At 32.6% G+C, this 72089-nt stretch overlaps 4 protein-coding genes across 4 annotated transcripts; all 4 read left to right on the forward strand.

The window, feature by feature from the left end:
- Positions 1–16193: 16193 nt before the first annotated feature.
- Positions 16194–24970, forward strand: LOC125054807 (zinc carboxypeptidase-like). Its single transcript, XM_047656918.1, has 7 exons — positions 16194–16521; positions 16950–17349; positions 18110–18197; positions 19342–19544; positions 23507–23591; positions 23866–23920; positions 24742–24970. The coding sequence occupies exons 1-7, from the start codon at positions 16229–16231 to the stop codon at positions 24959–24961; spliced, it is 1344 nt and encodes a 447-aa protein (XP_047512874.1). The 5' UTR covers positions 16194–16228; the 3' UTR covers positions 24962–24970.
- Positions 24971–25534: 564 nt separating this feature from the next.
- On the forward strand, positions 25535–31515 carry LOC125054808 (zinc carboxypeptidase-like). The gene is made up of 8 exons (XM_047656919.1): positions 25535–25833; positions 26533–26739; positions 27091–27292; positions 27643–27709; positions 29142–29344; positions 29946–30030; positions 30590–30644; positions 31290–31515. The coding sequence occupies exons 1-8, from the start codon at positions 25553–25555 to the stop codon at positions 31513–31515; spliced, it is 1326 nt and encodes a 441-aa protein (XP_047512875.1). The 5' UTR covers positions 25535–25552.
- Positions 31516–52016: 20501 nt separating this feature from the next.
- Positions 52017–59205, forward strand: LOC125054811 (zinc carboxypeptidase-like). Its single transcript, XM_047656921.1, has 7 exons — positions 52017–52338; positions 55096–55259; positions 55881–56107; positions 56782–56866; positions 57724–57914; positions 58253–58337; positions 58993–59205. The coding sequence occupies exons 1-7, from the start codon at positions 52055–52057 to the stop codon at positions 59184–59186; spliced, it is 1230 nt and encodes a 409-aa protein (XP_047512877.1). The 5' UTR covers positions 52017–52054; the 3' UTR covers positions 59187–59205.
- Positions 59206–60410: 1205 nt separating this feature from the next.
- Positions 60411–63737, forward strand: LOC125054810 (zinc carboxypeptidase-like). Its single transcript, XM_047656920.1, has 6 exons — positions 60411–60748; positions 61015–61405; positions 61472–61556; positions 61867–62069; positions 62727–62811; positions 63408–63737. Exons 1-6 carry the CDS (start codon positions 60468–60470, stop codon positions 63680–63682), a joined length of 1320 nt encoding a protein of 439 aa, XP_047512876.1. The 5' UTR covers positions 60411–60467; the 3' UTR covers positions 63683–63737.
- Positions 63738–72089: the final 8352 nt, after the last annotated feature.

Raw genomic sequence — 72089 nt, forward strand, 5'->3', positions numbered from 1 at the left:
TATTGCGATACATATTCGTTGACCTAGAAACCCAAAAGTGCAGCACTTTTGGGTCATCTGTCATAATAATGGATACTTTTTGAAGTCAGTTAAAAAAGGCAAAATTTAAAAAAAAACATTCATTTATTTTTTGTACAAGCACATAATATGATCGGTTCTAAGTTACACAGACACACAAGTTCAGACAATCTAACACAAAATTATTATTCTTCGAAAATTTTACGGCAAAAAAATAAACTAAAAATCACTTGTAAGCAAACATCTGTAGGACATTATCGCCTTCTCACCTCGAACCGGAAACCCTTCTTCCGTAAGCCACAACGAACAGCCAATGGTAATTGATGGGGACGCGACGCGCCATTTCATCAGCTGTCGCTCTATGATGACATTCGGGACAAAGTTACATAAGACATTTGTTTCGTACGATACGATATCGGATAGTTTGTTTCGTATCGTATCCAATTTTATATTCAGGTGTAATTTGGTTTAATAATTGCTTACAAGGGTGTAATTCAGAGTTGTAATTAACTAAAAATTTGCATCAATTATGAAAAATATTTTTGATCCGCCTCCATGGTTCAACTCAGTATCCTCTATGGTTTTCGATTGCCAGCGTAAAGAAACTCTTTCTGGTTGTAAGACACACCAGCCTGATAACGTACCTACTTATGAAAAGGAATTTTCGAAGAAAAACAAATTTTTTACTTGTTTCCCCGTATATTTCTGATAACAAATATCTTACAGGCTAAGAGAAACGTTGTCTATAATAGTTACGTTTTAACTGGTCACGTGGATTAGAATCAAATTTATTTAAAATCGTGTCCTGTAAAATGTGTCATATGAATTATGACAGTTGTTATGTTTTACTGCATTGAAAAAGCTTTCAAGTTATTATTATACACTAATGCGCGGCCATTTCGATGTCTATTTTAAAATGGAAGCTAATAAACTAATTGTCCCATATTCATTATTAAACTGTTTAAATCGAAAAATAGATATTAAAAAAAGAGTCTTCTAAGTCTCTTTAATTTTGTTTCCTTTTTTATTAGTGCCTCTGGGGCCGTGGGTACAAGTGCGCAGGAGCAATTTTTTTTAAGTTTATCTTATGTGACTCAATTACTATCCAAAATATTATACTATTATTAATTAAATGCAAATTAATTATTAATATTATTAATTAAAGCTAGACTTGAGAATAAAATTATCAGTAAATTTTTATCCACAAGTCTGTAGATAAGATAAATTCCTTTTTTATCTTATAATAAAACTCACTCATAAATGCACTAAATATGATTAAATGACAATATTTTTATCTTTTTGCTTATCCTTGAATGATAAAATACATAATGTTTTTCAGTGGCAAGTCACAATACGTACAAGGTGAGTTTTATATTTTTTTTTAGACCACAAAATTAGTACAACATATGATACAAACAAACAAAATGACATACAAAATATATGAGATGCACCACCGCATCTCTATATATTATATTCCTATTAATGCGGATACATCCAGCGAAATCAAGTGATAAATATGTAAAAACTATATACACCGTTAGAGAATTTTTGAAATGAAACTTCTTTCGGCGCATGAGGGTAATTTTTTTACGGATGGAACGCAATAACAATAATATTAGCGTCACGAAAATGTGCAGTGTTTTTGTCGAAGAAACGGGAGAGAGCGATTGAGACCGATTGAGAGAGAAAAAAAAATGGGATTGATCTGAATAAGATTTTTCTTTCAATTTAACGGCAACTCTTTGTAACGTAAAAATTTGATCATCCCTTGAGTGTGCGTTATATAGAGTTTACACTATATTCTAGAAAATTAAGATTCAGCCGTTCGAAGCTGTAACAGCCCTGCGATTCTGTAACTCACTTCACGAACTCACACAGCGGTTTTCGCATCGGCGGTCGCTCTCAAATCAGTCGTGAAGCAGTCATTTTATGATTTGGCATTCTGATAAACAATAAACTACAAGCTTCCACCTTTTCAGAATGCCAAATCATAAAATGACTGCTTCACGACTGATTTGAGAGCGACCGCCGATGCGAAAACCGCTGTGTGAGTTCGTGAAGTGAGATACAGAATCGCAGGGCAGAATACTAATAAAATTATATTGATAATATAGAAATTTCCCGCCGTCCTTGGGTCCATATAATACCATCAAATAATATTAAGACGCAAGAGAATTCTGTCTCAAAATAATTATTATGGAAGTCAATTAATAAGAAACAAAAGGTGTAGACGTTTCAGCAGACTTTGTATATTTTAATTTGACGACGGAGTTTTCGAACTTTGTGTCAATTTATTAAGTTATAATTTATAGGAAGAGACAATTACAAATTCTTATTAAACAATATAATGAAAGTCTTCATTATTTCTAAAGAAAATTTAATGTTAATGAAAATAAAAGCAGTGTTGACTTGAGGTCGTAGGTTCGATCCTCGGCTGTGCACCAATGGACTTTCTCTATCTACGTGCGCATTTAACATTATAGGAAACAGACATGTCTTAGACCCAAATAGTCGACAGCGTGTGTCAGGCACCGGAGATTGATCATCTACTTGTCTATAAGATTTAAAAAAATGATCATAAAACAGATTCAGAAATCTGAGGCCAAGACTTAAAGAGGTTGTAGCGCCATTGATTTATTTTTAATGAAAATAAAACATATTGTGTTAAAAATGTTTGTTCGAAATACATAATTTTAGTTTCATAAATTTTTATAAGGGGGATCTAAAATATTTTAACTCGGCCTATCGTCATATTTTTTTAAATAACCGACTGCTTTGTTTCACTTTATATATGATAACCTTTTTGCCAATTACATTTGTTAGTAGTTACGTCCTAGATTTTATAATTTTGTATTAAGAGTTTTTGTGACTATTGTTAGGCAAGGTTATCAGTGTAACCTCTAATTGTTCCCAAATTAATAAAAGTTTTCCATATCCTTACGACTGACAATTGTGTACCTTTCTTCTTGTTATGGAGATATCGAAACGAGGTATGTACTCAGGACTCTTACTAAGGACAGGCTACCGAACCGTTCTTTGTCATACAGTGATCGTATTAAATCTTGGTCGTCTGTGCGGAAAGACACAGGACGGTCTGTTATTATTAGCTACGTATCATTTCACAATTATATACTTTTAATGTCTGGATATATCAAGATGATAACTGTGGAACTATAATGACGTAATAGTGGTAAAATAACAAATAAATGTAAGTACTGCAGCAAACTCTAAACCCACAATCGTTCTCTTTCCATACAGACTATAAGGTTTCCTCCATGCCTGAGACGTATGCCAGGCATAGGAGATAACCATTAGGTTTATAAGTATGCTTATAAAGAACAATTTAATATTGAGGTTAATAAGGTATTAAGGTAAATAAAGTCAACTCAAAGCTTGTTGGTGAAAAAAAGTTCTTTTTATACCTACCTAAAGCCCGTTCAGAAAAGTTTGAGATTAAGTTTATGTGAATGTTCCATATAAGAAAATTTACTTTGACAAATATTGATGCGTCAAAAGCCGTGTGACTTCTGAATTTTTTAAATTATGTTCGTTGTTCTTGCTTGGTTTCTAATCATCTTAATTCCAAATCATCTAATTATTATGACTATTATTTGAGATTATAACAACTGAATTTTAATCCTACAATTTTATCCTTTTCCAAAATGTAATTTTCATGAAACATCAACCCGAATTAATAAGAGCACATAAAATATGAAATTTTTACCGAAAAATGCAAAATCACGTACCATTGGGGCTCATAACTCACGAAAGTGGCACGATTTTTTAAATTATCCCCTTTTGTTTGCTTTTTAATTGGTAAACGGGTGTTTTTACAGTTAAATATAGATACCTTTCGTTTTTGGAACACTAAAACCTCTAACGACTAATTTATTTAAAATAAATTTTAATGTGGAAACTGGCAAGTATCATGTATAGTTATTAAACGTATCCGAAAGCAAAATGTGTGTATATACAACTGAGTCTCTTATGTAAAACTTATTTGTTCATTCCATTTTTAAATTTCCACAGGCCACTTATCGCATCACACAAGTTCGGTTACATAGTTCGAAATTTTACCCAACATTCGTTTTTGGTAGACCAAAACCAAAATACTAATTTATTTAACATTTTTCTATAGTCTAAGGGCCAAAATAGTTTCTAAATAGCCCTCATTTGTGTGTAACAAGAACAAGTATCATGTGTGACAATTACATACCTACGATTAAATTGAGAATAAACTATTTTGTTCATTCCATTTTTAAATTTCCACAGAACACTTATCGCACTACAAAAGTTCGGTTACATAGTTCGACATTTTCTCTAACATTTGTTTTTATGAGACCAAGAACTACCTAATTTATTTAACACAATAGAAAATATATTTTCTAAATAGCCCTTAGGTGTGCGTAAGAAGAAGAAGCATCATGTACCTTATTTGTTCATTCCATTTTTAAATTTCCACAGAACACTTATCGCACTACAAAAGTTCGGTTACATAGTTCGAAATTTTCTCTTACAATCGGTGGTGGGAGACAAAAGCCCCCACTGTTTGCGTTATCTATGCAAATATTCAAGAAGTCAAGCTTTGTTTAAAGTTCGTGTTACGTATGAGGTGCGCTACTTGTTAGTTCTTTATAAAGTTTAGAAATAACATATTTCCTTGTACAAGTTTTATAAAATGATAAGAGAATGAGAAATGTGTTTTTCTAGCTGTCCGTGCGTTGGCGTAATTGTTAGGGACTCTATTTTGCAATGCAAATTTTTGAAAAAATAATGTGTAAGTGGGTAATTCATTCACGGACGATATAAATAATTATATGAAACTAGCTGGCCTGGCGAACATCGTACCGCCTAACAATCGATTCTTTATTTTTTTTTTATACTTATTCTGCTATTCGGGACACCGGTCTAGCTAGTAAGATAAAAAAAAGAAAGTAGATACAACAAATACAATATGTCAAAAAATAAAAATTTACCTTCCCGGAACCCCTCCACTAACACTTGAACTTTATGTTATGGTATTAAAGTTCAAATTGCCTTTTAGTATTATTACGAATATTTTGTAAGGGAATATAGAAAAGTGTTGTTTTTAGACTTTTTCACTCAATTTTTTTAATTTTTCTCTCCGTAAGAACCATCCTCGTACTTCAAGGAATGTTATAAAAAAAGAATCAGACAAATTGGTCAAGCCGTTTTCATGTTATGTCGTGACAACGGAAAACGGGTTTCATTTTTATATATGTATATAGATATGGGTAATTAGAAAGAAAATTGTCGAAATACAATTTTTCGAGATGACAAAAAAAACGAGTTGAGCATGACGTACAGACCCGAGCTGTAGCACAACTTCGCCTTTGTACGTACGAATGTTGAGGTATTTGCTACCGGAATAAAAGGACTATTATACAAACCCGGTCAGTTATTAGATAGCCTAAGATTAAGTAACATAAAAAATAAGTTCAAGAATTATATTTATATGCATTTGTCGACAAGACTGCTATTGTTACATTTATACAAACCACAGTGGTTTAAAATTTAATACCATGATTCAGATTGTAACTATTCTAATTTTGCTAAAAGAAAGGTACTTTCGTATTAACGCCACCGCGGCAAAATTTCTGGTAACGATTTAGAAATCCTGTTTTTTAGCATGAAAAATCGATTAATAAAAAGTAATCGATTTTTGAATCTTAAAGTTTTAGAATAAAAACCCCTAACCACTTTCACGCACCGGAAACAGTTATTTAAATAAAATATTAATATACTAACCTAACCTAACCAATACAAATTAATATGAAATATTAATAATTAGAAATACGGATTTCTAAATAGTTACCAGAATTATTGCCGCGGTGGCGTTACGTAAGTACCAAAAGAAAAAAAAAAAAAAAAATTAACAATATTTTTATTATAGATATAAAGATAATAGGCTTGTAATAGAAGCATTTATTTTTTCTCTATACATAAAGTCATTGACATGTAAATCTTAGGAAATTAACGAAAAGCTCAATTATTACATACAAAAGCTTTCTTCCTATCAAGAATATTATTGCACTTCAAACGAACATCAACCATAGTACGCCAACATAAAGACTATTTTTAAATTGTTCAATATACTCATGTTTCCTTTTAAAATAAAAATCGTAATGACAGTAATAAATCATACGGATCGTTAGCTCCCCATCGCGGGTTCGATTCCCGGTAGAATGGCATCATCTGTCAGTAGGCCGAAGTGACATGACTCGCTAATGGAGTTGCCAGCTCCGATTGTTGACAATAATTATGGAAAATCGGAAAGTATTTAAGGAAAATTTCCTATTGACATTTGACAGTGATGCTTACAGGTCGACAGTTTGAATTAATCGTTTCACCAAAATACTTGTTGGAGGAAAAAGTTGACGGTTTGAATGATAATTATCATGCGCTTCTCATTTAGTATGTTGCTGCGTTTTAACAATCATATAACTTTTATAATTTTGCAATGGATATTAATATATACGTTTCTCCTTAATGTGATTTTACTAAGCATATATTTTTAGTATATACCAACATGGAATATTTTACTGTGCTACCGCAGAGACTGTTCGGTTTTCCGGAATGAAAACTTTTTAGGTTTTTCTGTGATTTTTCTCTATTTAAACCTCAGAGTTTAAGTTCTCAAAAAAAAATAAGGGTTGATCGTAGAGGGTAGATGAAAATTAAGGGTTGTATGTATTTTGTATGCTGTATCATGTAAAAAAAATGTTGGGGTGGACTGCCCTTATGGGTTTGAAAGATAGTAGCCGATTCACAGATTTACTGAATTTTCATAAAAAAAACATAATAATCGGTCGAGTCGTTTCGGAGGAGTATGGGAACAAACATTGTGACAGGAGAATTATATATATTACATTATATTTCTACTATCGCAAACATACGTATGTTAAGGCAACCGAAGTTAGGTTTATATCATACGAATTTCTCTTTGGAGCTAATCCTTCCCACCGGGGTATCAGTGACCAGGCATGTTGGTGACGACAGCTATAAGAAAGGAGGGGCTCTAGTGAAGTTCAAGTACTGCAATTGTCTAAACTTCTTTAGAGAATTTTAAATTTTAAGATTAGCGACGCTATACGATAATATAATATGCTTGCGCAATAAGATATATGCTTTAGATTAAACGAAGTTTTAACTCACAGTAAAATATTTATTAGGCATATAGGCCGGCCTCAAACTTCAGCGTTTACAGTTTTTTTTATGTAATAGGAGGCAAACACTCACATTGCCAGAAGGCACGCACTTGCGAGCGTTGCGGGCCTTTCAAGAATTGGTACGCTCTTTACTTGACGGTAAAGAGTAAAAATGGACGTAAAGGCGGAAACATACTACCAAAACGCGACGCTACACCACGCCATCCGACGCATGTCAGTACTTATCAATCCCATATATTTAATATGGTCAGATGCACATAGACAACACGCCATGTGATCACACGCGGTAACATCCAATCGATTTGGATCGGCGTGTTGTGGATGTTGTGAAGATGACGTCATACGTCAATGCTTTCGAGTTTTTGACACGAATGTCAATTTATATACTTAGATAATTTTTGATTTATTTGGCGAAATGAACGATGAAAAATTAATTGAGTTGGTGAACCAATATTCTGTTTTATATGACATGAGATTACCTCAAGACAAGGACAAAAACAGGGAGTTAGGATGTTTTTAGTTTAATAAATAACCTGCTAATCAATTCAGTTTTTTCAGTTCAGTTCAGGCCAGAAAGATTTGCGAATTTGAAAAAAATATAATAAAAGTACTAAATACAATACACATAAAAAAAAATATTTTAATTAAAATAGACATCTGGGAAACTTATTTCTTAAAAATAACATCATCCAGGTGTGCACCATTGCGCTGCAAACATTCCTCGAATCTGAACCTCAAATTCGTAAAAACTTGCTGGCACATTGCGCGGGGAATAAATCAGCTAAATGACTTCTGGATTTGCAAGCGTGTCGTGGTATCGCGTGTTGGTAATGTGCACGATGGACATCGGGTGTCGACACGACACGTCGCGTCGCGTTTTAGTAGTATGTTTCCGCCTTAAGTCGCTTTACCACTGCATACAATCAATTGATTCAAATTAAGAACGCCCTACCCAGTCATGACGCAAACAAAAAACTACGTTAATGAATAATTAATGAGAATTCATTTATAACGGTAAACAAAAACTTGTTAAATGTTAATGAAAATTGATTAAACTATGCAAAAACTATGTAACACCCACGGGGATGTCACATTTAGCTATCAGTTAAGCGAAATTACATTACTGTGACTAAGCAAACGAAGTTATAAGGGTATCATCGATGTTCGACTTATATTAATTTTTGTATATTTTTTTAAATCCATTTTATGTGTACTTTCTTATTCGCTATAGACAATAGCAGCTATTAATAAAACTCGGACCGCCTAAGCAGATGCAATTACAATCATAACCTTCACTGACATCTACAATCCTGCAAGCCTTTTGTTCAGATTTAAGCATCAATTCTTATTCATAATAAATGATGTCTTGACTTCTAAACTTTAACTTCTTCCACCGAGCATTCTCTACAGAAGTAAATTTTGACACGAAACATCCATTTTACTATAAGCATTAATTAAGCAAGGGAAGTGGTTTACTTTGTAGTGATACCTTCTATCCCATCCTGAATTCAGGCATCCTCAATTCCTGGCGCAATTGCGCCATTAACGTTATTCTAAATGCTTAGGATATACACAACTTCTCAACCTTATACACAGGTCCTTCGGGCCGGAGAGTCAGTGGAGAGATTGGTCCACGATCCACTTCTACGTTGGAGGAAGAGTACACCTTCCTACCTTCACAACTCTTTCAATACTTAACGATATCTCGTCAAATTCAATGGGGGCAATAATTTTAACTTTGTGGCAACTATTTTACGTAAACGTTTATCGCACTGCGAATCAATTATTATATTTGAAAATATTAGTTGATTACGGAACAGACCAACGCGAATACCCAACGTCACTGTTAGTAGCGAGGCGTGTCTGACATATTACGTTAATTCGTCACATCTCATAACGCACGTACGGCCTTTGTTGACATTAACGCCATAATGGGAACAATAGTTTCAGTCAAAGAATGGGGGATGTCTTTACTAATATTGTAAAGAGATTTGTATGTTTGTAAGGAACCTCAAAAACTACTGAACAGATTTCAAAAGCCTTTTAATGCTATCTTATACTAGAGAAATGTGTAGACAATAGCTATATTTATTTCGGTAATGATAAAAATAATCTATGGTCCCCTTATTTAATACATAGCAGTCAAATAGTCAAAGTTTTCCACTTTATAATATTAGTATAAAAAAGGAAGTTTATCCTATGCTGGTCGTCTACTTACTCCGTATTTTGATTTATATGTCATCGTATCTCTTAATAATATTGGCGCAATGTAAATTAAATAAAAACATTAAAATTTTTACGTAAAAATTGTATTTACTTATTACTTTAATACGTATAGGTATAACATATACAGCCTTATTATATTTGTAATTCAAAGTAGAGTCAAATGTCGGCAGGTTTCAAGGTGATATTTGTATAAAAGTGTAATTTATATTTTAGTATGAAATAAATAATTTATAATATTTAGAGTGTATGCATACAATTTTAATGAATCTCAAATTATCTTTTTATTTTTGTCAATATAGAAATTTTACTAATATTAAAAAGGCACACTGCAACTTTTATAAACTTATATAGCAAACGTCAGAAGAGGTTCTTCTTTTGTTTATTGAACATATATGCTTGTACTCTCAAACACCTGTTCATAAACCAATATTTCTTTAACCACCACTTTGAACCGCTAGAAGACACTCAAAACTTGTATCGTTTAATATCGAGGCACGTTGAACACTTCAAAAACTTAAAGTACTCTAGTTCAAAACTGCATCAAAAATTTCTGATTGAATTTCGCCGACATTAAAACTCCGCGAGGAATTAATGCTCTGAAGTTGGGAATAGAAAGTTGATTATGAAAGCGTAATGTTGATGGCAACTTTTTATAAGTACTCTAGGCGTACGAGGGGTAATTAACATATATTAGTCAACAGTGGTACAAATTAAATGAAGTGAAGTTAGTCATATAAAAAAAGAGTAGCGCTACAACCTTTCAAGGCTTTACATTTCTGTATCTGTCATTTTATTTTGTGAACAAGAGAACTGTGGAATTGACTGCCTTTCCTGGTGGTTACAACCTCCAATTATCCTTATATGGAAATTGTATTCGTTTTCTCAACAAACTCCCAAGCGAACTTAGAGAATTATCACTAAATAAATTCAAAGCCCTTGTTGAACGTAAATTAATCAATAAACCTTTTTTTTAATTTGACGAATACTTAAATGATCCTAATCCTTGGGATTGATTTGCTCCAGTTCAAACAATTTGTATGACTCAAAACATAGCCATTAAAAAGAGAGGCGTAAAGTTTCTTGCCAGTTCTTCTTGCCCGCTCAACGCCCTTCACTTGCGAACTGGTAGTAAATGTAAATTTACAATTAATTTAACTTCTTTTTTGACGTTCATAAGTGTACTTGTTTACCTATATGAATAAAGATATTTTGAGTTTGAGTTTAAAGAAGCGGCAACGCACCCACTAAAATGGATGGCCATGGAGGTTTGCCCCCTCTGCTATAAAAAAAACTGTTTAGCGATCTTTTGTCCCCTAAGTCGTATCAGTTTGGAAACATCTCTACTGGCACCTGTTTCTACAAAGAGTTGGCGCGTAAAGAAAGTAAAAGCGCTGTGTTGTAATATGTATCGTAAGTTACATTTATCCACTTTTATCGATTAATCTTTTCAACGTATATTTAGGCCAGTTAATGAACTTTAATAATTTAATTATCCAATTCAAGTAAATAGGATAGCCGATAGACAATTCCATCATCGGACGTCGAGGCACACGCAAAATTTCATCTCTCGTCAAATTTTTATCTAATGGCAGCCATTTGATATTCTATAATTCCAGAAAAAAATATTTTTGACGTAACACCAGTATTAACAGTCCCAACTGCATCGCCAATGGCTAATTATGTATAATGCGACTTTAACAAAATCTATCAGTTAAAAATTTAATTTAAAAAACCAGAAAGAAAATCAGGCTGTCCAATTCTTTAGAAGTCTTACCAGGACAGCCCGAACACAAAGTAATTTCAAAACTCAAAACCAACTGTAGCCTGCCCATGACTGTACTACACAGCCATATTATTTATCGTCTATAATACCAAATGCGTTATATAAAGATCAATCGATCATAATAAAGCATAAAATTCTTGAGTACATTTGGGTAAAATATGATACATGAACCATTTACGTGGGAGGCCGTAACTCCGGCCCTTTTCTATTCCATTGAATATAATGAAAATTGTGTAATAACTTGAAATAGTTGTACCCTCATTACGTTTTCAAAGAATGGATGACATTTATCATAACGATGTATTGTACAAAGTTAACGTTTGCTTTTGTTAAAGTTTATGAGGGAATTATTAGCATATTAACTTTTTTTTTGTGTAAACGGGCCATGTCATTTGCGCTGCCGGTCTTATAAGAATTGGGACGCTTATTTTCATGGTTCGGAAATACATTGGTGGGCTGGTTCCACATAGTGGTGGTGCGCGGAATATTCTAAGGCAGTTTTTCCCGCCTTTAGAAGGCGGAGGTGAGTTCCTGATTACGCCTTTTAAAAATAAATGTTATAACACCTTTAAAAGTACATTATATACGATTAGAATACTACATCCCTGAGTTGGCTTTATTAATTTTAAAAATACTATAAATAAATATTCAGTGGAAGGGACACGCCCTTTTTTTTTGTTATCCGAGGTGGAAATGCATTTGCGCATCCCCTGAGACTAGAGAGACTGGAGAGACTGGGTGAGCAATACCCACTAAAACCACCTCGAGTAGTTCCGACAAAGCCGCGTTACAGAGGCGCCGGGGTCGTGCAGTATACACTACATAGGAGGTAGGAGATGGGTATATCTTCTCCTATTTACTCCCCGTCTTCTACCCCTAGGATTCGTCTTAAAGTGCTCCCTCTCTCGTTCTGCTGTCTCCTTCTGTAGCATGACATGCTCACAGAAGGATACCACTGCAAGGGCCCTACACGCCCTAGATGATATTAAAATATATCCTATAAGATTTTTATTTCAATAACTTAAAAAATCCAATAATATTTGGCACACATTGAACTTATTTATCATTTTATAACTTGCTATCTTTATATACATCATGTAATTTACTTTACAAGATTAAACAGTAGCATATAATACGGATCTTGAGATTAATTCCCGGAAAAACAAATTTTTTTCCTACTCTATCAATAAAACATAAATATGAATGTCTTATTGTTGAGCTATATGGTACGCATTTATACATTTGAATAAATATTGTGTTAAGAAAAACGAAGGCTTGCGAGTGCATTACCAGCCTTTTCAACATTGGTGTGCTTTTTCTTATATATTATATATATATATTAGCGAAATGCTACGACATATACTAGTACAAAGAATATGTTATAGGGAAGTTTCTAAGTAAACCTTATATATAAATTGAAAGTTGTTCCGTTAATTATTTCAGTGAAGATAAAAGTAATATGCAAATGGGTACATAGAGTAAATTCGAGCGATGTTCAAAGGAGCAAGTTCTCGCATTATTCACAAAAACTTAGTTCCGAAGACAGCAGTTTCTTCCGCTGTTTTCATCGCTGCCAACTTTTAATGAGCTGGACTTTGTTACTGTGTCAGCGGTCTAGAATTTTAGAATAGAAAGTTAAATTTAAACTCGCTGCAATCTTTTTTTACTTAACAAAAAATCACAGCCCGCTTAGCAAGTAAATTTTTATCAATTGATTTTAGCAACTATTTTCGAGATGTTTCTATGAGGTGTAAAATTAACTATGGTTAATGGTTATATCAACAATAAGCACACGAAATCACATATAATAACATTTTCTACTTAAGTACTTAATTTAAGTACAGTAACTTTATTTAAGTTTCAATGCAATGTTCTAAAATACATGAAAATTACGTTGGTGGTTTACAAAAAAACAAAATGTTAAAAAAAGAAGAGAATAAACAAAAAAACATAACTTGTAACTTAATAATTACTTATTTAAGGATGATTTTATTAATATTCACAAACTATTATTTTATAAATCCCATTCCTTCAGAAAAATACTTCGTTTCAACTCGGGTGCATGATGCACCACAATGTATTTAAAAAAATTATACGCCATGGCTATCAAACTATTTATTCACCTTCCTAGAAGTTAGAGATCACTGCCGTGTAATGCTTTCAAGGGGAAGGTGATTAATTTTTTAAAGGCAAGGTACCTTTAAAGGCAAAGTATTTAGACACTAAATAATTTAACTGTTCATATTATTATGACATTATGATAATTAATATGACATTTGCATGCTTATTTTTATATGGCTGATTGTGCGGTTTTTTTATAATTAAACAATCTGAACCACATTCTTTGCAAAGTTTTATTTTAATAGGTTTCGGTATTTTAACGTACTCACTATGTCGAAAAAAAATAGACCGCACACTTTCGACAGTGTGAGTTTAGTGACGATTTTGATAGACCACACCACACTTTGACAGATGACAAATATGACATCTTAAATATTTGATGAAATTAATCTTTGGAGCTCTTAAAAAAATCACTTTAACACAACACAGCCGAATTAGATATTACTTAGTTAAATATATTGAATAATTTTCATTGTTTTTTCTTTTTGTAAACGTTTGAAACATATTGTGAATATTATGTATTAATATTATTCATCTTTCGCTATATTTTGAGTATATTTTTTTTTAATTATATATATTATGTAATTAATGTTAGCTGTAGGATTACGAAATAAATAAATAACGGTAAAATAAGAAATACTGTTGCTTGATAAATCATAGACTGGTTAGTTTTTTCCGTATCAACAAAATATACTTAATGCCTTATTCGGGGAACTGCGATGAAAACTTTTCCTATCAGATGAGGCAGAGATTTTTTATTTAAGTTCGTAATCTTCTGTCCCATTGTTAAGTGACAGCCACCTAATGGGATCTCGAAGTTGGGCTGTTTAACAGGCAATTTGAACAAATTAAAACTTCTTTAACGTTAACAGTTTATCCTTTTTCGAAGATCCTTTATTATCTTTTGCTTTATCATAAAAATATACTTACTATTGAAAATCCTTGAGTTTTTAACAGGCAAGTAGTCTGTGTCTCACCTACGCCGATTTTTGGGTTGAAATTCAATTTCTTCGGTCTATTTTCTTTTATTGTACGAGCAACATACAAGGAAACATATTGGTGTCGCGGATAGCCGCTGATGCATTATACAATAAAAAAGGTTCCGATGACAAAATAAACTTAACGGTGCGTACAGACTATATAACATAACATGTTATACAACATTGCTATACAACATGTTTCAGATAATGTGGACACTGAATGTTATAAAACATGTTATAATAACATGTTAACCCAGCATCTACGTTTTTTTGTTTTTCTTTTGTTATTTAAAATGGTTATATAACATTGTTATATTGCATTGTTATTCTAATGTATACAGTATTGTTTTATGTTATAATGTTGAATAACAAGGTTACATAATGTGGACGTGTTATAAAACACAAGTTATATAATATGTTACATAGTCTGTACGCACCCTAAGGCATGAATTATTACGAATTCGATGGTTTTAATAATAACGGTTTTACGATAATTTCGGTTGAATCTTCATACATTTTATGTTGTAGTAAAATAAAATAATTTTTTGATCATTACTTTTAGAAACGAGGTAATTTTATATTTGTCATTTTTATATGATTCTACTCAGATGTAGTACATCAGTGTATAATAGGGTTCTTTTGCATGAAGGAAAATTTTATAAAACTGGCATGTCGAGAACGTGTGTCTCGTGTCTCTAATACACGAGACACAGAAGGATAATTATTAAAAAAAATATATTTGAATAAAATATTCACTTGTATATAAGCAAAAACTTCTCATTTCCTTCGGGTGACTCACAGAGAAATATTTATAAATATAACTACGACGTACTGTAGTATGGTACACCACTACGAATCACATAGAGCGAAACAGATTTCGATGTAGCTCATACATTCTCTTGACAACGGTCCTAATTTATGTGCCCCATATAAATTCATCTCTATGCAAGGGATTTGGTGACCGCAATCTTACGATTCGCTAATAATGATTCTTATGCTATATGCCATACTATATTTAATGGTATTACGAATTATTGCGTTTAAAGTAATTTTCTATTGTTAAACATTACATTTTTAAAACTCTCGTGTAATATAACCAAACTTCTCTGAAACGGCTTGAGCGGGTTTTTTTTTTGTGTATATTGGGTAGGTCTGAGAACTATTATTTATACACCTAAGTCATTAGGCCCCAAAGTTTTAATTTTTATTGTTTATATTAAACATATTATATGTATAATTTCCATCACCAAACCCATTTTTTATAGTTTTTATTACCAAAACAAATAGGGGTTTGGGTAAGCCAGTATAATAGTAAGATCACACTTTTTTGAAGCTATACTTCTTTAGGCGCATTATGAAAAATTGATGAGAGTGAAATTTTACGATGCGCGCGCATCGTGACACAAAATTAACAGAATGAAGTTGCCCACGGAAGATGCTGCGAACTGAACGCTACTGAACTTTATTGACTCCTTTTCCAGTCTTTGATTATTTAATTGTAATTAATTATTTGCATGCAATCAAAAACTATTTTTAATAATGCCAAAGAAGTATAACTTCTTACGCGCGTACACGCACCCTTTTTTTTTAAATATTATTATTCAACAGTTCAAGATGAACGTAATCAAGTCATGTATTTATTATTATTATTTCTTGTTTATTACTAGTTCTTCTTGTTCGTTTTACGGGTTTGTTGGTAATTTAGATTAATTTAAAAAAAACCGCTTAATGACGACGTCAATGTTTTATTTTCTTTATTTCTTATGATTTCTGGAATTAACAGCAAAAGAAAATTAATTTTATACACTTAATTTACTCGTGGTATCTTTTGCAATCAAACTTTTTATCCCTTCTTCTTTTTATATAGCGTCAATATCAATTTGTTGTCAAAATTAAGCATTTTATTAAAAATGAAAATTCTTTTTTTGGCTTTATTTTTATTCTTAATTCATTGTGTATATTCCAAAAGCAAAAGGTATGAAAATTATACTTTGTTCAACCTTGTCGCGACTGAGCGATATCAAATTAAGTTTCTGCAAAATTTGGAGACACAAAAATACATAGATGCTATATTCTGGAGACGTCCTTTCAAAATGTTCAGCGATATCCAAGTTCTAGTAAATCCTATGGATTTAGAAATTTTTAAGGAGAGATTAGTGCATTTTGGCATGAATTCAAGAATTTTGTCTGACAATATACAACGGTAAGTATTTGAACTCAGAACTTGTAAGATGCGATTTATATTCCGTAAATGCTACGTTAGCGTAGATTCAGATTTAGGAAAATAATACGAATTAGTCGTTTGGATACCCAGATCACTAAGCTTCATAAAATTTTGAAAAACAGCCTTTCCATTTGCATGTATAATGTTTATTTTTTTATGTAATAGGCTCACCTGATCTTAAGTGATACCGCTGCCCATGGACACATATTGCCAGAAGGCTCGCAAGTGCGTTGCCGGCTGAAATGTTAATGAAGCACAATATAAGAAATATATTTTAATTCCATTGTCTTTAATTGCCTGTACTATAACTATTTTTCCTAACCCGCGATTAAAACTGTGAATTGCTAAACCTATTATGTAAAAACGGGAATACTCATATGTAATTTTTAATCTAATAAATTTTCCAGTGAGTTCGACCAACAAGTAATCCACAGATATTTACGCCTCAAAACAGCGTCTTATTCTTGGAACAATTACCATTCACTTGAAGACGTATACCAATGGATGTCTGATATTGCTGCAAAATATCCTAAACTAATAAAACTCAAGGACATTGGAAAAACTATTGAAGGCAGGGAAATCCTAGCTATGAATATATATAGACCAGGTTCTAAGAGGAAAGTTATAATAGACGCAGCGATGCATGGAAATGAATGGATTACGGCAGAGTTTGTGACCTATCTAGCAAACGAGTTGGTGAAAGCTGATAAGTCGAAGAATAGCAAATTGAGACGCGTGGCGAATAAGTTTAACTGGTTTCTGATACCCGTCGCTAACCCTGATGGGTATGTTTATAGTATGAAAAACGTGAGTACAAATCACTTCATAATTTATCTATGAGTCTGTCATAAATTACACGCTTTATAGTAGTTTGACGTGGCGTTCGGTCAAAGTTAAGGCACCCACAAATGTGATAATAAAACACAAGTTTATTTATTTATTTACTCTTCTTTACATTTATAGAAAAACAAATAATATAATACATTAAAAAGCTTTTAGTCTTTGATGCAATGCTAAATATAATGATCTCTCCTTATATTTAATATAGTTGTGGTCTTGTAGGTTTTTCAAACTCTTTAGATTTGTTTTTCTCTAGGTTCTCTTTAGTTTCTTAAAATAGCTAATGCTGTTTAAACTTTGAGAATACCATATTATATTTATATGTTACATATTCAGCCTCTATATTTATACTGTCAATCTTAACCATATTATCACTTAAATTTTATTTCAAAATTATATATAGAAAAATATTCTCACACTATTTAAGATTTGTACCGTTATTAAATTAGACTTATCCTTATTTATAAAAACTGACTGGAGTTCTCATAATCACAGTGGAACACAATTTGACTGAAAAGATGAGAGAGATTTTTAGTTCAAAGAGTGCTAGAAGACAGAGTTAAATTTTTGGGAGTTATGTCAGTAATAGTGTCTGACTGATCTGTCTTTTCCCAGCGTAAATCCAATTTGACAGAAAAAACTAAAGAGTATTTAAGGTTTTGTGTACTAAGACTGCTTTTTTATATAAGTAGGTTAGTATTATATTCAAAGGCAAATATTTTTACAGGATCGACTATGGCGGAACAATCGGCGCATTGAAAATAACAATACAATCGGTGTCGACCTGAACAGGAACTTCGATTATAGTTTTTGCAGTAAGTATTGAATCTATATGAATTGCTGTTAGTTAGTCTCGCTAAAACTTGAAACTGGCTGGACCGATTTGGCTAATTATGATCTTAAAATATTTGTAAGTTCAGAGAAAATTTAAACGATGGGAACCATTAATAACAAGTACAGAAAAATACTAAAAACGACAATTGAATATTCTAATCGAAAAATCGAAAAATTCGAAACTATTTCTAGCAGGGAAATATTTTGTCATTTTAGAAATAATAAATTGTCACTTGGTTGTCATATATTTACAGACCCTTCAGAGTTTGAGTTTAGCTGTAGTATGAGGTCCGATCTCTTTGGTTTGTATATTTAGATGATACAAAATTCTAAAAATAAATATAAAATAGCTGAGTAGCGAAGAGCCTGACTCTCAATGTTTAACTTATATTCTATATTTAATTAAATTAATGAAATATATAAACATTTCTTAAGAATCTTGGCATACGCGCGTATGTGTCATAGTTGATCATTTCACTAATTCTGTTGTTTACAAATTTACATCGAACCTACGCCCAAGTCGGATGGTCGAATCGAAATAGGGAATAGATTATAAATCTAGCTGTGGCACATGCGCACGGGCATTCTTCGTCTTTGAAGTGATACAGCCCTGCGATTCTGTAACTCACTTTTCGAACTCACACAGCGGTTTTCGCATCGGAGGTCGCTCTCAAATCAGTCGTGAAGCAGTACAGAATCGCAGGGCTGTTTATCTAAAATCAGTGAAGTGAAAGAAGTGAATTATAATGAATCAAGTGTTTAATTTCCTACCCTTGATCCAGCTTTTATTACAATCCTTAGTATTCTGATTCTGCGTTACTCTTATTCATAATAAACAAACTTATGTCACTGATTTACCTACTAAAGCAGTGATTCTCTAGTTCTGTACTTACATATGCTAAATTAATGTGGATTTATATAGGCTTAGACCAATTTTTATTATTGAGAAATAGATAAAGAGTATATAAAATATATTTTTATATATTACAAATTCCAATTCAACCACTTTCGTATATTTTGCCTGGATTTAGCTAGTAACGCAATCTAAAGTTCAATTTGGTCCACCTGGGATTGAAACCCAATGAAATGAAATTGTATTATTGGCATAATTCGATCTCATTCCAGCTCAAGGTGCCAGCAAAGAACCATCGAAAGATTACTATTGTGGTTCCAAGGACTTTTCGGAACCGGAGTCGAGGGCCATTGCCGACTTTGTGAGAATTCACCGGAAGGACCTAAATTTCTACATCTCACTCCACGCTTACGGACAAAAGATTTTGATACCGTACTCGGACAGGGTGAAACATGTTGAGAACTTTGGTGAATTGGTGAGCGTTTTATATTTTATTGTACGAGTTTAAATGACCATACAATAATCATTTATTAATAGTCTAGTTTGTCTATGCGGCTTATAAATGTTGTAAAAATATATTATTGATGATATTTATACAATAATAAAACTCAAAAAAGTCAAAAGTCAAAAATCATTTATTCATATGGGTAACACAATGTACACTTATGAACGTCAAAGAAGAAATATACATTAAATGCTCCTAATTTTACATACTGTCAGTTCTCAAATCAAGGGCGTAGAACGGAAGAGAACTGGCAATAAACTCCAGCAATACATTCCAAAATAACCACGGGTCAAGGCTGTTTTATTTGTTATTAGGAAAATATAATTGACTGAACATTTGTTTCTATAATGATTTCATTATTGAATTTAGTAACATTATCTTAAAAACGTGAAAACTACAGCCAGTAGGTAGGTGTATGCTACTTATTACAATCAAAATATAATTGATTCATTTAGGTATTTAATATGCACTTATGAACGTCAAAACAAAGATATTAAATTGCTTCGTTTTCTGTCAGTGTTCATATCAAAGGCGTAGAACGGACGAAAATACTGCCAATAAACACTTACGCAACTCATTTGAATCGCCTAGGTTTTATTTTACAAACTTGCAATCACGAAAATATTCGCCGTATGGCATTACGAATCAATTTTATTAATTAAAATTATTTTTAAATAGACTTTAATATTGCTAACTATTCATTATAGCAACACTAAGGGTGATTGACATTCAGAAACGAAACTTAACGCTAAGTTGGATCTTGACATACGGGAGTCAAAGTTCGCGCTTCATTTCGTTTCTGGATATCACCCTAAGTGTTGTACATATTGGCAAGTGTACAAATATAATAACGACACTGACAATCAACATCTAAAAGAATGTTGCCATTTGAAGAAATTAGTTCTAATAGTTTTCTGCAAACTGGCTAGGTAAACATAAACATAAACATAAGCGTGTTTAATCAGTTCAAAAGGGCATTAAAGATACACATCAGAATGATTTAAAAAAGGTGATTCATGAAAGGTGATTTTTTGCTGACGTCATACATTGGGCTAGCTGATGACGACGTGTATCTCGTTCTTAATATTAAATTTCTCATGTAAATAAAAAATAATTTTTGTAATGAGAAATAAAGTTCTTTAAACATTTTTTATTTATTTACTAAGAAAAGATTTCTGAAATTATTCGATAGAATAATTGTCATAGGCTCTTGAACTATACGTGATAAGTTTAAGCATAGCAAACATACTAATTCCAGAGATGTGGTGTTGATACATGCAAACAATACAAAAGATTTATTCGCCGCAGTCATGTGGGAGATTCCTCAAGTTGCAATTTATTGATGTAATTTATGTGTGTTAGCAATGTCTCATGCAATGCTTAGAACAATTCATACCTCGAGAACTGAGCGTGTGCTAGTTTTGAGTTATTAAAACTAATTTTAATGAAATGCTACTTTTAAAAACTAATAAATTAATTTGAAATTCAAATATTTATCATATCTATTTATATGTAGGATTTAGACACATTGCATGTAGTACTCGTACATACATATTTGATATTTTTGACGTGAGAACGTCTAGTAAATCGATGAAAGCCGGCTGTATGCACGAAAAAGCATGACTTATTGTCCTGTTACGCTCATTGTCACGTTACGCTCATTGTCCCGTTACGCTCACTGTACGCTTGCCGCATCTATTTATCTTCCACTCGAAAAATCTCTCAGAACGTCACGGTGGAAGGGGTGGATTCTTGCATTCATTATTATTTCTTGATGATGAAACTAAGCCCCAGGTATTAATTCGAAAAGTTCTTCTGAACAGTCCCCATGGCAGTGTACGTCTATACTACACAACGCCAAAGAGGTCTAGCCCATCAAAATCAAGATCGTCGATTCTTCTATTAGACCAGTGCAGATAGCCTTTAAAAATAATAAAAAGTGAAAAAAATTACAGTAGGATGAAACCCATTAGAAAAGCAGGGGAATATGATCATAATGAAAGGAAAAATAAATTACGGTCGATCTGAGGTCGGGAAGGGGTAGGGGGGGAGTTTTAAGGGTAAAAAACGGTTTATCTCGATTTCCGGCAAAACTGAAAGTCCTATCGAAGAAAACTAAATGGCAAAGTTGTAGGTCATAAAAAGATCTACAACTTTTGTATTCACATATTTTTCACATAACCTAAAAATTTATGTGAAAAATTCAAAAAACCAACTTCTTGGTTTTTTATTTCTATCTTTTACAAAAAAATTTTTTTTTAACGAAATTTGGTGAAAACTTACCTTCTTATGTCCCAAATATACTGTAATTTATTTGATTAAACATAGTTATTTTTTCACCTTATTTTGAATTAATATCGAAAAAACACCCTAATTTTCAATCGAAAATTCTGACGTCAAAATTTCAGCTTTTTTCAAAAAGTTGGTGTGCTTTCAGTTTGTTGAAATCTCTACTTTCCTATGGTAAAAAAATATATATATATTACCATAGTAAATCTTCTCCGAAAATGCAAAAAATCGTATGCAGTAACGCCCAGACCCGTCATCCCCTTCCCTACTTCTCTATGAATCTTCTTTAAATTATAATTAGATGCCTATTTATTACCATTTTAAGATAACTTATATATACCTGAGTGACCTTAAAAAAAATTTTTAGCCTTCAGATAGGCTAAAATTTTCGTATTTCATAGAGAAGTAGGGAAGGGTATGACGGGTCTTTACGGGGCGTTACTGCATACGATGTTTTGCATTTTCTGAGAAGATTTACTATGGTAATATATATATATATATATATATATATTTACCATAGGAAAGTAGAGATTTCAACGAACTGAAAGCACACCAACTTTTTGAAAAAAGCTGAAATTTTGACGTCAGAATTTTCGATTGAAAATTAGGGTGTTTTTTCGATATTAATTCAAAATAAGGTGAAAAAATAAATATTTTTAATCAAATAAATTACAGTATATTTGGGACATAATAAGGTAAGTTTTCACCAAATTTCGTTAAAATTTTTTTGTAAAAGATAGAAATAAAAAACCAAAAAGTTGGTTTTTTGAATTTTTCACATAAATTTTTAGGTTATGTGAAAAATATGTGAATACAAAAGTTGTAGATCTTTTTATGACCTACAACTTTGCCATTTAGTTTTCTTCGATAGGACTTTTAGTTTTGCCGGAAATCGAGATAAACCGTTTTTTACCCTTAAACCTCCCCCCCCCCCCCTACCCCTTCCCGACCTCAGATCGACCGTAATTTATTTTTCCTTTCATTTTGATCATATTCCCCTGCTTATCTAATGGGTTTCATCCTACTGTAATTTTTTTTGGTTTCAAATTTATCGGCGCTGGTCTATATATACGTAGTTTGATTTAAATAACAGAGCATTGAATGATCACCTACAGCTATCTAAATATAATAGATATTATTATGATAAATGCTTATTGATTAAATATTAAAATATTTATTTTCATTCCGTGCTATATACTTTGCAGTAAAGGTAATTCTTGTAATTTTTTGACGTTCATATGTATATAAACTGATATGAATTATTGTTTTTTTAATTAGTTAAAGTGTTAACCAAGTAAATCTCTTAAAGTAATTAACAATGATTATTATTTTATAACTAAAAACCTAATCCAATAAAAATTGCCTAGCTCCTTTTTAATCCACCTTAAACAAGTCAAACTTCATGAGAAATCTAAACTAATTCGGCTCAGACAGGCGCTTGAGGTATTATATTTTTCAACGAAGAGAAAGTTATATTAAGTCGTGCCCTGATTTTAAATTTAACTAATCAATAAGGTTAAAAATAGCAAGAGTCTAAATTGGAAATCAGTAAGGCAAATAATTTTTTCTCCGAAGGAAATCAAAATCACTTGGCGCTGGGTAGGAATATTCATGCGAATTTTGAATTTCAAATCACGTTTCAGGAAAATTATGGGAAACAAGCAATATTGAAAATGTATAAAGTGCACGGGGTCAAATACGGTATTGGAACCATTTATGATAGCTTTGGTGAGTTCCTCGAAAATTTACTATTGCTTCAGTGAAAATTCCACTCTTCTAATTACTACGATGACCGCCATACCATGATGACGTCATGCCACTGGGGTAAGTCATTAGTTAGACTGGTCGAGGAGCCTACCTTTAAGTAGCATAAAGATCATCACCTTCCTTCCTCCCACAGATAAATAAAAGGTAAGGATTTTCAAAAACGTCCAAATAGTTTATAGTTTTGCCTTTTTATTTAATAGTACTGTTATTAAAACTGGTATTTTATAAATTTCAGGTTATAGAATCTCGGGTGACAGTGCTTCATGGGTGAAGAAAAATCATAAAGTTAAGTAAGTATTGACTATACTATAATAGACTCTTGCATTGATAATGATTTGGGGTTTTCAAAGGAAAATATCTAAAAGGTTTTCCCTATGCTTCGTGCATAAGCTAAGCTAAAAGGGTGAGTAAAAATAGTAAGTATTACTTATAGCCTCACCTTGAAATAAAGTTTAATTTTAGACTTATTATTTTATAAAGGGAGTGTTATAGTATTACGTCACGCAATTTTTGGAGATTATTGACCCCCTCCCCCATATAACGCGCCGTAACGTTTTTCTGTACCCAAGTATAGTAAAACGTTTCGTGACCACCTAGTGACCCTTTATACCTAAAAGTTACAATTATGTGGTGTAAAGTACTGGAAAGTCAAAAATAATATTAACAATAACGCGTAAAAAAACTTTTTAACCGGATTAAAGTTATGTATTATTATAAATTTACAACTATTTAACATAATTTTAAATTTATCCGACGTTTCGCGTGCTTTACAGCGTGCGTGGTCACGGTGACTGAAGACAAAAGATGTTGGATGTCAAAAAGTATCACAGCTGTAGAGAAAGTTGCCTTATCTGTATTTATTTCCCCGGAGTTGGTATCGACTAAAAGATGGAGGGTTTAATCCGGTTAAAAAGTTTTTTTCTTTAAATGTGTAAAGGTTATGTCAATCAAAGACAATACTAATAATGCGTAATTCAATTCCCTCCCCGCATCGTAACTTTTTACAAAACGACCCCCCGTTAAATTCGTTACGTAATACTTGACCGCTCCCAAAGTCTCCTACGTAAAGGTACTATGAGGTTTGATAGAAAAGCTTTCACAATTATTTCAGATATGTGTTAACCATACTCCTACGTGACAACGGTACATATGGGCACGCGCTGCCTGCGAATCAAATTTTGCCAACCTGCGAGGAAACGCTGGTGGGCTTAACAGAAATATTGACGGCTCGCCACAGACGAGTTGAACCCGTCCTATTTAGCGATGCAACGCGTATACACTTTTGTCTAATTATATTTTGTATTTGTTACTTTTTGAATTATATTTTCTGAATACATTAATGTATTATATTATAGATCTAAGTACATGTTTTAAAAGGGGGTTGCTCGCTCTCCTGTGTCCTTATTAATTAAACTACGTAAGGATGACGGCACTGTACGTTATAAATACAAGTGACTTAATTTAAATGTACATTTGTGTAGTTACGAAATGCACTATACAAAAACATATCAAAACGGACAAAGAAAAAGGCAATATTTCTACAATCTTAGGTTTTTGCTGACATATGTTAATATTTCTTTCATAATAAAAATATTCTCTTTAATCACTAAAATTCTTATTAATAAAAGTGGGACAGTAATCGTTTTAGTCGCGTAGTCATTAAACTATCCAATACAAATAACTTTTAAATTTACTTTAACCCACGTTTTATAACGTGTCTTCTCTAATAGACTTATAATATTACTATTATATTAAAAATTAGAAAACTATATTATGTTACAAACCAAAAAGTTTCTATAGTTATTTTTCTATAGAATGCATTATCTATGCGCTGATTTGACACAGAACCATTGCAAACATATTCTATGTGCAAATAGGCAACTGTCACCAAATGAAATCAGTGAGGTCACGAAACAATAACAATGTTAAAATTTTTACTCTTCACATTACTAATTTACAATGTGCAATGTATTCCAAAAAGATACAAAAATTACTCCCTCATACGCGGTATACCAGTTAATGAGGCCCATTTAAGATTCTTCAATAATTTAAGTGCGCTTTATAATGTTAATTACTGGAGATTACCGGGTCTGGTACACAGGCCCATTGAATTCATAATTGCGCCTACAAACAGAGAGGATTTTGTAAGGACCGCGGATAAAGCTGGCGTGTATTATTCCACTCTCATAGAAGATGTACAGAAGTATGTAATTTGAAGTTGTTTAAAAATCTAAATCAGTCTTATATATATTTAACAATTTACAACTCGTTACAGCAGCTTAGACAAAATATTTTTATATTATATACGATATAAAGAGCTTTAAATGTTTCGTGCTGTAAATACTTTTGGCTTCTTTTGAATTGATATAAGATTAAACTAATTAAATCGTCACAAGTACTTCAATGGTAGTTTCTCTCTAACCGTGCCTTTGTATAGAAAGTGAACATAGGATCTGACAGTAAGGTAATAAACATCAAAAACTATGGACCAAAGCAAGCCATTTCCAATAGAAGCAAGTAACGTGGGAACTTTGCGGTTTAAAAATTATTTAGGTTTTATTAACGTTTTCGTTCGTTTTTTTATCTGGTTCGGTTTTTTGATATTTCACCTCGCTCCAACTCCTACTGGCTCTCTTTGCCTCATCTGCAACTGGCACCAGGTTTGCCTGGGACGGCCTCGCTGATAACGGCCATATATTGAACTAGTTAAGAATCTTAGGAAAAGAGCTGGTTTTTTCTTCTCTTTCTCTTGTAATAGGTCAGAATGCAAAGTGCACGTGGTGGGGACAATGTGCACGGGCGTCGGGCAGTTCAGCGGCATGACGCTTTATAAATTGAGGGCATCTACAGCGCACATTAAGCTAACACAGTATACAAAAGTCATCTAAGTTTATACTTACAGAGCTCTTGATATGCAAACTGTAAAATCCTACATTCGACGTAATATGGAGTCGTTCGATTGGAGGAGTTTTTTTCGCCTGCAGGACATTTACGCCTGGCTCTGGGATCTGGAGACCCAATATCCAGAAGTGATGCAAGTGAAAACAATTGGAAAATCTGTGGAAAAGAGAGATATACTTGCAGTGAAAATTGAACATAAGACTGGCAGGCAATAATTTCATAAAGTTTGATTTTCTAGTCTCGTCTGAATTCCGAAAACCTACACAACTAATACTCTATAGTTTTGAGCTCGGCGAAAAAAAAACAATTATCCACGTTTGTCCTTGCTAAAGTACATAATAATATGTAAATATGTATGTAACGTAAATTTGATATCTACAAATATAAATTTCAAAATAAAAGGAAAAACGAACGACGGTGCGTTGATCTGATAGGATCTGATAGGATTAGAGATACTGTTGACCAATCACAATGAAACGAAACGCGCTATTCTTTCGTTTTTGATTTTCTATGATTACCTTTTAAGATCAAATCTCAAAGACCCAACATTATATTAAAGGACCACGCCAAGACCGAAAGTAATTGTGGAGGGCGGTATACATGCGCGTGAGTGGATATCGCAGGCGTTTGTCACATATTTTCTCTATCAAATTCTGACAGCTGTTCAATCTAATAGCACACTGAGAGTAATAGCTGAGACCTACCAGTGGCATTTTGTACCAGTTATGAATCCGGATGGATATGATTACACGCATAATGCGGTAATATTTATTTTAACATATTTACTATTACATTAATTATAATTAATATTACTATTATATTATAATTATAATTATCTTAACATATTAACTATTATAATAGTAATAAAAGTAGTAGTAGTGTTCAACGTGGTACTGATTACTTGATTTTTAATCCACAAAAATCAAGTGATACTATTGACCAAAGAGTAATAATACATGAGCATGTAAAATAAAATTATGTATTAACGCAGAATCCACAAACATATAAAATACCAATAGACTATTTCTATATCTATATATCATTTATATATGTACCAGCCAGTACACGGTTGACAAGACACTAAAATTTGTAAAATATTTTCATATTATAGGATCGAATGCACCGAAAGAACATGAACCACGTCGATTTGAATAGAAACTTTGGATTGGCTTTTGGAAGTAAGAGATTTTATATGAAATATATCCTATTCGTTTGTACTATTGACACGAGTAATACATATTATAAATTTATATAATTTAACAACTATAAAGTTATTTATAATATTATATATAGTGTTGCAAATAAAATATAATTTACGTTTATATAATCAAAGAAAATTTATTTCAAGACAACTTCTATGCTGGGTATATAACTTATTTTAATTAATACTTTTATATATAGGTACAATATTTTGACCCATAAGAAATAAATCTTATTGCACTCCTTTAACTAAAGCATTCGCGTGTCTCATTGTGGCAAATTGTGTTTACGCTGATAAAAAAAAACAAATAACGAAAGAGACAACTTTAATTAAAACTACTATTTGACGAATTTTTCTTTTATTAATGAGGTGGATCTATAAAATTCAAAGTCATCAGCTAATATTTTAGAACCGTCTTGTTTGACATGTCAAAAAATATATACATACAAATGGCTAGAACCTTTTTAGATCTGGGCCTCAGAATAATCTGTTCCATGATCATTTCTAATGGGCAATTAGCTGATCAGTCTCCTGTGCCTGACTGATGCCGACGACTTTTTGTGTCGAAGGCACGCTGATTTCACGATGTTTTCATCACCGCGAGTGTTCCTCGTCGCACAAAGTCAATTGGTGTACAGCCGGGTATCGAACGTACGAACCCAGGAATGAGAGTCGCACGTTGAAACCTCTAGGCCAACACTGCTTTAAAAAAAATTATAGATATATATTCGAACTAGCGACCCGCCCCGGCTTCGCACGGGTGCAATGCTGATACTAAATACACTACAGAAAAACTGTGCGGCCGGCCGGTACCGCCGCAAACGCTACGTCCCGCAATTTTTAAATCTGTAATAACTTCGAAAATATTCACTTAAATCATACGGTGTAAAGGGCCATATAGATTTATATTAAATGAACAATGTATTCAAGGTATTTAATTGGTTAAGGATTAATGCTGTATTGGTTAAAATCGCTTCGAAAATTAGCCATTATTTGTCGTAAAAAGTAAATGACAAAAAAAAGTTATTGTGGGTTATCCATAAGAGATAGACATATACCATCACGGACTTTTCTGTAGACCTTTTCAATATTTTCAATGTACAATACTTAGTACATTATTTTGATAAAACTCGTAGGGTTCAGCCTGCGTTTGCAATGTAAGCGGAAAAAATGTAATTATTTACTACATCACATTAGAAACCTCAAAAATAACAGTACTTCTCCACTATTTAATGGATGTTATTATACATATAAACCTTCCTCTTGAATCACTCTATCTATTAAAAAAAACCGCATCAAAATCCGTTGAGTAGTTTTAAAGATTTAAGCATACAAAGGGAAGTAGGGACAGAGAAAGCGACTTTGTTTTATACTATGTAGTGAAGATGCCAAGTGACGTGTTTTTATAGCCGTTGGTGTGAGTAGAAAGAAATCTAGCGAGACATACTGTGGTCCACATGCGTTCTCGGAACCAGAATCGAAGGCAATGGCGGATTTTGTTCTTGCAAACAGTCGAGATTTAATGTTCTATCTCGCTTTCCATGCTTATGGTCAATACATGATATTACCGTATACACATATGAAGGGTCATTCAGAAAATTATGATGATGTTGTAAGTTAAAATACGTTGTTAATATTAGAATAAGTTAATTATAGTCTGTTGCCAGCAGTAGTAGCAGAGCTGCCTTGGTCCGTGTTCTTCTTTGGGGCCGTTCAAGTATACGTAAGCAGATTTACTGCAATTTATTCCCCCCCCTGCCTCTTGTCAGTAAATGTAAGAAAAGCTCTCAAAAATAGTACATAAACGTATTAATTTTTTTGTAGGAATCCTCAAAAATGCATTTCATTTTCAAGCATCGACAATGTGTGGGTAATATGTGTAAAAAAGTAAAGAATTACTGTCGACGTAATCACCAAAGACCCCCCCCCCCCCCCTCACCCTATAGTGCCTACGTAATACTTGAACCCCTTTCTTTTGTTTTAGCATAAATAACTAATAGAAAGAAGAGAATTACTTTAAAATGTAATAAACTCAAGTTGAGGAATTTCTCAAAATCTGTTTAATTATTATTTTTAGTTTTACTCACTTTTACGTCTCTCGTCTAAAATTAATTAACGAAACCAAATAATACAATTGGCTAGTCTTTATTAGCATGAAAAACATATTCCACGTAAGCACTGTTTATGTATTAAGATTTTATATGAAATTTTAGCATGAAATGGGTCTTAAGGCTGCGTCCCACATAGCAGGTAGATACGGGACGCAGTATGAAGTTGGCACTGCATACGATACAGTAGGTAAACAAATTGTGTATTACAAAGGAGAAGCATATAAATTGAGTAATAATGTAGGTAATCCGACTAGATATTAATAATAAGCTGTGCCCTACGGTTGCATGTTAACTTGGTCGTATTATATTGCCGTAACTTTTGTATTTTGTGACAGATTTCTACGATTTATATATTTTTTAAATACATGTGTCTTTACTAAGACATCATGGAGAATTACGATCTAGCCTAACAAAAGACTAATTAGTAATTTAAATCCAACCTAAATTACTAATAAGGATATTTAACATAAGTTTCCAATAAAACTACTTACAGTCTTTAATAAATGAAACACACCCTTTCTTGTGCTATTTTGTACGATTTAAATACATTTATATCTTAGAACATTCTTGATATGCTTGTGTTTATTGTTTTGTTTTGTAGGAAGTATACATCTTAAAAACTTGTTTCATTAAGTTTTATTTACATTTGTTTGTAAAGGATAGGATTATCTACAAATAGGTTATCAATTTAATATCAAATCCAAATTTTATTTTCTATTAAAAAAGTGCAACTTTGTTTCTTACAGGCTACATGACATCGGGAGTCAGTGGATGCTGGGTGAAGAAATCATTCAATGTTCCGTAAGTTTGTAATTAAAAGGTTAATAAAAAATTTAACCTTCGACCCCGAATAACTTTAGTAGCACACATAGGATGGATGGGGATTTTTAAAACTTTATTTGTAATGGTAAACCAGGAATTTTAGTTATTTGACCATTATTTTTATTTCTAACTAGCTGGCCTGTAGAACATCGTATCGCCTTACTTGTCGATTCTTTATTTTTTTTAATACTTATTCTGCTATTCGGGACACCGGTCTAGCTAAGATAAAAAAATAAAGTTGATAAGACAACAAATACATTATGTCAAAAAATAAAAATTTACCTTCCCGGAACCTCTCCACTAACACTTGAACTTTATGATATGGTATAAAAGTTCAAATTGACTTTTAAGTATTATTACGAATATTATGTATGGGAATATAGAAAAGTGTTGTTTTTAGACTTTTTCACTCAATTTTATTTAATTTTTTCTCTCCGTAAGAACCACCCTCGTACTTCAAAGAATATTATAAAAAAAGAATTGGCCAAATCGGTCAAGCCGTTTTCATGTTATGTCGTGACAACGGAAAACGGGTTTCATTTTTATATATGTAGATTTGACCGGACTCATAAACTATATTATTTTTATTTATGACATATAATTTTAAGTGGAGATATTTTTTAGATATGTGGTGACGTTTGAATTGCGTGACCAAGGGCAGCATGGCTTTGCTCTTCCCCCCAAACAAATATTGCCGACTTGTAAGGAAACCATGGATGGTCTCATATCCCTTTTAACGCATAAAACAGACAAATTAAAGGACCCGGTCTTACCGAAAACGGGTAGTGGGGATATAATATATATTAATCATGTTATTTTGAAGTTTATATTGATTAAATTGTTTATTTAATAAATATTATTTTATTTTTACACGCTTTATATTAGCTTCACCTGTATGTATGTATGTATGTAACCAACTCCTTCGGACTCGATTTTGACCCACTTTTAACGGACAGATTTAATTCAAACTGTGAGCACCTGTCAAAGATCGATGTCAATGCAATAATCCGAAAAAAAAAATGAAAAAAATAAAAAATAAATACGGTGGCGTATAATAACGTTTAACTAATAATAATAATGGCGCTCTGTGCCATATTTTTCGTCTATCGAGCAACCCACGCTTTTTCACAATAAAACCAGTATTTTTCGTTCATTACCATTTTCAGCCTAAATTAGGAATTATTTTTCACTTTTTAGTTTGATGTGCTTTAAAAGCGTGTTTTTTAGTTTTTTTTAACTATTATTTATTAGAATTACTATCGCCACGTATAATTTATTCTGTTTGAAAGATAGTGCGTAAAAATCTAAATATCATTCATATAGGAAAAGAGAGTGTATGCCAGTAAATGATAATGTTTCTATGTTTGCATTTACTGCCAGTTCTCAAATCATAGGCGTAAAACAGATGAGAAGAACTGGCAATAAACACTGCGTCATTCTTTTATATCGCCAAGTTTTTAAATCGAAATATGTGTCACATTTTAATGCAATTAATTAATTATAATAATGAAATAAATACGGAAAATACTATGTATTTATAGTATCTAGAACTACCTACCTACATGCTAGGTAGTATACGAATTAAATATTTACTTTTTTATTTAAACACTCGGTATAACAATTTTTAAATCGTAAAACATAGAAGGCTGAGGTCAGCATAGCAGCCACAGAAATTAATCTGCTATTATTATGTTGTTATTTGTCATGAAAGTGGAACGTAAGATGCATATGATGTGAACAGCACAATCTGCATGGAATACAGAAATCTTCGATTCGTCAACGACCAATCCCTCTCCGAGCGGCTTGATCCTTTGGCGTTCCATAGAGATGTGGGGTCACTCTGCATCTTCTCCCGCATTTACCATGGAGAGGGTTCAGAGGAGTTGTTCAGATTAATACCTGCAGCTGAGTGTCATCATCGGATGTCGAGGCAGAATACGAAATTCCACCCGTATCACCTCGACGTCCGCCGTTCCACAACTGAGCGTTTTTCAAGGCAGTTTTTGCCGCGCACCACCACTATGTGGAACCAGCTGCCCACTGAAGTAATTCCGAACCAATTAGACTTATTGTCCTTCAAGAAAAGAGCATACCAAATCTCAAATTATAAAAATATTCGTAACAATTTAATTAAATCTCCTTTATATTAAAGATCGAACCATCTTCCCTGTGAGAACATTTGCCCCATTTGCCATTCATCCAGCACATTTTATCAATGTTTTCATTGATAGCTAAATATCACGTGATTGAACAATTTGTCGTAACTCCTGAGCGATTATACAGATCATTAATTTCGTTATCACCTGATAACTGGAAGGATTTATTGCAGTGATTTCTGATTTTTTTATAACCTGTCACATGTTATGAGAACAGTGGTCTACTATATAACAATAAGATTTTAATTGAAACAGAGATAATGGAGACTAAATGTTGATTGCTACTTTAATTGGAGATTTATAAAACCTGTAGACAACTTTATTATGTCGTGATAAATTTATGTCGGTTTTTTAATCGTAGTGTCATTTAATTATAACAATTTAATATATTCTTTTTCGTTTAATGGGCTAACGCAAAAATAGTTTGTCATTTAAACTAGAGATCCCTCAGATTAGCAAATAAAAGAAACTATTGAAATGCTATATAAAAATTGATTCTATAAAGATATTCTGTTTAAAAATCTAATTATAATTCTCTTTAACCGATTTCAAAAACTGAAGGTTATCAATTCGACGCGTAATTTTGGTTCACCATTATCTAAATATCATATGCAAAGTTGGGCGGAGTCGTGAATTTCTATACGAAACTTGTTGCTAAACGCGATTAAAAGCTAGGCAAAAGTTTCTACTCCCAACTGAAATATAATCCACCAAAATGTAATAATTAAAAGCCAACTGTTATTTTTGTCACTGGAGCACCGTTGTGTATTTCACGTGAGAATTAATTTGAGGCTATTATTTTGGGTTATTTTAATGGATTAAAACTATTGCTGTGTGAAAATGCGCGGTGAGTTATGTGAAAATGAGCACGTTTTTCACGTTTGCGGTGTCGAAATTTTCACCTTATTTATTTTCACGTATTTTTCTTATGTTATTAGTGTATAAAATGAGTTCTGTATTCGTTTTATGATCATATTTTTCTTAATATGCAAGTAAGTGAGCCTTATTTTACTGTAGCTCCACTAGATTATTATTAATCATTGTAAAAGTGTAGCCAAGCTTTGGAAAGCTTTTTAAGCAATAAATTTGAATGCAATTTTCTTCCTGAGGTAGTGGGTTTGAGTAATTGCTCATAAGCTGTAGAAAGTAATCCTGAGAATACGGGCATGTAAGACTCAATCGTTGATGTCAGGCGAAAAGGACTGTTCACCTAAGAAAAAAAAATTATGAATGGAATACAGAAATCTTCGATTCGTCGACGACCAATCCCTCTCCGAGCGGCTTGATCCTTTGGCGATGCATAGAGATGTGGGGTCACTCTGCATCTTCTCCCGCATTTACCATGGAGAGTGTTCAGAGGAGTTGTTCGGATTAATACCTTCTGAGTTTCATCATCGGACGTCGAGGTAGTATACGAAATTCCACCCGTATCACCTCGACGTCCGCCGTTCCACAACTGAGCGTTTTTCAAGTCAGTTTTTGCTGCGCACTATGTGGAACCAGCTGCCCACTGAAATATTTCCCAACCAATCTGGCATTGAGAGTGTCCATGGGCGGCGGTATCATTTAACATCAGGTGAACCTCCTGCCCGTTTGCACCCTGTTCTATTAAAAAAATCTGAGCCCGTTAAGACTATAGCGGTCACTCGTTAATCCGGCATTCTTATATATTTATATCTATGAATGAGGCTTTCATTACACGACAAAGCGAGAGCTTAATAATTGCTAAATCCAATATTCTATTATCGACAAATTTAACCGCACCTTAACCCCATTAAACCTTCGTTAACTTTAACATAAGCACACTCGAGTTTAAGCAGAATTTTAAAGATACAGCGATTTTCTTGCCAACAGCCAAGTGATCCTTCAGTCGTTCTCCCCTTCAATTGTTAATGGGATGCTGTTAAATTTATGTTGTAGCCCAGTTCCTTTGTCAGCATATTTTTCTATATAGGTCGGTGCTACGAGACCTAATAACGCATTAGTTGAAGAATCTATTAGAATTGACAACTCAAATTAATATGTATGACGCCTGTGTGTCTCTTAAGGTATTTAATTCAATTAAATTTGTGAATATTGTTAGTTATAAAATTAATATAATATTCATGAGACAGGGGGTCAAGAACAGAGCATGCTTAACATTAGAAAAATTAATAAAATAAGACACTCAAATATAAGAAGCTAGCTTCTTAGAGCTTTACAAAAGCTACTGATGCGCTAAACTATGCTCTAAAGCTTAAATGGAGATGGGCTGGGCATGTAGCAAGACTATCTGACGATCGATGGACCATAAGGGTGACCCGATGGGGAGGCCCTATTGGGAAGCGAAACAGAGGAAGACCGCTCACGAGGTGGGCGGACGACATTGCTAAAACGGCTGGCTCGAGCTTGATGCAACTCACCAAGATATCTGGAGTTCCTTAGAGGAGGCCTTCACCTGCGGAAGGGTTCTTGCAAAATAATTTGGAAATAAATAGAAAAATAGAAAAAAAAATATAATAGTGTAATTTATTTTCTTAAAACTGTATATGTAATAGTATTAAGTTAACTTTGTTCTTTTGCAAGAAATAAAAAGGCTTTTTTTTATTATCATGTTTAAATATTCTACTCGTAGTATATCAGTATCAGCAATGGAGGCGATTTGGTCAAAGATAATCCTCGCGATGTTTTTCCATCACTGTAAAATAAAATAAAAATGTGTTTATTCATAATAATGCATTACAATGTGTAAGATTTGGAAACCTTTTAAGTAAAAAAATCACCTGCATCATGAGCATACCCCACATACGCACCTTCGCGTAGATACCCTCACTTTTACACCATCACACATCACAGTCAAATTAGGTATTACTTAGTTAAATGTATTTTCTCTTTTGTAAATGTTTGAATCCTTTTGTAAATATTATGTATTTTTTTGTGTATTTTGTGTACTTGTGTGTTTTAGTATATATTTTTTGTAAGCTCTAGGATTACGAAAGAAATAAATAAAAACCAAAAAAAAACAATAGCACTATAACCTTCTAGGTCTAAACCTCAGATTTCTGTAGTTTCTGTTCGTCGATGGTAGACGACATAGGCAAGTAGGTAACTAGCCTACGCTTTACACGCCATTGTGTTAAATAGGCAAATAGAAACTGCCCAGCCGGGGATCAAAACTGCGACCTCAGGAATGAGTTGCTTGTCATTTTGTGTACTAATTGGTAACGGAACATCTAGCAAGTCATTGTTGCATTATGGACCGTATTGTCTGATAAATAGAAATAAATATTATTTAAATGTGTTTTTTAATTATTTAATATCAATTTGTTATATAAAGTGATGTATATATATAATATGATTTGGTACGAGATTTTGTCAATTAAAACTCGAGATTCATTAAAAAAGATTTTAATTGGATCCAGGAAGTTGGAATTAGATACTTTTCTTTATTGTCGATTCGCCATTTTTTTACAATCATAAAAAAGTTATAATAATCAAGTTATAAAGCTACGTAAATAAGTTTCCTAACTCAATATTCAGTTTGCCACGACCAAAGACAAAAACCAATTAAAATTCGAAATTTCTTATAGATAGTGGTTATTTATAATAAAAACTATAGATATTGGCCTAGATAATAGAGATATTATTGGTAACTCTTTATAGGTTACATACAAAAATAACTCTTAGCATACATTAAATTATTAAGAAATATACCTAGGCACTTTAAAATTGGGTCGCACAAACAAACTTTGTCGAAGATTAAAATGCCTTTAATTTTATTTTACTGCAACGTAGGTACAAAATTTAATGCCAGATGTTTAAGGCTGATATGTGTGTGTGTGTGTGTGTATGTGTAACGGCTGTTTGCATCATCATCAGGCATCATCTCAGTATGACCCTCCGAGAAATGACTGATTTTCGCGATTTTTTTTGCATAGTTAAAATAAGCTAATCTGTTTTTATTGTTACAAATAAACGCACTAATGAAGAATATAAGATGATTTTTAGTATTTATTAATTAATACAATAAATTATTGAAATCGGTCCTTGATGGTGTCTACCACCGCGGCCGTAATATAGATATGAAATAAAAACTTAGTGAGAGTGCGGTACTTGAGTCCACCAACCATACCATTATGAATTTGTAGGAAAGCCGCTATTGGCCTATGAAGGCTTTTTTTTTAATTTGACAAAATAAATATAAAAATATAACCGCCGCGGTTTAAACTTAAAGTATCGAGTGAGAAATGTTTAGATAAATCGTCTACTTACGGCGATGCCAGGTCCATTCAAGATCCCCACTGCTTCCTCGTATCTTGCTCACAATTCTATACCTTCACTGCTTAAACCTGCTTCGGTACACGAGCAGGGTATAGGGGCTAGACAAAAGGCGACAAAAACCTTTGAGCGGGGAGAAAGACCCTGTATATGTCACGCTCTGTCCCTTTCTCTAAAAAATGCTGTTATTTTATTCGAATTTCGATTTGAAAATTTGAGAGAATATTTACGGCAGTATAAACGTTCCGGTAATGAAAAACAAAAACAAAAGAACACGAGGTTTTTCTCAAAAACCGGTCGAATTTTGTAAAACTATCACGACAAGAGTGTATGTTGATGTCATAATTTTTCAACTTTAAATTGCATTAAATTAAGGCGATCTAGGCAATTCAAATATAGAACCTCACCAAGACTCGAAATTGAAAACTCAATCTAACGAAAACTAATAAAACCGATCTTCACAAACATGTATAAATTCGGATACACTTCAATAAATCAATTAAACGCAACAATACGAAGTATCCCAGCTTTGGCTGTTTGCCAGATACGTGCCTAAAACAACGCCAGTGGATGCAATTGTCTGAATTAATGCAGCAGTTTGATGGATTGCATCGCTGCGGACAAGTGAAGGGTGGATGGTATTAGACGGTGAATCACTTAATTGAAGAGACGTCGCGGTTTTTTGACGTCGCGACAGTTGTCTTGGTATTATTTTCATGTGTAACATGGACTTTGTCTCTATACCAATGCATTGTTATAATTTCGCCCACATCATTGCCTGCGTAGAGACATGTATTTCAAAAATAATATGTTCTCATAAATATATCATATTAATATTAATCTCATAAATATATCATATTAATATTAATCTCATAAATAATCAATTATACCGTCATCAGGAATCAGTATTGGTTAGCCGTCGTAAAATTTGTTACGCTAGTTATTTTTTACATTATATTCTTTTGTTATTTGTAATTTGAGCAGTGTTGGCCTAGTGGCTTCAGCGTGCGACTCTCATACCTGAGGCCGTAGGTTCGATCCCCGGCTGTGCACCAATGGGCTTTCTTTCTATGTGCGCATTTAATATTTGCTCGAACAGTGAAGGAAAATATCGTGAAGAAACCGACATGTCTTAGACCCAAAAGTCGACTTGCCTATCAGATTTAAAAATGATCATGAAACAGATTCAGAAATCTAAGACCAAGACCTATAGAGGTTGTAGCCACTGATTTATTTTTATTTTTTTATTTGTTATTACTGTTCGCCTTTAATAAAATGTTTCGGTATATTAGCTATTACGCAAAATCTAATCTTTTACTACTGCGTTGTGGGAAAAAAACAAATGATAATGTTTGTTATTTTGTTTTAAAATAGAATACTAGTTGTCCTTACCCAAAACATTATTTTCTAGAAAAATTAACACTATAACTTTCGAATATTATATATTTTAAATAATAAAGCAGTATATCAACTATGTGTACGACAACCCGAATTAATAAATCCTTATTGGCACAAAACTATCTCGGCGATTGGCAATACATTTTAATTTTCAATGAACAAGATTAAATTCGTTTCTTGATATAATAAACTTAAATCTGATTGTGAATTTATGTTTTACTAACTTGAAATAAGAGTTTAGTAAAATAATATATTCAAAATATATTTATTTAAAAGGCAGACGGACCTTCACAGAGAAAAACTAAAAATACTTCAATAACAAGTGTAGATTCAGACATATTTGAAGGCGAAATCGTTCGCCGTTACTTCATGTACAGCCCTGCGATTCTGTAACTCACTTTTCAATAAACATGATAAACAATAAACTACAAGCTCCCACCTTTTCAGAATGCCAAATCATAAAATGACTGCTTCACGACTGATTTGAGAGCGACCGCCGATGCGAAAACCGCTGTGTGAGTTCGAAAAGTGAGTTACAGAATCGCAGGGCTGCTAGGAGTAATTTGTAAAGGGCACATATGATTCGCTGTATTACTTTAGTTAACGAGTTACATAGATTAATGGACTTCTTTTATTGTCCATTGAGATAAAGGACCAAAGTTCTATTATTTGTTACTGCCTATAGTAGTTCGTTAATTTTTAGTATTTTTATTGTGTCATTTTGTTTTTCCTATGTGTGTTTTTTGTTTCGTGTGTAATTTTTTTTCTATATTTTGACATTTTATTTTGACAGGATACAAAATACAAAATATGTATAATGTAAAGTTTACAGCAGGTAAACTGCGAAAACTGGTCCATAGGTACCCTTCAACTCTTCATTAACAGCATTTGCCTATATACCACGCTAAATCATAATAAAAACTAAATAAAAACGAACGTTTTAATTTTTAATTCTAATTTTTAATTTCTTTTTTTTTCGTGAAACTTATGTTTACTTTAATTGTCACACATTTTAGATGTAAGATTTCGTAAGCTTAATACTTAATAAATAAATAACTCTGCCGCGCACCACGAACACATCATAAAGTCTTTCAATTGCCTATACATTGCCTACAAATAATCGTTGTATAAACAAACATTGTTCTAACATTTACTTTGTACTAAAGCAAACAATTGGTTGTGATCTCATTCATTACACGCATTAGATGCAAGCAGCCGACGCAGACGACGTTCCCTGATTTATCGGACCACCTCCTGCCCTTAACGACACATCGTGATGTACGGCTACAATCGCCAGTCCAATGTATGAGATTTAGCGAGAAAAAAGATAACTCGATCTTTTTAAGTTATACTTCTTTTGGCGCGCCAGGGAAAAATGATGAGAGTAAATTTTTACGATGCACGCGCACACCAGCACAAAAAACCGACCTGAACAGCACAGTCAACATTTTAAAATAAAAAAATTCAATTTCTTTAATTATGTAGAAATAATGAAATAAACTTTATTTAACTAGATAATGCGTTATTAAAAAATTCAATGTATTAAACACCATGGGCCATGGAAATGGATTGCGTGTGCCATTTTATGATTGGATAATTGGATATACTTTAAAGCTAATTATATAATATTTAGGTTAATATTCTAACTAAAACAATAAGAACTATTTGGATTTACGATTGTCTGCTTGAATAAATAAACTATTTTTATATGTACAAACTAATTGTAGTTTTGTATGAAAAATTAAACTTATGTTTTTTACATTACACTAGCATTTATTATTATTATATGTACAATGGAAAAGTTTAATGTAGGGTAAATTAAACTTATGTTTTTTACAGCCACAAAACACCATTGAGGAATTAAATTTTGCCTATAAGGCCGCACCCAATTGAACTTAATAAAGACACCTTTAATCAATTCGTAGTTGGCAGCTTAGACATACATTTTAAGAGCACAGTTGCAATTCTCAGGTTCTCATTTAATGGTAAACTTTTAAATTTACTGGGAAATAAAAAGGTTGTGTACCTTTTGCTGCTTGACTAGAATTCGCATAGTAAACGATATAAATTGTATGTCAAACCGATACTTTCAAGCTGTATCGATTGTTTTGGTATTATTAACTAGTATTTTGATAAGTTGGTAGTAAAGCCTCAAGGCTTGGTTATAGCAAGGACTCACAAAGCGTCGACTTCAATAATGTTTGCCTGCCTTTTAAGAATTGTCACGCTCTTTTCTTGAAGGACCCTAAGTCGAATTAGTTCGGAAATACTTCAGTGGTAGGGTAGTAGTAAGAAGACTGAAGTCTTAGTGTAAAAGCATGTTTAATGTTTAATACAACAGGTTATAAAGATGCCCGGCGGAAAAACGCATTTATTCGTTTCGGTATTACTTACACGAATTAAAAATAATAAAATATATGTAGTACCATATGGGAGGTTATCTCTTGTACCACACGTGTTAACCTCAACTGTAAATAGTAAAGAACAAAGGGAATTATTTGAAGATGAAGTCAACCGCGATATTGCACGGACGGACTCGAGTGATTAATGTAGTTTGTACTAACACTTTTGTAAGACGCGTTTAACGCGATTTTAAACGTTTTAAATCTAAATTTTATGTCCGATAGAACAAACGTAAAGCTACGTTCAGCAAGCTTACTATGTTACTTTAATATTAATGTTATAGATTGTTATACAATGGTTATCATTTTATTAATGTATGTCATTGGTCTAAGTATACTTATAAGTAAATACAATTTTTTTAAGACAATTCACACCAATTGACCTAGTCCCGTGCTAAGCTGGTGAAGCTTGTGTTATGGGTACTAGGCAACGGATATACATACATATTATAGATAGATAGACATATAAATACATATTTGAACACCCAAGACCCAAGCACAACTCCAAATGCTCATCACATCGATGTTCGTCTCAGCCGGGGATCGAACCCGGGACCCATGGATTCGCAGTCAGGGGTACTAACCACTAGACCAATGAGTCGTCGTAAACTTCTTTTTAAACGCTTCATCTGTATGTATGTATGTAACCGACTCCTTCGGACTCGATTTTGACCCACTTTAAACGGACCGATTTAATTCAAACTTTGTACACTTATAAAGAATCAGCGTCAATATAATAATTTCATAGGTTTATCTCGAAAAAACAATGAAATTTTTTTAAGTCCGCAAAGCAATATGATTAAATTGAGACAACACGTATTGCTGCTAGGACTAAAAAGTGGAAAATAAATATAGTTTAAAAAAACTATAAAACACTCTCTCTGTGCCATATTTCTCGTCTATCGAGCAACCCACGCTTTTTCACAATAATACCAGTATTTTTTGTTCATTACCATTTTCAGCCTAAATTAGGAATTATTTTTCACTTTTTAGTTTGATGTGCTTTAAAAGCGTGTTTTATAGTTTTTTTTAACTATATTTATTTCTTGTGACTATGTATACAATAAATAAAAATTAAACAACCAGTCCTGTTACATAATTATCTTTTTATCGAAAAGAGTATGTCTTTATAACGAACCTAGCCAGTAATGTACTAAAAGTATTCTCCAAGAAATTAAATTAATGTTTCGTTGATGATCAGTTTACGTCAAATTACGAAAAATATACGCAATTTTCATAATTATCCCTCCACTCGAATGTACTCCAATTTGGAAACGTGTGCGCAACTCAAGAGGCAATAAAGCTCAAGGTTGAACCTTTAGAGTACCCTTATGGTACTTATCATAAATATCTCACGACGCAACATTTTATAATTTGCCTAGAATACAATTACTTTAGCTATTTAATGCTATAAATCTCATCCTGAATCGGAAAATCTCAAATCTTTAGATTTTATTTGATAGAATTACGCAAAGGAATATGTTACATTGGTTTGTAAGTGACAAAACGCTCGGATGTTTTGCTACTACTTCTGAACACAGGGAACAAACGCCCGACTTTATTTTATTTCTTAAATTAATATAATTTATTTCTTTGGAAACATATATGTTACTATACTAGAAACAGAAAAACGTCAACTTAAATATAAAGTTTGAATATTAAATATATATTTAAACATGACACCAGTAAGATAAGTAGAGTAGTTGTGGTTGGTCGAGTCCAAGATACCCATGTACATTTGGGAGTGCTGTGATATATAGAAAGAACAAGCACAAATAGTTAAAATTTACTAACAATGACAGTTAAAAGAAACAGTGTTGACTTAGTGGCCTGCGAGTCTCATCTCTGAAGTCGTTGTTTCCAACTCCAGCTGTGCACCAACAACTTTGTAAAAGAAAACGACGTGAAACCATCCAGATCCAAATAGTCAACGCAGTGTGTCGGCCATGTAGGCTGATCTTTTTTTTTAATGTCCGAGGTGGCAATGGATGGGCGCATTTGTCTCCAAAAGTTGCACGTTTATGTGGGACTCGTCCCACACCAGAATCTCTGCTATTCAGAGACTGGGTAAGCAATACCCTCAAATAGTTCCTACTAAGCCGAGTAACAGAAGCTCCGAGTCTATTACAAAATCAAAATCATTACAAAACACATACAGAAATCTCATTGTCCAAAGGATTTAGCGCCACAGATTTTTTTATACAATAAAATGTTATGATAAGTAGAAAGTATGAAAGTAGGAATTCAATAAGAATGTAATTTTTATGCAATTTGTCTTACAATTCGTGTATTAAATTTTGCCTGAACATTAATATTATTTGGATTTTCACGCGATCGTGCATGATTACATTATATAAGGATTCGTAACCGTACATTTTTATAAATATACGAAAGATATTTAACTGTATTGATAAATATATGATTATTCTGTTCTACGAGGTCAAATATTCCTAGAAAAATAAAATGTCGTCCTTATTGGAGGCGTTTAAGAGGTGCAAATGCAATTATATTAAGTAACCTCTGATCAAAAGCTGTGTAAACTACGGACTTGAACTCAAGATTTAATATTTTTTTACAGAAACCCTGAGGAAGGAAAGTTTGTATAACTTTTTTTGCCGACACCATGCCATTGCCATGCCTCAACCCTGGTCTTCCAACAATGGTTGTTGCTTTTCCGTGCACATTAACACACTTTTGAAAAGTGTGATGAAACTGAACCCTATCGGAATCTAATGCGTAGTTGACAACCGGAATCTAAGTTATCGCCGAGCCTGGAATCTTAACCTATGACTATTAAATGACGTATGAACACAAATATACACATCTGTGCCCATTGCTCATATTAAGTTATTTTTATAATTATAAAAAGGATCTATATACAAGTACTTTTATTCATAACCTTAATTACCTTCCATCTCACACTTCATCCTACTTAGGAAATTGATTCACGATCTCCGCCATTAAGTTGTGGAATACGCTGCCCGACTCCGTACGATTGGCTACCTCTCTTTCATCTTTTAAAACTCTTCTGTATAATCATTTCTTAACCTTATCCTATCCTGATCAATCGTGTCTTGTTTATCTTATGTTTCCTTTTACTCACTATTTGCTGTCCATGTATTTGTAAGATTAGCTTTTAAGTTTTTAGTCTGTTGTTAATATTTTTTTTTTTGTATTACTTTAGATTAAGGTACTATGTATATATATATTTTTTTTATATAACATTTGTTTCTTCACTTCTCGCACGCATCATGTTTCTTTTTTTTTTAGTTTTTCTCTTTAACTAGGGTTGCCTGGAAGAGATCGCTTATTAGCGATAAGGCCGCCCGTTGCATCCCTTATAATTTTTTTGTATTGTGTTTCATTCTTTGTTTTTTGCAACGAAGTGTAAATAAATAAATAAAAATACCTAATACGCGTACCGGCTGCACCAACCACGCTTACCCTATGTCACCGATCTTGTCAGAGGTATGTGAATACGCAGTATGCGTTCTGTCCCGCTCTGACGCCTTTTGGCCGCACCTATATTACGTCATCGTGTGTTAGGTTTTTATTTTTGTTACGGAATTTCTTGATTCGGTCGCCGCGCTCTAAGCCCACGATAAATGCTATGCAATAGCTTAAAAATATCATTTAATTAAGATTTCGTTGATAACACGTTTTTGCATCGTCTATCATTGTTTCGATGTTGCTAATAAGTTACAAATGCATCGGCTTACACAATTTAACTGTGTTATGTTACATCATTGGTCTTAGTAAAGTTGTAAAGTTTGTCCTGTGTCGAAACATTGAAAGAACAAAATGTCTAGTTGTTCTTTCAAGTTGTGATTGTCCTTCCTTAGTTGTCTTCTTTAAACACAAATCACTTAATAAATTAATAGAACCTACGCAGACGTTCGTAAGTATACATTGTATTATCTATATGAATAAATCTAACCCCATGAGATGCTTAATCCAAAGGGCAAAGTTTCATTTGTAGCTTAAGTTTAAAAACTGTTAATACACCCTTGATTCATGGACTATAAAGAGAAGATTCTTATCAGTTGACAGTAAAAGAAAAAGATTTTTAATTTCGATAAAATCAGTCTAGACGCAGAAGTCAGAGGTTGATCTACATATGAGTATATTTGAAGATTTAAAGAATATACCAGTGTAGGGATAAGTTCCCATAACCGAAAATGGAAGTAAAAAATACAGTTGTACCTGTCAAAAGGAAGGCAAAGAGACTGGCAGCCCTCAACGCAGGTAATCCTAGTGTGGGGGCCAGTGCACTCTACTTTACCTAAATATCCTGTATGTTGTATATAATAAAGTTTTTTCTTTCTTTCTTTTAAGTAGGTACACATATTTTAAATACAGAAAAAAAATCTAAACTATTCCTAAATCCAAAAAAACTCAAAATCAAACCGTTTAAACTTAAACTCAAAATATCTTTATTCCCTTCTTTCTTCCTATCTATATGGCCCTTGAAATCATTATACAGCAGTGATCTATTACTTCAGGGTAGGTGACGAAATAGTTTTATGATAGAAAAGTTTAAGTTTTCTTTATCGTTAGGAGAGCTGAACTACTGAACCATTCACTTCGGAATGTCAACCATGTTAAATCCAAATTGACTCGATATTAAATCTACAAACCGCACCATTAGAGTGTTTCGTGTTTAGAATTAGTTTAATGCCGGCTTAACTCCGTGGTTAGCAGTAATTGCGCGGTTTACGCACTGAATTAAGCCTAAATGTAACTATTGATTGACAAACTACGAGGCTAATATCGTGTAGGAAATGTGCGCACACGCCTTAGCATATACGGATACAATTTATAGAATTTTTCAGTTTCTTCAATATTTTATTAAAAGCAGTGTTGGTCTAGTAGCTTCAGCGTGCGACTCTCATACCTGAGGTCGTAGGTTCGATCCCCGGCTGTGCACCAATGGGCTTTCTTGCTATGTGCGCATACAATATTTGCTCGAACGGTGAAGGAAAACATCGTGAGGAAACCAACTTACTTACTACTACTACTGTCTTAGACCCAAAAAGTCGACGGCGTGTGTCAGGCACTGGAGGCTGATCACCTACTTGCCTATTAGATTTAAAAATGATCATGAAACAGATTCAGAAATCTGAGGCCAAGACCTAAAGAGGTTGTAGCGCCACTGATTTATTTTTTATTCAATATTTTATTCGATTTTAAATTTATTTTTTTAGTTAGTTCTCGCTATTTTTGTACCAAATAATTAGTAGATTCATGTTGATTTTAAACTTTTCTTTAAAATATTTGATATCATTTAAAATGATTAACTTTTCATTTCTAATTAATTATGCAATATAAAATTTACTTCTTTAAATATGTAATTAACTCTTTGAAATTCTAAATAAATTTCCCTATTTTTTTTATTTTAAACTATGATACACAATATACAATAAATAAAATTTACTTGGAATACATTTATATTTTAGTACATTCGTTACGTAATATTTGGTTTACAATACTAAGCAATAAAGTAGTAAGTAATATTTTACATACTATTATTCATTATTTGGGCTTTAATTTTAACTTTGTTCGCGACATAATAAAAGAATATTAAAAGAGTAGTGTATAATAATTGACTTGTGTTAGCATAGAATCAAAATACAATAAAATACAGTTCAAACTAGTATCAAGAGAAACGATGTGTAAGTTTTCAAGGAATAAACTCAAAAACTGTTTTCGACCATTTCAAAAATTCTTTCAGCATTGGCTATATGTATTTTCAAAAAACTTTAAAATGTCCGGCCAGCCAGGACAGCATCCTAGTTCGTTTGTACATTTATTTTAATTATATTAAAGTCTTAAATAAACTTTTGTTTTATTTATTTGCACGATTATGTAGGTACGATTTTGTTCGAAGATTCTGCCAGTTACAATGAAAAATTTTCTGAGATAAATTGTTCAAGTTTTGATTTACATATGTAATTACAACGTAACTATATAGTAGTAGCATAGTAAATTAATAGTAATAATTATATGCTGCAGTTAGCATTGGAACTTTCTTAATTCCGAGGCGTTATATTATATATTAACTATTAAAAAAATTACATACAAAATTTCGTAGATGTTTCGTATTGAATGAAATAACTTGATTTTTTTTTTAGAACTAGGTAAACTGAGGCTCATTTGGTGTTAAGTGATTGACACTCTCGATGTCAGAGGGTTCGTGAGTGCGTTGCAGGTCTTTTAAGAATTGGTACGCTCTTCCAAACATGCTAATAATGGTAATATCTGTACTACTTACAAAGTCTTATCATCCAATGGGTTCTTCTCGGAAATCTCTATTTTATTCACCGCCATTATATAAAATACCTTCAACCAGTGGCAAGTGAAAAGTAAATAGCCTTACTAAAGACAAACGATGACGTCACGACAACGGCGCGACAATTTATCACAATTAGCGACGCCACGAGCTATTTTGGTAAAAGTCGCTCGTCTGTAACCGACCTATTGGGGTTTATTAGCTTTGTCTTAAATTTACGATGTATGGATTAACTACGCAGTTATCTTTAAGGGTTTGGCTGGTTTATTAATTTATTAAACTGTCTCTATAGTTTTTACTTTCGGTACTGTCCGACTTTCCTTTTTCACTAGCCTAATTTACTTTTTTGCGTATTTAGATTTTCTATTATTTAAAATATTGCTTTGACTCAGGAACCACAAAATACTCAAAACGTTATATGTGAAAGTGGACAAGTGGAGGACTTTCTTTACCAAATTGTTCATTGCTTGTTCGACAACACACAGCGAGATCAGATTCTAATTATCCTATAATTTTTGGTCCGTGGGGTGCTAGCACTACAAGGCTTTTTAAGGAAATAGCAAAAAGGTTAGTCGACATCACAGGAGACCGAACAGCTGGCAGCTACCTCGGACAAAGAATTCGTCTAGCTTTTGAAACTAACGCTGCCAGTATCTTCGGAACCTTGCCTATGGACTCCTCTTAATAATATATTTTAGTTATTATATTTTAAGGTTAGTTATTGTTTTTTGTCCTATTTGGTGCCTTAAATAAAAAAAATACTCTTATAATTAACTAGCATTATTATATTCCAATAAAATTAAAACACCCAAGTCTAGTCTTTGAACCCGGTACTTCTAAGACAGAGGTTGTTAAAATATTTATAAGTATGTAATTCTCGTGTCACGAATCGGCTATCCCCGTTCGGAGGAGTTTAGACGGATTTTTATAAAATTAGTGTATGGTAGTGGTTGGTGGTAGGTCACGTCGAAAACCATTTTTATGTTCCTAAGTGATACGGGCAGGCTATATTTTATATCTACATCACCACCAAAAATACTTAGATTACTTTTATAATTGTGTATTAATTTATCTGTATATTATTTTGTTTTATCCTTACGATTAGATTTAAGTAAATTTGACAACAATTGTGTAAGTTCATAAACATTTCCTTAATAACAAAGAAGAAATTGGTTAAGACACTAGTCCGATTTTCCTTTATAGCGGTGAATCCTGGACAATACAGACATCTTAAAGGAAAAAATAGATGCTCTGGAAATGTGGTGTTGGAGGGATGCTAAGGATTCCATGGACAGCTAAGGAAACAAACGTGTCCATACTTAGATGGTTACAAGTAAAAATAAGTATTTCGACACTTTGTTACCAACGCATCCTAAGCTTTTTGGCCATGTATCACGCAGAGATCCAGAGAGCCTAGAAAAACTCATCGTGACTAGCAGAGTGGGCACTAAATCTCGACGCCGATCCCCAACTCGCTGGACCGATCAAGTAAAGACCCTTACGGGTCTTACCATCACCCAGGCACAGAGGCTTGCCGAAGAGAGGGGAGAGTGGAGGAAGTTGTGCGGCCACTAACACGACCTTCAGAAATAAAGAGTGCGACTGAAGAAGAAGATAAAAATTAATCTTAAATACTGGCTACACAATGTGAATTACTAACCAGTGAATTGCAGCAAGTTTCATTGTACGCTAATTAGCCGTGTAATTGCATTTAGATACCGAATTGGAATGCCATTAGCGAATCTATCCCCTAAATAGTCGTAATCGCTGTAAAACGGACGTTAAGCTTTGTAATTTGTGTTAATTTTTGTAAATACAGTAAATAAAAGTTTATTACTATAGGTAAGGATATTCATATTTTTTTAATATATATATAATAGGGGGGCAAACGAGCCTGCTGGACGCCCAAAAAGGACAGTCATCGCAGCCCATAGACACCCATTTAGAGTGGGTGCGTTGCCGGCCTCTATTTTGAATAGTTGGTCGTATCTCTCAGGGAAGACCCCCACCGGGAGTCAATTCCACAGTTCGCAAATGAAAATGCCTTGTGATTCAACTAAATAAATGAATTTTGATTTTGCTCTCGCAGCAACTCTTCTCCAGAGCCACCTATTTGTGTAGGTTATGGGGGTATAACAAAGGCTTATGTACTCGTATGCTATAAATAAATAAATAATACATTAATTAATTATTTAAAGTAACATTACTCTATGTATATGTTATTATTATTAGCGGTGTCATCACACGGCTGAGTAATATATATTTTAAATAATTAAAGAAATGTGAGACAACGGGTATTAAAGTAGTTTTTGTTATTCGTTACAAACATCTAATAATATAACAATAAAGTATATAAAAGCAATGCAGAAGATTAATTAAAATTTGTACACACTGATGTACTTCTCATACAAACAAATACTAACATACATACTGTATCTGTACGTACTGAAAGTTTATGTAACATTTATATATTCTTTTCATATTATGAAATGTAAATTAATTATTTCTTAAATTGGATGTCCCTAGTGTGAGCTAGCAGCTACTAGCTGTACGAATAGCAACCATGTGTTTTTGTGTAATAAAACTATTATCGACACTCTATTATATACAGGGTGGCCAAAAAGTCGTGGATCAAACGCAAATAGGGGATAGATGAGGTCATCAGCGGCAAAACATTGTTCTACGGGAGGTCTCTAAGGTCAACCCTTGCAGAGTTATGATTTATTTTGGTGTTTATATGAAAATTGACTTTTTTTTACTAATTCTTATTGAAATTCGAAAAAATCTACATCCTGTATCTTTTTCATAATATCCACTAGATTGGTACTGATGAGTTCTTGCATTAGACATACTATTTATAGTTGTTTATTAAGTGTATTGAAGATAATATTAAGTTATACGATGTAAATTTTTTTCAAATCATAACTTTTAGTTTATTTCGGACCCCACTGTGAAAAAAAAAATACTCTACCGAAAAGTGACCCTGTATTACAAATTTTGGCGCATTTAATAGGGATTCTGAAAAGCTATTACACATGGCCATAAGTAGCTCTAATATCTTTCTAGGACGAAAAAACAACAACGATTCGGACTTATGATAGATTATTTAGCTACCTGTGACCAGTACTGTGTGGATCAGACTAAATTCAAAAAATTGGACAGATGGCTGGAGGGTTACGATGAAATTTGATTAGACGGTGCAGATTAAGTATTATGGTCAGAGTAAGGAATTTTGAGCATATTTTATTGTAAAATATTTTGTTTCCTACAAACAACCATTGGGAAATAATTGTTTTAATACAATTATTATTTCACAATCGTTGTTTGTAATTCTTCCTAGAAAGATATTAGAGCGACTCATGGCCACGTGTAATACCTTTTCAGAATCCCTATTAAATGCGCCAAAACTTGTAGTATAGGGTCACTTTTTGGTGGAGTAATTTTTTTTCACAGTGGGGTCCAAAGTAAAGAAAAATTTAGGATTTGAAAAAATGTTATATCGTAACACTTAATATTATCTTGAATACACTCAATAAACAACTACAAATAGTATGTCTAACGCAAGAACTCATCAGTACCAATCTAGTGGATATTATGAGAAAGATACAGGATGTAGATATTTTCGAATTTTAAGAAGAATTAGTAAAAAAAGTCAATTTTCATATAAATACCAAAATATATCATAACTCTGCAGGAGTTGACCTTAGAGACCTCCCGTAGAACAATTTTTTGCCGCTGATGACCCCATCTATCCCTTATTTGCGTTTGATCCACGACTTTTTGGCCACCCTGTATAGCGTGATATAACAAATGGGAATAAACGACCAATATTTCTTAATTAACTTAATAACGCAGTAATGGACTTATTCATCGTAATTAAGGACTGTCAAATGTAGCCACATCGACAATTAGCGAATAAAAGATTGATTGCTTGCAGTAATTAGCAACGGTTCGGTAGCGCCTCATTTTTAACTGTTGAAGTTTTGACGTCAGGTTTTATTTTTACCGCAAATTAATGGTGGCGTTGAAGAATTTGTTTGCAATTTCTTGCAGTCGTTTGGTTAAAAGTTAAATGGTATTTGGTTCTCGTTTCTCAAAAATACAAAAACGACTATTCCATAGTTTTTATCATCACAAGCATAACAATATGCATAATTTTAATTTAAAACAGTGTAGGCATAGTGGCTTCAGCGTGTGACTCTAATCCCCGAGGTTGTAGGTTCGATTCCTCGGCTGTGATAATATCTAAGAATATTTAGCAATTTCATGATTTAAAGAACTTGGCGAAATATTGTTTTAAAAGTTTGCCGAAGCTAATTGATATTTACAAGTTTTGTTAAAATAACTGTTAAGGCAACCTTGCGAAAATATATAATACTATTGTTGTTCGGAATAAACCATGTAGATGAGTTTCATATACGAAATTTCACTCGTATCATTTCAACGTCCGTCGTTCCACAACTGAGCGTTTTTAAGGCATTTCGCCGCGCACCATCACTATGTGGAACCAGCTACCCCCCACTGAAGTTTTTTCCGAACCCATTCGACTTTAGGTCCGTCAAGGCAAACTTTCGGGCGTTCTGAGTGAGTATCCAACTGGTAAGTTTCGTGCACGTTTTCCCCTTGTTCTATAAAAAAGATATGGCTATGTTTTTTCGGTTAACAACCGTAACCTAAAATCAACAATATAATCATTTCAAATAGCAATTATATCGAAATAATCGAAGTAGGAATGTGATTAGATATCAAATTATCAACAAAACAATACACAAGCAATAATAAACTTAACGTACCAATATGAAAGTCCAAAATTGATTAAGATTATAAAATTAATATTGAAGCATTTGATACTAGAGTAGAATCAATTAACTAGTAACGTTTAGCAAAATGTTACTAAAATTTGTTTTATTTGGTGTTCTACCTTTTGTTTTAGCAGAAAAAGTAAGATATGATAATTATGCCTTATACAAACTACACCCAAGTACAGAGGATCATGTGGACTTTTTGAGAGATCTGTATGAAGAATCGGATGGATTGGATTTTTGGATACCGCCAGTTCGGAAGGACGAATATGTTAGTGTTGTCGCTTCGGCTGAAAAACGTATGGAGTTTGAGCATTCCCTGAAGAAGAGAAGTGTCAATTATGAAGTTATGCTACAGGACATACAACAGTAAGTTTTATATAATAACTAGCAGACCGGCCAAGCGTTGCTGTGGCTAAAGTTTTGTTATATTACATACCTAGTAGCAAACTATTCAAGGGAAACGGTAGGAGAACACCAGTCTTAGCATAACCGCCATGCTCTTTTGGTGGTTATGCTATTAAATTGTAGCTTAAGTGAAACGTTGGTACTTTCAACATAGCGCCATCTGTTAGAATTGTGTCAAATAATAAACAAATAATTTGCAATAAAATTACAATGCGGGTATAAATTGAGATGTAAGCTATCATATCTTTTAAGTTGGATCAAACTACACACGGTGTGCAAATTTGATTGATATCGGTTCGGTAGTTTAGTAGTCCATAGCGGACAAACAACGTGACACGTAATTTATATATATTAAGATTTTTTAGTACATGTATTGCAAGACAGGGAGAAAATGCTGCTAGTATAAAAGGTACTCTGCCGATTACCAATACTATTTACAACTTTTAACCTTTGAACAATATTTTTTAAAGTAGGATACCATGTATGTACTATGTAGATCACACACTAAAAATAAGTCAAGTAAAATTAGATGCTAAATCATTAAAAAATATTATATAGAGAAGAGTTTGTTTAATTGAACGCGCTATTTCCGGAACTTCTTACCTTTTCTCAGTTTGTCTTCATTCAATGTTTGTTGTTTGTCTATGAAAACTGTACTCATACTGAATGGAAAGTATTATATAGTAATTTTAAAATTTACCTTTGCACCTTGCATAATCATTACACTTTTCAGTTGTTTGAATTTAAAGAAGACAAAGACTTAATATCATATTTGCACGCAGGGTTTTTAATGTGTGTTGTACAACGGCCTTACAATTATTTTTAAATAAAAATTAACTCCAATCCGCATAAAAGAACAGCCTTACACTTTGCCCTTTTCGTTTACAAAGTAACCGGAGTAATCTACAAGTACTTACCTGTCTTACTGGCTAGACCAAGAGCGTACTACAATCTCAGCTTGACAGGAGCAAAATGCTTAAGTGACGTCCAACGTATCTTTAAACAGATATTTGACGTCATCGTGACAATAAGCATAATATATAATAAGATTGGTCTTTGCTGTAAATCTGTTTGATTTGTTAAAATTAAACCAATAATTTATAAACTATTTATAGGCAATAAATACGTCAATGCTCTTGAAATTAGCAAAAGTAACGAAAGTAATATTTCATTACAAGATAATTAAAGATAAATCACTCAGAGTTTCATTAAAAATTTCTAAGGTGTCATCACGATTTCAAAGAAAAGTAACTTTTCCAACTGCAAAAATTGAACTAAAGATTAAAGTGATTACATCTGGCTAAAGTTAGTTGGACAATTTTAAAGTTTTATTACTTGTGACCTTACAATTTATGTAATTTAAAAGTTTTAATCGCTTGAGGAACTGGGGTCGGATGACCATCGCCATAATGGATCAATTTAAACCACAAAATACCCAGCTTTTTGGCCTTATATATTGAATCTGTTTTCTTTATCATTATTATTTTAGTAACTATGTGATTAACCTTCTGACACATGAGCCGTCAATTTTTGGTACTAAAGCCTCTTGACACCATATGATTTGTAACATACAGGGTGTCCCAAAAGTCGACGTCAAGTCGAAATTTTCTCATAGGTAATGCCACACCAGTTATAAGAAAAATTAAAAAAAAAAAATAAGTCATGTATTTTTGAAGTTATGGATATTTTTGAAGTTAATCCAGAAAATGCACACCATGTGACAGTTTTTTCATTCCTGTTGTTACAAATATTTACTTTTGGCCAATTTTTTTTTCTCTTACGTCATCCCGAATAGTGCTTTATGTAATGCCGCTAGACGTCAACTTTTGGGACCCCCTGTATATACAAGTTAAGACAAATAAATAATTTATAAATTATAAAATAACTCGTTTTAATTGCTTTTCTTAGCAATTCGTCAATTACCTCGACTATTGGGCGAGTCGCAGCCCGCATGACTCGTCCATAAATATCATAAGGATATTTCTGGAGCAATTGTCGCACGAGCTCGGCGGGAAACGCCAAACCCACGAGACCTAGTATAAGTAAATAAAGTCCCTTTTTAGGAAAGGGGAGATAAGACACTCCCTGCTGCTCATCTTCTCAGCCACAGATCTTCTAAATCGCGTGCCAGAAGGGCTATCGAGTCAAGTTATGTAAATTATATAGATAACAAGCTGCCCCCGCGAACTTCATTTCTCCTTAACGTGATTTTACTTAGGCTACCTTTTTAGTACATATACCAACATGGAACATTTTGCTATGCTACCCCAGAGACTGTTCGGTGTTCGGGAATTAAAACTTTTTAGGTTTTTCTGTGAATGTTTCTCTATATAAACCTTAGAGTTCAAGTCATAAGTTTTTAATTAACAAATAAAACATAGGCGTTGATTGTAGAGGGGTGAAAATAAAGGGTTGTATTATGTATCATAAAAAAAATAAAAACAAAAAACTTGTCTAAAAATAAATAAATAAAATTAGGGATGGAGCACCCTTACCATTTAGAGGGATGAAAAATAGCTGTTGTCCGATTTGCAGACCTAACCGATATGCAATTTTTTTTGTAGTTAACAAATTTGATTTGATGACAATCGGTCCAGCCACTTCGGAGGAGTTTAATTACAAACACCGTGACACGAGACTTTTATATACTAGATAAATATTACATATATTACAACTTAACAATAACGATATTCTGGTTTGTCCCTGTTTTTATTTTAGAGCTCTAGATGACCAAATCATATGGAGAAAGAAACGCGATGTAAGAAATGAGATGTACTGGACAAATTATCAAACATTGGAAGATATTTATAACTGGTTTTACTATTTAGCTGAAACACATAGTAATATAGTGTCAATAATTCATGCTGGAACTTCATATGAAGGTAAGAAAATGTTCTTTATTGTACTACTGACAACTTCTGTTTTTCCACGAATTAAATAAATATCAACTTCGTTCAAATACGTTGCTTACTTGAACAATCAATAATTTAAACATATTTAACTGATTATTGATATACCGAGTAGCTTAGCGGTTAATGTACTTGAGATATGTGGTTTGCAGCCTGCGGCACAAGATGCTTAGCCTATGGATAGCAACAAATGAAAGATCATACAAGCATTTAATAAAGACTATTCTGTAAAAGTATAAGTAATACTTTTAAAAAATGAAGTTTGATTCACGGAAAAATATTTGGTATAAAAGTAAAAGGAAAAAATCATTTAATCGTATAGGTAACTTAATGTACACTTAGAACTCGTCAGTAAAGAAATACACATACATATCTTCTTCACCTTCTAATTTTACATTTACTGCCAGCGATTTGGCATTCTGATAAACAATAAACTACAAGCTCCCTCCTTATCAGAATGCCAAATCGTAAAATGACTGCGCGATTTGAGCGCGACCGCCGCTGTTTGAGTTCGGAAAGTGAGTAACAGAATCGCAAGGCTGTTCTCAAATATCTGGTAGGTCTCATTGATCCCTTTTGACACTGAAATTTCAGGTAGAAACATCACGGGTGTCAAAATATCCAGGAGATCCGGTAGAAAGATATTTATGATAGAAGGAGGGCAGATCGGCGCGGATTGGCTCTCTCCAACCGTCGTTACGTACCTGGTTGACCAGCTCGTTAAGGGTGAAGACCCCGAAGCGTTGGCAGCTTCGCAGGACTTCGAATGGCATATTTTTCCAATGGTGAACCCTGATGGACATGAATACACCAATGATGCTGTGAGTAATATAAAAAAGTTCGTCGTTCGTTTGTTCGTTCGTTCATTCATTTATTCGTTCATTAGTTCGTTCGTTCGGTCGTTCGTCATTGTTTATTATAATTGTTTTTTTCAACCTTTTACTGCTTCTGATAGTGGATTGAGTGACTTATAAAGTGTAATACGTATATACTATACGTGTATGTATAATTAATACATTCTTCTGTGTACTTGAAACCTAAAGCTAAGATAATTTTTAAAGAACATTCCTCAATATGATTATAGAATCTTAATTTTTGATATAACTTATAAAAAAATTGCAGATAATATAATAAAATATGATTAATTTGTTGTCATTCACTATTAACACCACACAAAAAAAGAATACACAGAAACAACAACAATGAATGAAGTATAGTAATTTAATTTAACAAACAAATCTATAATTTATTGACAGTCAACGCCAAAAGGGAGTTCAGGGCGCCAACTGTGTTGGCACTTGTAATTGACGGAGACAGGCTTTTAAATAGTTTCGCTTCCTCAAACGTCGTCATACTGTTGCCGTTATTTTGGCAAAGAAATAATTCAAGTAAACTGAATATTATAATCGAATTGAAGTTACTCAGTACCCCTGCCCTATATTAAAATACGTCAGACTCAATAGAGATCAAAGTAAAACATTCATTAATATTGCAGGTCCGGCTTTGGGCGAAGAATCGACGACCTACGGGCTCCGCAGTTGGTGTTGATCTTACAAAGAACTGGAACTCGCAGTGGGGAGGTGAATAATTTATGAAAATTTAACTTAATAAAGTTCAAATAGGTTATATTGTCTACTATTAAAATAATCTCTAAAGATAGAGTATATTGGGATGCTGATTACATCAGCAGATTTCATTTTGATGGGAGAGGACATTGGCGTGCAGGCTACTGCAGGCTTCAACTGATTCCTTTTCCATTCGAGTGCTTGGACGCGATGGCATGATTTAATTATTAAATATCATAGTGTGTTTCTGAATGCAACAGTGACTGATATTGAAATAAATTTCGAAATTTTTTGGGATTTCATTCAAAAATATAAAAATCAAAATACTTTTAATTAAATCAAATGCTACATTAGGTTTTCTTTATATTAAAAACGTTTAAATTAAATATATAAAATGAAATAAATCAGCCTCCTGTGCCTGACACATGCCGTCGACTTTTTGGGTCTATTAAAAGCCGTTTTCCTCACGATGTTTCCTTCACCATTCAAGCGAATTTTAAATGCGCGCATAGCAAGAAAGTCCATCGGTGCTTAGCCGGGGATCGAAACTACGACATCAGGGATGATATTTGGATGCTGAAGCCACTAGGCCAACACTGATCAAAATGGAATACTTGATAGTAGATATAAAAAATCTATTTAATTTATGTCCTGAGTTTGTGCTCACAGCTTGCTTCACTAATAGTTTTATCTGTATCATTATTTTTTTAAGTTTTTTGATACAACATATTATATATTATTAAGAGTAACTATAGTGTGTGTTTACTACTTTTTTGTGTTAGTGGAGTTTTATGTGTGTGCGTTATAAATAAAACTCCACAATCGACAATGAAGTCTCGCTGTTCTTCTGATCTTAAATATTTTCGTTTCAGTAACTGGCGGCAGTTTCAGACCAGCAGACCAAAATTATGTGGGTCTAGGACCATTTTCCGAGCCTGAAACTAGAGCGATGTCTAGATACATTGAAGGGATATCTCGAAATCTCATAGCTTTGTTATCATTTAGAGGCTTTGGACAAAGATTCGTAATTCCAGCTTATCCTGTCTCAAATCACGAAATAATGGTACGAAATGTTTAATTTGTTTGTTAATATAAATATATGAATAATTAATTAAAAGTTCACAGTCACGCGTACGTATTTTAAATGTATAACTTTGGTGCATTTTCAACGCAGCTTAAAAACTTCAGAATTAACATATTTTGAAAATGAATATCATATAAATTACAAATCCTGTAACCGCCCAATGACAAACACATTTCTGGACTTGGTCAATCAACCAATATTACGAAATAATTTAAAAAAATGCTGTAACTTAAACCAATGATTATAAAACTATATACATCACTGTGAAGATGTTAGCATTCATTATATGTTAGGTTGTTGAACTTTATGTTTTTTAGATAAAGATTGGTAGACGAGCGATGGGAGCTCTCGCTGTTCGATACGACACGCAATACAGAGTTGGCACATCTAGAGATGTATTTGGTAATTTTTTTAATTATTTTACTTTTTTTTTAATTTGTCGCTACGCTAAAAACTAGGTTAGAGAACGAAACAAAGATTCAACATTGATTGACCACAACTAATGAATTAGTTAGTGATGTCGTTGATCGTTGGAAGATGTGATAGGATGCTACTTGTGTGGACACATTTGCCCCGTCTTGCCTCCCTCGGACAAGCAAAAAAGGTGGGACTGTCGCAGAGCAGGTGGAAAATTATGAACGGAATAAGTATGTCCTCCAACTTTGAATATGTTCCCTTTGGAGTAGAGACTCATGGGCCGGGGGCTTCAAATGCACAGGCACTAATTAAAGATTTAAGTTGGAGCCTGTTAGTAGTTGACTCCAAAGCTGGTGCTTTCCTAGCTCAACGAATAAATATCGCAATACAGCGAGGAAATGCTGCCAGCTTTAAAGGTACACTGCCACAGAGATCAAACTTTTTAAATTTGTTAATTATTTTTACTACGTAATACGACTACTAAATAATACTGTTTGTTTGATTGTTATATTGTGAAATATAAATCAAGATTTGATTAGGTATAGGAATGTTTTATATCTAGCGTAGTTTGTGTGCCCCGCCATACCATATTGAAAATTCACTTAGTTAATATTTTTTTGTAATACGTGTCTTTCAACAGATGGCGCCACCGGTGTAATTGGTGATTGGGTTAAATTCCGCTTTAATCCACCAATTGTAGCGACATATGCACTACGTGACAATGGTGCTTGGGGTTATCTTCTACCAGTTGGACAAGTGCAGCCAACTTGTGAAGAGACGTATGATTCTGTTATGTCTATTATTCGAGAGGCGAAGTTAGCTAAAGTTTTGTAGAATAAAGATAACAAGTGAACAGGTTGTTTCATTTATAGCTGATTTTAGCTTATTAAATTCAAAGACACATCTTACCTTACCGCATGAGAAGAAGTACTGTCTCATGTTGAAGCGCATTAAGAATAAATTAACACTGTTTTTATACAACAAAAAGCTAGAAACCCAACGGGAGTTACAGCTTGACTACGTTGTTAAAGTTTTTCTGGGAATTATTAGTAAGTAATGTTCTATAAGATCTCGGTTTACTTGTACCAAACGGATATTTGAAACGAAGGCTATTTGTAGTACCTAGGGGCAGAACGAATTTGGAGCATAACGCCCCCTTAACAAAGAGGTCGCGAGTGCTTAACACGGTCTTTGTAACGATCGATTTTTTTATATGTTTTCAGATCGAATTCGCTAAATAGGGTATATATAAGTAAATATATAAATAAATCTTTTAAGACAGAAGAAGTTACTGACTATATCATAAATGATTCTCAACGTTGATGTCATTGAAACCTGGGCGAAGTAGATTTTTATTAATATGTCTGAAGTTAACACTTAAACTAACTAACGATTCAACAATGTAGGAAACATTGTATGCAAATTGATGTCATTGGCTTAAAAGCGATATGACAAATTCAAAGAAGGTTCACGTACTTGTCTATTGATAAATAATCAAGACAACAGACACAAAATTAAAAAAAAGTTAGTTGTTTGTTTCAGAAGTAAATAAGTTCTCTACTATAAATTATAAAATTGAATGTAAAGTCATCCCTCATACAACACGGTTGATTGGTTCCGCGTTATAGGAAACACATTGTTGAAGTATTCTCGCGCTTGTAAGATATGCGTTTGAACGAGACATGTGCGTACAAATCATAATAAATGTCAGTGACATACAGAAATATAACGTGTGCAGTCCCCGCGTTACATGGAAAATACCCGTGTTATACGAGGGACTGAAATCGCGTAATTTTAAAATGCGTTATAGGAGTACCGTGTTATAAGGATGTTTACTGTACTAGTGAAGTACATACTAGAAACAATACAAAACGTAAATTGTTGTTAAAAATACTAAATAAATACTTATAGTAAAATTAAATATGTCTTCTTTTTATCTTCCTTAACTCATGTCTAGATTACTACGCCGTCAATTATATAGATAACCGGTATTAATTTCATTAGTTTTATCTTAAACTTACTCAATTTACAATTAGATTATTAATACCGATAAACAGTTACACTAAGGTTTTTATCAATAACATTCAGTTTGTCCGTGACTGGATTAATATCAATATGATCAGGAATATTGTGTTTTTTCTGACATTTACTTTAATAAGTGCAAAATTCAAGTTTGATAACTATACATTGTATAAAATATTACCTGAAAATGCAAACGATATTCAAGTACTTCGTAATATACAAGAAAATGATCAAAGATATGATTTCTGGACAAACCCGGCTCCCATTTTAGACTTTGTGAATGTAATGTCTAGTCCAGAACATAAGAATGATCTGGAGGTAATTCTTAATGACAATGGAATTAAATTTACTGTATCGATGTCCAACGTACAAGAGTAAGTTATATTTTTAATAATTAGTAATGATAAATATTAAAATGGTATGGTACAACTTGTATAATCCAGAGATTTCCAGTTTGTTTTCTGGCAAAACAATAATTTGCGGGAAGACCGCAATTTGATCGTCAACTAGCATAATCAAGCAAAAACAAGCTGCAGAAGTATGTCTGTTCTATTACTACTAAGGGGGTTAAGGGCTTCGAAAAGTAACCATTACAAGCAAGATACTTTGATATTAAATAATGTAGAACAAATTATTACAGAGCTATTAATAAGGAGAATCTAGGAATGTATACCAGCAGAAATCTTAGGTCAATGAGATGGGATAGTTACTATACACTGGATCAAATCAATAATTGGTTAGACGATTTAGTTGCAAGATATTCTGACGTAGCTTCAATCATAGTTGGAGGCAGAACCTACGAAGGCAGACAAATAAGAGGAGTCAAAATATCTCACGGTAGTGGAAAGAGAGCGATTTTCATTGAAAGCGGTATACATGCAAGAGAATGGATCACAATAGCAACAACGAACTACATAATTGATCGATTACTAAGAAGTAACAATGAAGATATTAAAGCGATTGCTAGAGAATTTGATTGGTACATCTTCCCCGTAACAAATCCAGACGGGTATGTCTGGAGCCACGATGAGGTAATAAATGTTTTAAATGTAAATAATTAACTGAAATACTTTTCTAAACTGAAGTTTTTTTTTTAGTTCAGAATGTGGCGAAAAAACAGAAGACCAATTCGTTCAGAATTTGGTGTGGATTTAAACAGAAACTGGAATAGCAATTGGTTCCGTAAGATTATAAATATTAATAAACTCATATGTATTAATAACAATAAAGACTTTATTCATCCACATATTATTGAAATACGTTTAACAAAAATAGATATAAATAATTTTTTACTAACTTCTCAAACTTCTTCCACCATATTTTATTTCATTAAAACTTATACGTATTACTCACCCTATATTAATACTTAAGAAATTTATGGATTTTATAATAATTATATTGACTTTTGATGATATAGTTCTATATTTTTCTAGCCTTACTACTAAGAAATCATTGAATTTTTTAATTAAATCGTGATCATCTGTCGTTGCAGTTCACGGATCCAGTATGGATCCATCTACCGACATATATGCCGGCAATGGTCCATTTTCTGAGGTGGAAACAAGAACCTTATCAGAATATATACGATCTCTTAGTGGGCAGATTGATTTGTATCTATCAATGCATTCTTATAGTCAGCTGTTACTATTGCCATTCGGAAATTCTACGCAGGGTTATGCAAATTATAATGATGCCGTACGTATATATTAAGTTATTCTTAAAATTGAATATAATATGGCGATTTAAATAGTATCGAAAAGTGACTTTTCAGTTCTTTTTGTCCTTAATAATAATAATAATTTATTTATTGCAAGAATATGGTACAATGTTAAGGTGGTACAATCGTAAATCGTTCGCATATTCTACCACACAAAATGGCGCTCAAATTTGTCTTAAAGAATTTCACATTATTAGTCAAAGTCAATTCTTATATTATCTGTATGGTACATATCATACTTTATTAAATTTATATCAATTACAGTGTCTCACCTAAAAATACACACTCTTTCATTATGTCTAGTTTATTGCTTTTATATTGTAAGTCTATTTGTGTTTTAGAGTTATATGTCTGAAAATGGATTATATTAGTTTTGGTCATGTTTATTTGTAGATTATTTGATCCTTTCCACAACCTTGATTTCAGAACTGGCTGTGCTGGCTGAGCTGGATCAGTAGATGCCAACTTATAGTATATTTTAGACGCTTATGAGTACAGAAATACCTAAATGAATAAATATATTTTGAGTTGGTCTTTGATAGATATCTTAGTTTAGCTCGCCAATATTAGATTAGCAAAATTTTATCAAAATATGTGACAATACTTAATGTCTTTTTTGTTCTCTTTTCTTTCAGATGAATATAGGAAGAAGAGCTATGGGCGCCTTGTCAGTCAGATATGGAACTCAGTACGTAACAGGAAACATCGCTGAGGCCATATGTAAGTAAAAATTATTTAACTACACGTGACCCAATCACAGTCATGTCACCTACTCAAGTAGTTAATATAAATAAAATAAAGAAAAGGCATTCAAATAAAAAATATTGTCTAAGGATAGTTTAAGGCAATGAAATATTTTTTTATTAAATTATCACTATTTTGTATGAATACGAAGAAGTGAATCCGCGGACGCATAGGCCAATGAGTGAAAGAGAGATAGATGCGGCGCAAGCGTACAGTGAGCGTAACGGGACAATGAGTCATGCTTATTAGACGTTGTCATGTCAAAAATTACTGCTTGCTAATTAACTTGAAATGATGTATATATGTGATACTATATTATACTCTTTTACTTATCGTAATAATGGATTTAGGTACCATACTATCACAACCATGATATACTTTGTCATCTATTATAAGCAAATTTTAATACTTTTATTATATACAATATAAATAAATTTTTGCTACGTATAAACAAGCGTCTTTTAAAAATAGAATAAAAAACAAATTTACAATCTACTAACGAAATAGAATAAACTCCAATAGTAATTTTCACTGATTTACTGAAGCAAAGCATTAAATAGAATTTGTTTTAGATCTTGCTACTGGTGGAAGCATCGACTGGGTCAAAGAAGCTCTGAATATTCCTCTTGTATATTGCTATGAGTTCCGTGACAAAGGACAATATGGCTTCCTCCTCCCAGCTGATCAAATCATTCCCAACAGCGAAGAAGTACTGGACTCTATAGTAGACCTTATTTTCCAAGCTAAGCGATTCGGATACATGAACAGTGCTAACAGTGCTAATAATGTCAAAATTTCTACCTTAAGTCTGCTTAGTGTACTTGCAATTATTTTGTATACGTACTAAATATAAATATAATCTAAAGTAAGAGGTCTTTTCATACTAATGATCTATATTTAACTTTAATAAAAAAATATATATTTTTATTAATTACCTATGTAATTAATATTTTTTTAATTATTTAAATTATTTTTATTGACACAAATACAGTATTTACAATTTTCTTAACCTATAAAGTAATCATAAAAATAAATAAAATGAAAATCAAAACAAATTTAAAAAGTTTGGTCCCTGTGGCAGTGTACCTTTAACGCTGGCAGCATTTCCTCGCTGTATTGCGATACTTATTCGTTGAGCCTGGAAAGTGCCAGCTCTGGGGTCACCGGTACTATCTACTAGGCGCCAACTTAAATCTTTAATAAGCGCCTGTGCACTTGAACCCCACGGCCCAAGAGTCTCTACTCCAAAGGGAACAAAATCGAAGTTGGAGGAAAGACTATTATATGTATTCTTATTATTGTAATTAATAAAATATATATTTTTAAATATTTTACAAATTATTATATAGAACAAAATTCTCGATAATTATTTTAAATAAATCACGATTTCGTCGCCGTCTTGGACTTTTTCGCTTAGAAATATATTTTGCAATTAATTTTTATCTATATCTATATATATATAGGTAGATAAAATGAATTTGCTATTTCGCAAACAGTGGTCAGGCCATTTAATTTATCATGGGTGAACTGCATCTTATGTTATATATTCACGTAAAATTGTATGACCTTTAGTGAATTAAGTCGGTTTATTAGATCAGTTGAAATTCCGTTTTTAGATTCGGATTTAATGTTTGGTGAACTTATTAAAATCTCAAAACGTTAACTTAAAATTAACTATCCTAAATGCGACGGTAAAAACCTTGGCAATTATGATTTATTTTGAGATTAAACGAACACAAAATAAAATTAATATTTGTCTGAAAATTTAATTTATAAAGACCTGAAAATAAACATCATCAAACAAATTATGAATCAAAAATTATTTGTGACATGAAATATAGCCACTTTCTTATCTTAGTTTAAAAATATTACCTATAAGCAAGCTAAGCAAAACTGTGAAGGTTAATATAATAAAATTTTACATTAAAGAAATATTTTATTCTTTTTATTTTATCGTGAATAGTGTCATAGGGTGATATGAAGTCAAATTCGAAACGATTTTGATACATCATACACGGAAGCCCTAAAAGCGCTAATTTTCGGCTGTGAACATGTGCCATTTTTCTATCCTTATATTTTAAGAGGTCGTTACAAAGATATAATATGGTCATAAACTTCTAACGAAGAAAATATTTCCGGTTAGAAGCACAGATGTTGATTAATCTAAAAACAATATTATGCAGTGTATATACAAATGTAACCTTCTAAGAAATTAGAGTAAGAAGAGTATTAGGAAGATTAAGTAATTTTTATTTAACCGAATTCATTATTTAACCTCTCAAGATTTGTTATTTTCTGTCTCCTTCTGTCTTATTCAGTCTGATTTTATTCTGTTCTGTTCCATTTTATATCAATCGAGCTTAAACATGTTTTTTCTCAATAATCTACAATCAAAAACACGAGTTCATCTTTGATTTTGTTCTCTTTAGAGTTCTGGGAGTTCAAGAGCACAGGCGCTCATTAAAAATTTAAGTTGACGCCTTATAACGAGTAACAACTTTAAGCATTGCATTACAACGAACCAACTATTAACCAAACTATTTAAATTTATGTTAGTTTTCATTTCAGTATTTAATTTTAATAACTATATATTACTAGCTGTACCCTGCCAAGCTTTGCAGTGGCACATTGTGATTGAATGGTTGAGAAATGAGAATCAAAACAAAGAATACATTTAATATAAGTTTAATTATTTTACAAGGAACTTGTGGGAAAAAAAAAATAGATCCTTGATGCGGATTATATACCATGCTAAAATTTCAGCTCGATCGGTGCATACTTTTGAGTTTTTGAAGCGTACACAAACCATATATATATTATCTCAACCCCAGAGTTATAATTTATTTTGCGTTTTATAAGAAAATTGACTTTTTTTAGAGACTCCCGTAGAACATTTTTTGCAGCTGATGCTCATCTTTCCCCTATTTGCGTTTGATCCACGGCTTTTTTATCATCCTGTATATATAGTTCTCATGAAGGTTCACGCGAACGAGGTCACGGGAAAAGCAAATTACAAAAATACATTATTTATGAGTAATTATTATGATAATATAGATTATAAATATCTATCATGATAAAGAGATGATTGTTTTACGTTGTATTACAATGTTTTAGGTATTGTTATTTACGATTTTCACATTTAATAATAGTAAATTCACTTACACTAATTAATCGTAAGATATTTTTTTTTTATTATTAATCATACAATCAGACTTTGCGACTATAAGTAGATACGTTGAGTGCTTCTTGACGTGTTAGGCGCTACTCCCAGCGGAGCCTGCCTATTCTTATTAAAACTCAGTCTGTTGGGTTGTGCTGGAAATATAATTTATCAGCATGGTACCATGTTATGATACCTAACCCACGAGAATGTAAGTGTGTGCTCCTATTTCACCATGCCTTCTGATAGGGGACAAACTCCTTCTATTACCTCTACTTCATAGCGATCACGACCCCTCAAGTCAAGAGTGTACCGGATAGGAAGAAGAAACCATGATTGTTTTTGTTAGCGATGCAACCGCCTCCCCTCTACCCCTAATTTTGTATTAGTTTTAAGCTCATATTTTAAACCATTCAAGTCAGTTTTACCCTACTTCAAAGAAAGAGTTTTATTTAAACATCTCCATACAACAACCGCCATCGAAATTTACTGGCGCAGTCTGTATGATTACGTCGATATATTATCACTAAAAGTCTTCTTAAAATTAGGGACCGTGGAATATTATCGGAATATCGGTGACCTATTTCTAAAATCGAATGGGAATACCGTGACGCGATCAAACGCGATTTAAGTATATCTGTTAACGTAAAATTGTAAACACCGTTAGATTGTAATCTATCTCGCGAGATTATAAACTGTCGAAAGATTGTGAACCTCAGCGTACTGCTGACAATTTAACGTATTATTATTCTGTAGATTGTACTACACTAACTTAGTTATCATTCAAACTTCTTTGGTCAATTACAGATTAATTTTACTTCCCAAACATTTCATATAACTACCGAATAATAATACCTTAAATTGTAAGCAGTTCGTTGCGGTTCACAATATTTCGACAGTTTACAATCTCGCAAGATATATTACAATCTAACGGTGTTTACAATTTTACGGTGACATATCCAACCACCGCCACCGAACTTCACTCTAGGCTAAATTAATTTACATGCTTATAAGTTTTAAATATTAAACAAACTACTTTTTTTTTTAATGGCTCTGGCACGATTTGTGCAGTAGCCAGCGTCAAGTATAGGATTTTTTTATAATTCGTGCTTGTCTTTTTTTTTTCGTCCGTGTCCTTCATGTACGGTTTAAGCACTCGCCCGGTACCGCACAACCCTCCCAAAAGCCGAGAACAAATTTTAAATTAAATTAAAACTTGCTCTCGAACCGGGAATCGAACCCGGTACCCCTCACCTAGATGCCACTTAATAAGACCGCTAGGCTATGAGGCCCCCCCAAACTACTTTTTAAATTTAAATGATTTCAGATGACATTATAATGTTTAAATATGTTTTTGCGATGTATAGATTTTTATAAAAGTTTAGATTAGTTTTCTCTTTAATAATACCAAAAACAATAGAAGTAGGCCTAGTAAGTTCGACAACAACCTTTCTGAATACGATTAAGTATAAATATTCCGTTCACAGTTCAGGCATAGCTACGCTCGCCAAAACAGTCCTTGCTTAGCTGTCAATATCCTACAGGCTAAGAGCGAGATGTCATTAAAAAATTCTCTGACCGTGGACACTGTGGCATTCCTGTTAGTTGGCTGCTCAGTCATCGTGCGAAGCTCCTTGCGTTTTTGAAGTGAAACTTCTTTAGGTACATGAGGGTAATTTTTTTACGGATTAAACGCAATAATAATATTAGCGTCACGAAGATGTGCAGCGTTTTTGTCGAAGAAAAGGAAGAGACCGATTGAGAGAGAGTGAGAAGGGTGATACACCTTCTAGAAATTCTATTTTTAAAATTAAAATTTCGTAAAGAGAATTTATGAAATATTAGTATTTTATAATTTTAATTGTAAATTAAAATGTCACGTGCTTTTATTATCTAAGAAATAAATTTAAAAAATTAAATTTATAATTTGTATTAATTTTCGACACTTAATATTTTAATGACAATTAAATTCTCGGAAAAAAAGTCTCGGAAATATAAGTTTTAGATTTGTATTAATACGAACAAGACTTAAAAATTAGATTGCCAAAGAAGTTTCACTTCTGATATGTGTATAGGTCGGTTATCGAAAGCTGGCGCGTTCACAGTACTCACACTAATGCAATTTCACTATACAGTATGTTTAAAAATAGTACGTTTTTTGCCAAGCTATATATTTTAGCCTACTCTGGTTTTAGTAAGGTTGGGTGGGTTGTAAATAAATAAAAATGTGTCAAATACATATAAATATTATGTGCATACGAGGGTGGATCCAAAAGTTCTAAGCCCGACCAAGAACGTATAAGAGTAGTTTGTGTAAATAATTTTTCATTTTTCGACATAAGCTCCATCTAGATCAACACACTTCACTTTTACTTCACTCACTATTATTTCAATACTCCTCTTAGAAACCCCAATCGCATCTGATGTCAAATTAAATATAACATTTTTTCATTAAACTGTTTTTATTAAGATGCTTAAAATAATTAAAAATGTTGTGCACCATTTCACGAGATTGCCCTGGTAGTCTAGTCGACAAGTTGAAAATGGAACAAAATAGAGATACTGCTCTTAAAATTATGTGCGATAGCGAAGAACTCCTAGATAGAGTTCTGGGAGTCAGGAGTTTTTTATTGGAAATTTCCTCCTCTTTCAGAATCTTTATTTGAAATTTCTTAAATATTAATAGTTTATTAAATATTGGCAAAAAACTAAATGCCATTTTTTTTTCATCTTTAATGGTCTATAACTTACCAATTTGTTATAAACAAATATTCAACTTTTGTTTATTTTTTTTCTAAAATTTCTAAAATTAACAAAAACAACCATATATAACAAAGTATAGAAAAAAAAATTTAATTTTAAATAAAAGTAATATTCATGATAATCAAAAAATTTACAAAAAAAAATTTTCTATACTTTGTTATATATGGTTGTTTTCGTTAATTTTAGAAGTTTTAGAAAAAAAATAAACAAAAATTGAATATTTGTTTATAACAAATTGGTAAGTTAATAAACAATAGAATTGTTGATTAAAAAAAAAAATATTTCTGTTACTTTATAGAGGACTGTCAATTATGATTTTTAGACAAAAAAAATTTCTTAACTAATTATTTAAACAATAGAAAATTAAAAAAAAGATTATAAACAATTAAAGATTGTTATTAAGGAAAAAATTTTATTTTAAAAATCATAAAATTTTTAATGTAATAAAGTTGCGTTAAATTTTTTTTTTAAAATATTGATTTAATTAATTTGTTTAAAAAATTTTTATCAACAAATGGCGGGACTTTTTTTTTGCAAATCAATAAATATCTTGTATTAATAAAAAAACGATTATATGATGATTTAGAAAGAAAAAAAAAATTTTAACATCATTACATGGATTTTTAAGTTTTTGTTTAAGTAAAAAAATTTTTATAAACAAAGTATAAATATTTTTTTAATTTTTATGGCACGATCTTGTTAAGTATGTATGTAAAAAAGGCTCTACGAAGCGAAATATTTTTACGACCATTATTTAAACATTTTTTTTCACTTACAATTACGACGGTCGTTCGAGAAAATTTCGTTAGTTAACAATTATTTAACTTGTTGAAAAATTAACTTTAAGTAAAATTTTCAACGGGAATAAATTAATTATAGTGTTCAGAACACACCATAATTTTTTCAAATTTAAAAAAAATATTCAATACCTTAAATAAATTAATTAATGTGCCGTAGTCGCTTTTGACGCCACGCGCGAATCCTAAAAATGTCACCCGCAGACCTATTTTCAGCGTTAAATTAAAATTATAAATAATGGAGATAGAGTTCCGGGAGTTAGGAGTTTTTTATTGGAAATTTCCTCCTCTTTCAGAATCTTTATATTAATTATATATTAATATTCTTAAATATTAATAGTTTATTAAATATTGGCAAAAAACTAAATGCCATTTTTTTTTCATCTTTAATGGTCTATAACTTTTGCAATTTTTTATGTGCTAATACACGCTTTTAGCACATTTTTCTAGACGTCATTCCGGATCCAATGAGCTTTCGCACATAATTTTAAGAGCAGTATCTCTAATTTGTTCCATTTTCAACTTGTCGACTAGACTATGGTAATGTTTGAAAAAAGATCAACATGTATAAAATAATAATAATATAAAACAGTAAAGATCAACATAAACAGTAGCAAAAGAAAAACAATAACTGTCTCTTTTATACTCATAAGCTTGACCGAGCGCGAGAGAGACGGACAGTCTTTTCGTGTTGTATTTCAGTTTGACATCACGTCTCGCGCTTATTCTCAGACACTACACAAGCACAAAGTGTAAATGTGTTGAAGCCGCCAGCTTTAGATAACATACCTATACTTTGTACGCACGCACTTTTTTTATTATTTTGTATTTCCTATTAAATCATGCCGAATGGAATTGAAAGTACCAGGAGAAATATTGATTTATCAGTGCGTATTTTTTGTGTAGACGAAAAATATCAAAATGCCCATTTAATTTAATTTGCAAACATTCGTCAACGACTTCCATGATATTTATGTAAAACAGAGTTGCCCTTGTTTACTTTACCCAATTTTATCAGATCACCACGAATGCCACGTGATATACGATGGTTTACTGAACAAACAGGGTAAGTTGAATTTAAAGTATGCAAACAAAAACATTACAGTGGATAAACCCACTGTCTAATAAAGATAATGTTGAATGAAGATTAGTTAGAGAGTTTTATGAATAAAAAAACATTTTTGTTTCGGATCTTAAAAATTTCCACGCCAGTAAAAAAACTAAATAGATGAAAAAGGTGTTAGATGATTTTGCATTGGCCGAAATACACATGTATGTCGTGAAGAAAGAGGCGCTGACCTGGAGGGAAGTTAGCAGAATTGAAACATAACACAAATCTTCGTGGTGATCTTAGAAACTTAGAGTAGGTTACAACTTTGTTGAATTTTCGCTTCAATAAGGAAATTACTTATGGAAAGACATGATATTGTAGTCTGGAGATACAAGTACTTAACCACAAAATTCCAGCTCATCGGATTCAGATGAATAAGTTGATCAATATGGTTATATTGATCACAGATATTACAAATATTAATAAACTAAAATTGCAGTTTTAATTTACTTGACACACTTTGACAACTAAATAATGATACAAATTAACTTATATTAGTTAAACGTTACTTTCAAATATAAAATGTCATTAATTCAATCTTCTTCTTCTGCCATCTCCTTGCGAAGGTTGGCGATCGTCATTACTAGTTTAATTTTGGATGCTGCGCTTCCAAACAATGACTTGGTGCTTTGACCAAACCATTGTCTTAAGTTTTTCAACCAGAACGTGCGTCTGCGGCCAGGTCTCCTTCTACCTGCCACTTTGCCTTGTATTCACGTATTTCGTATTAATTCAATAAATTAGTTAATTTTGTAGGAGGAAATAAATATGGCAACTTGCAGCTTTCATAACCAACAAAACAGTTCAAGGAAAATGATTATGAACTTGCCTTGGCCGCGTCTCAGCTCTGCTATCGACCGCCTTTATATTGAAGTCTTTGAATATCAGCCTCAGTAAATGTATATAATCATCTCCCAAGAAGTTACAGATACAGATCACGGAACCTATTAGTGCTTCCAAAGGCAAAGATTATTGGATTTTTCAAGCCTTATTAGTGTTTTTATCTATGAAAGAGTTCATACGTTATTGGGTTTTTATAGAACATGTGTACCTATTCAGATTTCATTTGAACATTGACCAACTGCTGATACGTCTCACGTGTGTTCCAAACTATAACAGCTGAAGAGTGATTTTAACTATATTTTATTTGAATATCTCATATTTTTATCTACTGCAGCTTGCTCATACATATATTACATATACTATAGCTAAAGATAAGATCTGGCAGCTACCTCGGACAAAGAATTAGTCTAGCTATTCAAAGGGGGAACGCTGCCAGTATCTTCGGAACCTTGCCTAAAGGGACTCCTTTTAATAATATATTTTAGTTATTATATGTTAAGGTTAGTTATTTATTTCAATGTATATGTAATTTAATCATAATTGTCTTTATTTTAGAATAGATTTTTCCTATACAGGTACT

The sequence above is a fragment of the Pieris napi genome, chromosome 12 (assembly GCF_905475465.1).
Source record: "Pieris napi chromosome 12, ilPieNapi1.2, whole genome shotgun sequence".
NCBI lineage: Eukaryota > Metazoa > Arthropoda > Insecta > Lepidoptera > Pieridae > Pieris > Pieris napi.

Excerpts from the sequence above, each read along its gene's own strand:
- LOC125054810 (XM_047656920.1), top strand. The coding sequence starts at position 60,468 with ATGATCAGGAATATTGTGTTTTTTCTGACATTTACTTTAATAAGTGCA. Across the intron at positions 60,749-61,014 it reads TCGATGTCCAACGTACAAGA|AGCTATTAATAAGGAGAATC; the intron begins GTAAGTTATATT and ends AAATTATTACAG. Across the intron at positions 61,406-61,471 it reads ATGTCTGGAGCCACGATGAG|TTCAGAATGTGGCGAAAAAA; the intron begins GTAATAAATGTT and ends TTTTTTTTTTAG.
- LOC125054807 (XM_047656918.1), top strand. The coding sequence starts at position 16,229 with ATGAAAATTCTTTTTTTGGCTTTATTTTTATTCTTAATTCATTGTGTA. Across the intron at positions 16,522-16,949 it reads TTGTCTGACAATATACAACG|TGAGTTCGACCAACAAGTAA; the intron begins GTAAGTATTTGA and ends TAAATTTTCCAG. Across the intron at positions 23,592-23,865 it reads AACCATTTATGATAGCTTTG|GTTATAGAATCTCGGGTGAC; the intron begins GTGAGTTCCTCG and ends TATAAATTTCAG.
- LOC125054808 (XM_047656919.1), top strand. The coding sequence starts at position 25,553 with ATGTTAAAATTTTTACTCTTCACATTACTAATTTACAATGTGCAATGT. Across the intron at positions 26,740-27,090 it reads ATTGAACATAAGACTGGCAG|GACCACGCCAAGACCGAAAG; the intron begins GCAATAATTTCA and ends ATTATATTAAAG. Across the intron at positions 30,645-31,289 it reads AAGAAATCATTCAATGTTCC|ATATGTGGTGACGTTTGAAT; the intron begins GTAAGTTTGTAA and ends GATATTTTTTAG.
- LOC125054811 (XM_047656921.1), top strand. The coding sequence starts at position 52,055 with ATGTTACTAAAATTTGTTTTATTTGGTGTTCTACCTTTTGTTTTAGCA. Across the intron at positions 57,915-58,252 it reads TCTCAAATCACGAAATAATG|ATAAAGATTGGTAGACGAGC; the intron begins GTACGAAATGTT and ends TATGTTTTTTAG. Across the intron at positions 58,338-58,992 it reads CACATCTAGAGATGTATTTG|ATGGCGCCACCGGTGTAATT; the intron begins GTAATTTTTTTA and ends GTCTTTCAACAG.